The 72,089-nt window shown below is 48.7% G+C and overlaps 1 long non-coding RNA gene across 1 annotated transcript; it reads left to right on the top strand.

Moving 5' to 3' along the window:
* Window positions 1-31,664: 31,664 nt before the first annotated feature.
* LOC144164579 (uncharacterized) lies at window positions 31,665-34,579 on the top strand. The gene is made up of 2 exons (XR_013321212.1): window positions 31,665-31,872; window positions 34,513-34,579. It is a non-coding gene; the product is annotated as an uncharacterized LOC144164579 (long non-coding RNA).
* The last annotated feature ends 37,510 nt before the right edge of the window (window positions 34,580-72,089 follow it).

Raw genomic sequence — 72,089 nt, 5'->3', positions numbered from 1 at the left:
GGTTCGCGGCAATATTCTGAAGGGGTGCAAGCCACGCCAAGATGTCTCGTTCTTGATCTCGTTTCCTTGTTTCCAGACTTTCATTGTCCGTAAAAAGCCGCGTGAAAATACGGTAGGCCACTGACGCACGTGCAATAGGAGCCGCCTTGGGACGTCAAGGTACCAAAGAAGGTGAACAGGAGGCTCCAGGCGAGTGACCGCGACGAAATTCGCAGTCTTCTGCCACCATGGGGCTGGTCTATTGGTGACGGGCGTGGCCGCAATGTTCAACAGAAAGTGCAAGAGGATATCAACAGAAGGTCCAACTATTACTGCGACATTGCCGTGCCACCGCAGGAAAGCAGTTGTTACATGCGGGAAGGCGTCCCAGCACGGAGATCTCTCGCCTCCGTCATGTGAGGTAGCGTGGTGAAGAGTGGCCAGCAAATGTTGCTGCCTTGGTGACGACAAGCCGAAGGCAAACTTAACTGGTTTATTGCATGGCGGGGGATTAGCCGAAACAAGACAGGAACAATGCCCTTACGGGCGATGTTCAAGTACAGGACTCGAGCAGAGTGACAGCATTGATGCACTCCTCCAACAAGAATGCACTTGTGCGCTTGGGTCCCCGTATTTATGTTCAAAGCGCTAAGGGTCAAACAAATTCTTCCCCTACTTTTTCCTCAGGGTGCGAACATAGTACAGACACACACAACACTTTTTCCTGATTCCTGAGGGGTCGGTAGGTGCAGCGCACCTGAGTCAGAGAGAGGGGAGAGAATACATCGGCTGCGGCGTCCGCGTCCTTCTTACAAGTCGCTGCACGTGGCATTTGCCGCCGCCGAAGTTTGAATCATGCCGACATCGAGGCGCCCTTGCGCTGGCCGTTCTTCGGCATGTTGTGATCTGTCCGAGGCAGGCATGTACTCGCAAGACTACGCAGGACGCGCGAGCAGAGTTGCGGCGCGCAGAAGTGTAACACTATGTAGTTTTCGCCTTGCATTACTGTACAGTTTGAAGCATTCCCCGCAAGTTTTTTAGTACCCAGCAGGCACACGGAAGCGAGGGCTAATCATTGTATTTACTTTACCTGATTAAATCAACATTGCGAATTTTTCGGTCGATTTACAAAAAAATTACTACTTTGGCAAATGCATTAGAAGTTTCCGGGCACTATCCTCCTCACCGATTTGCTGAACTCGACGATGAGGAGACAAAAATAAGCCCGCAGGGCTACATTTTGGCGGCTTTCTCGCATGTTCAACGTGCAACAACCACTCGTGAACTGTCAAAAATTTGGCATTTTCTATGAAATCGGTGAAAGTGAGTGTTGTGGAAGCTGAAACAGATCTAAAGCACATAAGAAGGCAGTGTGATGTCACGACTGTAGTTGTGTGCGACTGCCGCTGACGGCATTTTCTCTTTCGGCGGCGGCGGATTAACTACGGCTCTAGATTTCCGCTTAATCGTGAAATAATGAATTACACGGATACAGCCCAATGCAACCACCACAAGGCTTGGAGAAATGCATTTGGTGTTCCTTTCACGAGTAGGGGCAGTTGTACTCTCTACATTCATTGCCTCCGGACAAGCAGCCTATAGGTTTGAAGTACAGAACCGAGTACGGTAAGGCGCCAGCGCTAGCAATCTTGAATCTGGGAACTGCTCTTCAATACAAGCGTTGGCCGTACATCCTCGACGAACTGTGCTAACTGCAACAGTCAGTCATATTTTATTAACCAACGAGACGTTCCAACTGCAGCTGTCAGTCATATTTTAATTATCAGGCAAGATAGTATCATCACCATCCTATCTACGACCACTGCAGGGCAAAGGCCTCTCCCATAGATCTCCAAATATCCCGGTCTTGTGCCAACGGCGACCAATTTATCCCTGGAAACTTCTTGATCTTGCCCATCTAAATTTCTGCCGGTCCCTGCCACGCTTGCCTTCTCTAGGGATCCACTCTGTTACACTTAATGATGAACGGTTATCTTGCCTTGACATTACATGCCCTGCCCACGTCCATATCTTCTTAAGTTTTACTAATATGTCCTTAACACGCGCTTGTTCCCTGATCCACTCCGCTCTTTTCTTTTCCCTTAATGTTAAACATATCATCTTCCCTTGCATTTGCATTGCTTGCTGAGTCGTCTTCTATTTAAGTTGAACCCCTTACTGAGGCTCCAAGTTTCTGCCCCGTAGGTGATTAGCGGTAAGATGTAGCTAGTATATGGGGTGTCAGAGGGTAAGCAGCAAGAGCATGCTTTCTCTATCGCAACAACTGAGCGACCCCCAACCGGAAGGCGACCAGCTGTCCCATCCATCTTTTAAAGACAAGCTTCGTTGGTTTTACTCCTGGCGGTGTTGTAACAAAAACTCACTGCAGGAAAGCCAACTTCTCCCCGTGGGAGGGCACGTGATGATGACGATGATGTAGGCACAAGAAAAGAACGCTTCCTGTGGTAGAAGTCAAGCCTGGGTCCCCCGCGTTAGAAACCGAAGTCTATGCGACTGCAACATTCCGACAAGGTAGAAGCAGCTTGGATTTTAAAGCGACTTTGAAGGTTTCACTTTGAACGACGACGATGGGGCGTCGGGGATGGGGTGGGGTGGCTCAGCTTTTTTGTGAGGGATTCATTTGCTGTGGTCCAAGTTTGGGCGTCCACTACCAGGCGGTTCGCACTATTGTCGTTGACGCTGCGACTTTGCAGCAGCTTTGCCTTTGGCACTTCGTCATTTGATTTTCGCACGTAAGAACGTTTCGCGTTTCCCGCGTCATTGTCGTTACACAGAAGGGGTTTTATTTTATTCACGACTGCTTGGCAACGAGTTCCCATACCTACCAGCATCTTCCTTCCCTATCCGTTTCGGCTTCTCTTGAGAATGATGGAGAATGTATGTAAGCGCGTCCCTGCAGAAATCTACCGTCCACTCCTCTGAAATTTCGTATCCTATCCATACCACATTTTGTTCCGGATGGTGCGAAGGGGCTAGATTGTAACAAAAGGCGGGGCCAAGCATTTATCTCATTTCACCCCCCCCCCCCTCCCCGCTCGGCAAATCCTCCCGACTTTCGGTTAGCGCCGCCCTAAATGACACGAAATGCTTAGAGAGGGACCATCCCGGGGATCCCCCACTTCCACCCACCCCGCCTCGCTCTCCAACCGTCGGTAACCTGGCACCCCACCTGTATTTCCTTTCTTTTCACCCCTCTCTCTCTGCACGGCATTGGCGGCACTTTCTGAGGGTGGAGCCAATTGCGCCAGATTCGCTGTCAAAGTCGCCTTACGCAATCTCTCGGTCCTTTCTCTGCTATACGCGGAAAACCTTGACCGGCCTCCTTAGCTTCCGCCGTCGCAATAACTGCGACCACTCTGCATCGCCAAAGGGTTGGGTAATTGTTGCTGGTTTCATGGATTTCCATGCATTCGAAACGAAAAGTCCACAGGTGTGCTTAAGCCTGACTACGTGGCTTGAATGCGGAAGCGTGGCGACTTCTCTTAGCGATACTAATCTCGGACTTTTTAACTGCTACATCGTGTGGCGTTGCGTGTTGCGTTTTTTCGCCTCATGGGACGTGTACTGCTTTTGCATAGATAAGCAGGAACATGCGTCAAGCTCTCGCAATCTTGCTTCTTGAAAAGCCTGTCCTGGTCGCTGTTCGTTTTGAATCAAAATGTACAGCCGGTAAAACGCTTGTCTATAACAGCGGTTTCAACTTTAACCAGCTACATACGAAAACTGCCCAAACATACTCGTTCCAAACATTGCGGAGGCAAAAGCGAAGGGCTAAGACTTCAGAATACCGCAGTAGTTTTATTCAAATCCCGCTCCGGCGGGGCAGGATAGGGCTGAGAGTACGAACGCTGTGTTATAGACAAGCCTTTTACCGGCTGTACAAATATTCTTAGCTTTTTAAAGTTCCCAGAAACTCTTAAATCCCAATGAATCGATAGGCATGCGAAGAAATGAATTAGAGTACCTTTCTTGAAATCGAAGTCCTGGCGAATGGGATCGGTTCGGCGTATTGCCGCAATTCGGCGACTTCCTTCGCATTATGGATGGACCAGTCGATTCATCACTGCAATAAAGCTTTCCCAATAATAGGCTCCAGTAACATCAGCGCAAATGCTTTTGTAAGCCACGCATGTTTAGTGTAATTCGACAGCAAGCTTCGAAAATGACGACAAGAAACATTCCTAGAGTTTGTTGTATTTTTGAGTGTCGTACTGTCGTCTTGTCGTATTCTTGTGTCATGATTCCGGCAGCTGGCTATGTCACGACAGCATAGTGGCTCTCGTAGCGACCGGCGGTTCTGTTGTGACTACTGGAATGTTTGTCCTTAAGAAAGTGGACTTTGTAGTTACGACATAAATGTGTGCCGTAACAACAGGGCTTCTGTTGTTACAACAATGTTTTTTTGCCGTACGACAGAAATACTTGTTAGGTTTGTGCGGTATTCCTCTTGTGATTTTAGACTGAGAGAGCACAGGTTGAGCAGGATGTGACACTTTTTGATGGGTCCGTGCATTCAATGTAACCTTTAATAGTGCCGCTTGCGACTTGTAGCGGTGTAGTGGCAGTAAGCCGCGTTTATCAATCAAGAGCCTTCACTAGCACCACAAAAACTTGGAAAGCTGTAGCCGGTCCAATACTGCCGTAATTTTTTTGCGGTTTGTTCTGTGTCAGTCATTCTAGATGGAGCAGATGTACCCGGTGACTTTTCCTTAAATTCTCAATTCTTAATGCGTAAGCATTTTTAGGCTCCCTGCACCATCCCGCTTCTGTCATATATAACGCGATGTACAGTCATGGACGAATGAAACGTCAACACAAAACATATGCGCCAGAACACAAAATATCGCGGTTTTTTTTCATGCAGGTCAGAATGGCGCGTGGCTTAGTTACAAAAACAAAGCAGGGAAACGTGGCTTGCCACGTATACGAATAGCGGGCTATTATCGGACCTCAAGGAACAGTATTTCTCAATTTTGGGTCTTTGCAGGTTCGTATTTTTGTATTCGCATTTCATTTGTTTATGACTGTACGTACGATACACTCTGTGGCTGTGCGTGGGCAAATGTGCCACACAAATGGCCGTTGTCTCGCTATGCCACAGCACATCCGGTCACGTGACGGCGAGGCAGTTTGTGGGACGGTGTGGAGCTGCTGTGTGCGCGTGCAGCGGTGCGGTTGTGCGGGACCGCCCAACGGAGAGCAGCTCGGAGATGAGGGGCGTCGCGCAAATGTGCGTTGCTCCTGACACGGAGCGCAAGGTGAGCCGCCTCTGGAGCTGACGCTTACGCACTACCTGACCAGTCCAGCTAGGAAGTTTCCACGACATTCTGACGCACCAACTGTACAGGTTTAACTGGTCAGCTGAAGGAGAGTTTATTTCGCGTTGAGGTGCCGTCACCCTCATGAGATAAAAAAGTAAGAAAATGTGGGTGTAAAGGAAATATTTTTCAGAAACGAGTCCCCCACAGCGTAAACAACATATAAAGTTGAGCTAATCTTCCCCAAAACAGGCGCAATTTGTGGGCGAGCTACAACCACCGTGAATTAAGTGGTTCACAGCTGGGCCTAAACAGTCAAGCGTCATATGCTCAATGCAGGGTGTGTGCATTATATTTAGGGGGGCAACAGGCCCGCATCCCTAACAACGACTGTTCAGGAAACAAAGGTAATGATAGGCTTTATCGCAAAAAATGCCGGCACCTCCACGAAGTGAACCATGACGAGTTTGTGAAGCACTGGGGGTCGTTCTTACCGTAAATCTCCCGTGACATTGCCCACTCGCGCATGTAAATGAGTAACAACGCGTGTGTACACCGCGGGTTATAGCTTGTTGTAGGCGTTGCCGTTGAGCCGCTGCTTCCCGAGCACTGAACTCCGTCTCCGCTTGGCGTTTTTGCCGTTTTGCCGCCGCTTCCCGAGCTCTCGCCTTTGGGGGAACCTTGTGTCCTGCGTGGACGTTGAGCCACCTCATGCCGCGCCTTACGTGTTCGTTTTCATCCATGGAAGAACGAGAACGTGTGGTCTGGAACGCGCTTATACACGCATTTGCACCGCAGCGCTGTCTCTCTCTCTCCCCCCCTCTCTCTATCTCTCTCTCTCTCTCTCTCTCTCTCTCTAACCTTTTGTAAACCTTTTATTTTGTTCTTGTTAACGTTTTGTGAACCTTTTGTACACAGATGTTTCGATTTACGCGGTGATGTGCGGCTATCTCTCTCTCTCTGTAACCTTTTGTGAACCTTTTGTTCATAGATGTTTGAATTTACACGGTGCTGTGCGTCTCTCTCTGCCTCGCTTTCTGGCGGGTTGCGGTTGCGTTTATGTGAAGGATACAGTGGCAGGCGGTCGAGGTTGCAGGTCCTTTCGTCTCCCCTACCCGGAACAGCAAAAAGTGGGTGTGGAATAAAAACCACAACAACATGAACGGCGTGGACAGGAACAGGCAAGGAAAGCGAATCTCCATATTCTTAAGGAGGCCCAAATGAAGAGCGGCTCCCAGAAGCGGGTAACCTTCGAGAGGCAAATATAGAAGGTGCCGTGAGTCACGTCTGTTTACAGGCTCCTCTCTCCTACCTGCCTGCCTTCCGAGAAAGCGCCCCGGCGCACACCCCCTTCGCAATGCACCGCCGCCTCTTGAGTGCCTGTGCGTACACCGGTCGGCTGTGCGACGGTTCGACGCTCCCGCCCTCTCGCTGACGAACACAAGGCTGTATGCTTCACCGGGAGTATCTCTTGCAGTGCGTGTCAAGCTACCGTACGTTAACGAGAACACATCTCCCGGCAACTCACCTGCACGTACCAAAAGCACCTCGCGGGTCGGTGTGAAGTCAACGGCTTTGTGTGAAATGTGTATGCAGGCTCCCATTCAGACATATTCTGTACCAGAGCTGTGAGCTGGTGAGGAAGCAACCGTACTGCCTCTACCAGTACGCAAACGCCGTCACGAGGGCGGCAGTGTCGTTGAGAGCCCTCGCCACGACGAAAAAGCGGGTTACGTGAGATAAGAATAGGGAAACAAAATAAAGGGGCTAAATTATAATTATCTTGAACAAATATGGAGACCAGGAATTGTTCTTAGCTGGCTCGTTTGACCATTGCAACACCCCAATTTCCTAAATTCCAATTGGCCTTTTATGGGCCGACGCTGCAACTGGGCTTTGAGGTGTGACCTACAGGCTACGGAGCAACTCCTACCGCCCGCGCACCTTCATTATGGGGCCGAAATGCTTCACACGTGGTGGTTTTGCTTTCTCGCCTACACCTGCGGAAATACTGCCAAAACAGCAGGCCACCGCATCCGGGACTTCCTGCTCAACAACCCACCACCGCGGGGAGCTGTGAAATTTTAGTATGCGAAAGCGCAGCAATTTGGAACAGTCCAAAAATCCTTTCCATGCAGTATTTGCCGATGATTAGAATATCAGCAATGATAAATTTAGTTACAGCACGAAAAGAAACCAGGACACAGAAAGACGAGGGGGCGAGCGCTGCCCGTCCCGTCGTCTTTCTGTTTTCTTCTTTCTTTTCGCGCTGTAGATAATTTTAAAATGAGCTACCAACCCTCCGAACAGTACACTTTATTATCAGTCATAAGTTTCCCATGTCGCTTCCACCTATTCTAGTCATTGTTAATTCCGCAAATGTTGTTTTCAATTTGGTGCTGTATCTTCAACCTAAAAAGACAAAAAAAGTAAGCTAACCGAACTAGACAACATTCGAAGTGTTCTGTTGAAACTCTTCATGAAGTGGATTTTACGTCCTTTGTATACTATGTATACGCTCCATCCTTGAATGAAAGTACGCTGACAGGCGAATAGAAAACGCCAAAATTAGACTGTAGCATGTGGGCCTGCTCTCTACGGCATGCCAAGGAATGAGGCACACTGCGGTTGCGTGAAAGAACTCTTTACTTACATCCTCGTCCGGGCATACACACGCACACACCAGCACCAAAACTCTCCGCGTCGCGAGTCCGAGTCTCCGCGCGCGGTTCTTCACCATCACCGCCCGCTCCTTCGCCCCACTAGCGCCATCCCTCGGGCGCCGTCGTCTCCAAGTCTTGCGTACCCGGTAGCCGCATGGCAGGCGAGGAGGGCAAGGGAAGGGAGCTCACGGCTCCGGGCTCCGGGCAACACCCTCTAGGCCAGAAGGTGTCGTGCCAAGGTGCTCCCCACAAGCACAGATGTGGATACAAGTAATCAATTAAACATACCGCCGAATCTCACTCATATCCAAAATCAACATCAGTAAATATTTGGAACCTATTAGTAGAGGCCTTATTTCCAGGCGGTAACAAAGCGCGTTTTAGGCTCCAGGTACACACATGCATTAACAACGTTTTAAGCCTGCAACGTCGTAAATATAGCCACCATAAATTGTTACATAAATGCCGGTAATTTCAAACGAAGATGTGCGCGACCTGTATCTATGACAGGAAAACCAAAAACAAATATTATTCTTTAAGGGGGGGAAAGAAGCCAGCAGGTGGACATAAAGGTTCAATTGTCCCATAAAACTACGGCACTAATGACGGTGAATTGGCCTTACTCAATAAGAGCGCTTCTCGGATTCGTGTTTTACGACCACTGTGGCTCTCTGGAGCGTTGCATAAAGTGAAACAAAAAATCAGACTCGAATACTGGGAATGCTGATTCAAAACGCGCTACTTCACTTTTTCCTAACACAATAATTTCGACACAACAAAAACAAACAGAAATAATAAATGTAAGAGAGACGACAAATTTTTAAGGAATTTACAAGGAGTGTTAGGTGCAACTCTGGCATTCTCTATGTATAAAATGATGTCCAAATTGCACAGGGAAGACGTCTCAACACTGGTAAATAGACTTTTACATATTTGCCGAGCATTTTGCAAACAGTGTTAAGCAGCGAAACAGATTTGTTTTTATTTAACAGCGTATTTTAGAGCTTATTGGCAGTGTGGATTTTAAGGCCTAGGAAAGTGCAGCTTCACAGTGATTTTTCGCCGTTGGCTCTTCAATGTACACTCTTAGTCAATTCCTGGTTATACGACCCGCATGCAGGCGGGCCGCCGCGTCATTTTAAAGCCGCTTATAAAGCGGCGGTTCAGGCGGCCTCGCGCGCAAGCGGCCCTCCAAACATGCGGCCCACCGAACACGCGGCCCGGCGTTTAAGCGGCCGTATTGAGGGCCGCCTAACCAGCGGGCCACCTAAACACCGGGCCGTGTGTTCGGCAGGCCACTGGCCGTAATCTTTCTACGCGGCCCGTTATGCTAATCTATTCCCGCTTACGAAGCGGCCCCCAAATCATACGGTCCCTCAAATAAGCGGCCTTGTTGCTTTCCACCAAAAAAAAAAAGAAAAAAAAACCAGCCACTCGGCCAGAATTGAGTTTATCCGTTTTTTTTTTCGCCCGCATTGCCAGGTCAACGTCAGCATCCCGTGACGAATGATCTAACACATGTTACATCGTACGAGACACACAAAGTGCACATAGGCACATACACACAACCCTACGGAGACTCGAACCTGGGCCTACTGCAACACATGAAGAGGCGGGTATCATAACCACTGCGCCACGACCCACGGGTTGCTGGGGAATGCAAACATGGGCTTATAAGTAATCTGCATGCTGTTGCGCGTCAAGCTGGAGTCATAAATAAAACATTCCGCTGCGAGTGACTTTCTTTAGACCACCGTTTTCGAATCACTCTACCAAAGAGGCATAATACTACGGTTTGGAGGGCTTTAAGTACATTGTTACGAGCGGAAACCTTTTGTCATGCTGTGTGCCCGTTTCAACAGTATGATGCGCCATGCGGTGATTTATTCCATCGATGCAAACGGAATTGATAACAGTTATTCTGCCTTGTTACCAAAAGTAGTCTTGGCCATTGGCGGAAAGTGCCTCCTATGACATTCATTATCATCATCCTCATCACCAGCCTATCTACGCCCACTGCAGGGCAAAGGCCTCTCCCATTATTCTCCAATTACCTCGGTCCTGTGCCAACTGTGACCAATTTATCCCCGCAAACTTCTTGATCTCATCTGCCCATCTAACTTTCTGCCGCCCCCTGCAACGCTTGCCTTCTCGAGGGATCCACTCTGTTACCCTTAATGACCAGCGGTTATCTTGCTTTCGCATTACATGCCCTGCCCACGTCCATTTGACATTGACGTCCCACGGCCTATGACATTGCATGCAAATAACTAGCACGTAAGGCACACTGTCGTGCTGAACATAAGAGTTGTCTGGTCACGAGTGGCAAGTATACCAAGCATGAAATGGTGTACTGAATTTTTTCTGCTCGTCGTAGCTCTTCTGATGGTGCGGTTACATGCCTTCACCTTTATTTTTGTAATAGGGGGCGGTAGTAAATTACGTCTGTGGTAATGTAATGAACCAATAATAAATTACTCATTCTATATAACATTGTGTCGCGACGCCAGCAGAATTGCTGCGTCGCCTGAAGAATTGGTGATCGCGAGCACACAAAGAATATCTTAGCGTTTTCTCGCGCAGACCGGATAGGCGCTCGGCCGTGTAACTTGTAACCCCCTGCATTTCCAAAAGAAATGAAGTTTTCGCGGAAGTTCCACCTTTAATCGTTGTAATATCGTAAAGATCATTGGTCGAACCAAATTTTGAGAAACCAAAAAATAAAAAAAAATAAAAAAAAATGACGGAAACTTGCGAACAATACAACACCCTGCATTTCCAAAATAATGCAGATTTTGCGGAAATTCCACTTGTAATTGTTATCATAGCGTAGATCGAGAGAATTGGCTGAACATAATTTTGAAAAACAAAAAACCAAGAAAAATATAAAAAATACGGAAAATGGTGAGCCATGTAACGCCCTTCATTTATAAAAAATGCAGATCTGGCGCAAGTAACACCTGTGATCGTTATAATAGTGAAAATGGAGATAATTGGACGGACAAGACTTAGAAAAATCAAGAAATTTGGCTCTAAAAGACTCACAATCAAGAGAAGCGCCATAAGAATGCTGAGCATTAGTAGACAATTCTCTTAATTTCTGCAACTTTTTTTAAGTGGTCTCATTTAACTCGCGCTTCCGTTATTAACGAGTTATTTTATTGTACGCGGAAGCGCAAGGTCGCGGTTAAGCATTTTCAACATTTTCAAGGCCGTTCACCAAAACCATTGCACTTGGTAATGAACGCACACTTGTGCATCTGAAGTTTAGACCGTATAAAACAATGCCACCAATAAATGGGTTACAATGGTTGCAATTGCACTAACACATTCGTGATTTGTGCACTTCTGGAACACGTTCATGACCTCAGTTGTCATGCAATGAGGTTTTATCTTTATAATCTCAGTGTTTTGCCACCTGATCTATCAGGCCTCAATGCACATACCACGAATTAAAAAAAACTCCCTATATTTATAATGCCATGTTACAAGCAAAGCTGTAAAGCAAATATCTGCATACCTTAAACCTATCTGGATCTTGAAGTGATAGTCTACTCATACGAGCTTGGGACATGAACAGAGAGCCGAGTTGGGTATGTAAATTTTAAGTATTTTGTCATTCTCGAATTCATGAGCATGCACAAGTGTGAGATTAAAATGACATGAATGACACCATGTCGAAGGAACGATGTTTTCTTTTTATTTGATATCAAAAATACAAATACGAACACGAAATACTTATACTGAAATAACAAATACAAATATTAGCAGATTGCCCTTATGGAACACACAAATGAAAATATTCTTTTGTGGAAGAGCAAATAAGGACCTGTCAAGATAAAATTATTCTTTCATTTATGGAATTTTCAGCAGCTTGCTGAACAGAGAGGAAAATCATCTTTTTTGCAGGCTGCTGACTGTATAAAGCCCAATGTTTGGCCTAAAGCTGACGGGTATACCTCATGTCCTAATGTAATATATTACCAAATAAAGAAAAAGTACTTTCTCCGGGCTTCAGTTATGGTCCAGGTGAGGTACGGTGACTGTGAGAGGGAAAGAGGTTCCCAGCCTGCACCACATATGTATCGCAGGGAGAGAAAGGGAAGAGGAGGGGGTAGAAATACACCACTTCCGATGATGTAGAAGGCCTTTGTAGAATCCCCCCCAGCAATCTTTGGGCCGGGAGCTGCTGCTTCTGGGATTTCGTCGCACTGTAATGGAAACAGCGTTGTAAACATTTCAAAAACCTCGAGTTACGGGTAGCATTCTGTTGTGTTGACACTGCGTGAAGAAAAGAAATGGCAGTTGAAAAAGTGACCAGGTACAAAATTGTGGCGTTATTTATCGGCGGTAAAACAGTATAGCCTGTAGGGGCGCAGCAGAAGTATCACCAACAACCTAGCAGATATGTGAAAATATCATAAATCAGGCAAGTGCATCGCTGTAGTTTAGGCAATTATTTCTTTCTTACTGCTTTATATTCAAAAGCTCTCCAAAAGGACGTTTTCTTCATATACATAGGAAGGCCGAGCGCTTTTTCAGTGCAAAGGCGTGCGAGAAAACTTTGGCATAATTTTATTTGACGCCGGCACGTCAATTGGACGTCGTAAAAAAACCCTGTTCGCTTTTACACGCGGAGGGTAATGTGCCCTAGTTTCTTTTTATGAAACAATTTCCACCAATAGTATGGCGCAAAACACTTTATGAAAGATCGAATAAAACTGCTAGCAATATCTTTTGCTAAAGCATAGGTAAACTGCGCGCACCGACCAACAGCCAACGCATCTGTAACCATAGCCTCCTGTATAACGCCTTTACAGGAGGCTGAGTAACAACATTAGAAGCCACCGCTATGAGCAACCTCCACGCCGGCGCCGCGCCGCGTTTGCGCTGCCAATGCATCATGTTTCTGCAAACCGCGAGTTGACACTCCAGACAGACGACAGCCGTGCCGAACACAACAAGATGGGGGCTGGTGTTGCTCATGAATGTTGCTTCATGTGAAAACTTTACCACTTAAACGCACCGTAAGAAACTTTCCAAATCGCCACAGGATCCAGACTACTCAACGTGCCAGAAATTTCCCTAGCCGAAACGACGACGCGAAAACCTAGTTACGATAAAACGTTATAGCTAACTTTTTGCTACTCTTACCGAAAATGGCAAGCAGTGGCCATAGAATATTGAAAAATACAAAATTCAAACTGTGTTTTATGTGGCTTGACCTTGACAATGGGACGCGTGTAAAAATGCAAATTCTTTATGGCACCACGGTATACTCATTATGGCAACGGAAGTACCCCACATGTGCAAGCGTTTTCGTTTTTCTCCTGGATCCGAAAACTGCCGCCGCACTGGGAAACCGAATCCTCTCTATAAGACGTCAAATTTACCGTACGATCCCGGGTATCGGAGAACGGTTTTGGCGCGGGCTTCTTACGACGACGCAAAACCCATAATTTCGTGGTCCTTGCTACATTGTCTGCAAACACAAATTCTTACAGTCTGCGCTCCCCCACCCCTCGAAAAAAAAGAAATCCAGGGACTTACCTATCCGCTCTTGTTCAACCGGGCTATGCCCGTAATACACACACCAGCCGGCTTGACATGGCGCCGCTCCTTGGCTTGCGTTCCCGGTGGCCGGTGTAACAGGGTCGGTGAGTTGCTTCCCCTGTTACACTGATTTCGGTGCACACATTTGATGTCAGCGGAAGCGAACGTGGTCAAGAAAGTGTGAGCGCTCGGAACTGAGTATGAAATATATAGAGCATGTGTCAAAGCGCGGGAGCCCAACTTGCTCCGTGCTGAAATTACTCCATGCTGCGCACGCGCGCTAAAGACAAACCACCGGACCACAACTGCCACGCGCGAACGTTTTTCCACTCCTACTGGGCATGTGCGCGCAAGTTGTTTTTTTAATGTTTTTCGGCTTTCGCCGCGTCGTCGGGCGCGTGTCGTCGGCCGCCGCAAAGGAACGTTGCGGGCCATTGTGTGAGCGGGAATACGCGCATGCGCCGCAAGCCACACATATCGCTCGGAGCTTCACTATTGCCCCTCTCTTTTTATTTATTTTCTGGCGTCAGGCTGTCCGCTAGTATATAGCCGTGACACCGGTCGTTGGCGCAGCATATAAGCGTGCTGTAACCACCTGAGGTTTTGTCATGGAAAAGAAGTCTGTCAGGGCCTCTTATATCACGGTATTGAGGCTGCCCACCGCATATAAATAGGACGCTATCCGGGACGCGACTAAGAGTGTAGAAGGGAATTGCAAGGGAAGGCATGTTGGATGCTGAACCACTATGTTGAAAATAGAGTTGGATTTGAGTACGTTTCTAGAAATGAGGATGCCACTGCACATGTCTGAAAAAACCAATTTAGAGGGAACGCGGAACATAGCTGCCACAAACTCGAGCGTACGACGTCTAAAAGTACCGTACAGGTTTTTCATAATATAGCGCCTAATTCTTGTTACAGTCATCCGATTCATTCAGTTTCGGTTCTATTCGCCCCGAGAGAACACTGGAACCCTCTAGAAAGAAGCGGCGGTAACGCCGACCACTCGCCGGCTCGCCGGATTGAAAATACCGAAACAAAAGCTCCGCCGCTCAGCTTTTGCCGAAGCTTCGAGTTCTTTCGAGGGGGCGAGCACCGCTTTGCCAGTGCAAAGGCGCGCCGATGATTCCAGAAGGCAGAAAGAGGGAAGTTGTGCGTTTGACGACGGCTGGCGCGTTGTGTGTTGTGCCCTCTCTCCAAACGTAGCAAATTAGCTACGTTTGGACGTCGTGATGCGACAACGGCACCTGCCAGTTTGTGCACCACACCATCGGCGACCCGCGCCCTGGAGGACTCCAACGTACTGCCAAGCCTCGAATCACGCTTGCCTACGACGAAGCCACGCTTCACAGTTAGCCGAATCGCCTCCGACAGCGGTGCATCGTCCGTCCATGGCTGTGAATATTGTGGGACTCTGTCTCTCATACGCATCGAACTGTTCGTTTTCCTTTTAGTTAACAGCTCTACTTCGTAACATCGATTTGTTAACGCTCCTGATTTTATCATCTTGCCTAATTTGGAACTGTTTCCCGCATTTGTATTCGATCTAAGCTGTCTCTCGTTAACGTTACATGTCCTCGTGCTTGTAGAGTGTTTTGCCTGTTGAAATATAAGTCTTTCTGTGGTTGATTCGTTCAAGGCTCTGGCTTATTCTTACCGCTCTGGTCGGCGAAAACGACACATCAGACGGCCACCCCCTTCGTCACCTGTGCCCTGTAAATTCAGTGGCGTTATTTGCTCGTTTGAGTCGACTCCCTATATTTTCTAACAGCGCACCCAATTAAGGAAACGGTGACAATTTCTGGCGTCTGCGACAGGACGTCTGATGTGAGCGGTAGGGAAGAGAAAGAGCCTGGAGCTTTGGCGGCATAGGCTGCTACTGCCTTTATAAGTTTGTGCTCTCGTTAGTTTTCTCTGAGTACATATACCTAGCTGTAGCCTTGAGTATTGTGTCTAGATTGCGGTAAATTCACAATCATGGATCTAGAGAACATTGTAGCGTTGGGCTGCCAACTGCGCCTGTCAGGGGCCGAACTACGAAAGTGGGTCGCGCAGAAAGAAAAAAAACTCCACCCACCTCCCCGAAAGGGATCGTGCGGAAATGCGAATGCATTGGGTGCACCGATGAGTGCGGTGCGGCAAGCAGTAACGGAGAGAGACGTGCGCTCCACTGCATTTATATACATTTTCCGAGCGCAGTGAGCGGAGAGAGGGTACGCGGAGAGGAGAGAGAGACCCGCGCAACACGCCCGCCCCGCGCGCGAGCTCTCTCTCCCGCCGAGCTCCGCGATGCGAGCGCCCTCACACGCCCGAGCGCGCTCCTCCTCTCCACTCACTCTCCGCTATTCCGCCCGAGCTCCACGATGCGAGCGCCCTCACACGCCCGAGCGCGCTCCTCCTCCCCCTTTGCCCTCCGCTACTCCCGCCCGAACTACTACCTGCTCCGGTTGCTAGGCGCGCCACAGCTGTTTATAGGGGCGAGGAGGAGCGCGAAGAGATAACACCTGCGGGCACACGCCGACGGAGCACGACAACCCCCGACTGTAGCGGCAGTCCGAGGTGACTTTTTGCTAGTTCCTCTTTGATTTACGCGCTCCAAGTCGCAGCGGCGCGGGGCAAGCAAAACACTCCTCCTTATCTCACTTATTTTCCCGCTCTACCTCTTCCCCGCGCGACTTTAGGCGCGCATGCGCGACAGCGGGGTAACGGTCGCTGCAGCTGCCGGAGCAACAGCGGCGCCGGTGCGCGAGAGAAGCCGCGGTGCTCGTGTGCGAGTCGTAGCATAGCGGAAATATCGTGACAGCGTTCTGAAGACCACAGAAGAGCAGTTATATGCCCCATGCACAGGGAGGAAGCGCAGCAAGAAGTGATTTTGCTTCGTGTTAGCAAAAGGTGAGACACTCGTTCGTAAAGCGTGAATTTAATCTGAACGATAGCGCGGTGTCGTGAGCTGTACAACTACGTGTACCGCGTTCGATGTCAACTTGTGCTATGCAGTGTCGAACATCAGTGCTTATCACGGCACGTTTCGTTTGTGCTCGGTCGTATTTTCGTAACATGAATAAAGTGTTGAAGTGCGATTTCTGCTGCCGTCTTACTGTCCCAGCTGCGTACGTACGTCTGCATGGAGGCGCGCCGGTCTCGGCGAGGCCTAGCGGGCGGCGCGGGGCTAGCGGGGCCGGCCAGGGCCGGCAGCGGAGCGGCGGGAAGAAGCGGGGGGAGGAAAGCATCAGCCCCCTCCCCCCCATTTTGCGCCTCCTCGCTGTGTTGCCATGACAATTAGTACGCCTCCTAGCTCAAGATGGCGGTGACGTTGCTATGGCAATTAAAACTCACTTTTGCCCGCCCAGGCTCGCCAGGGGAGGATTTGGCGCTACGACCACAATTAGGCGGGACGCTGGGTTGAAGGCTAAGATGCCGCGGACTGGTAGCCGCGCGGCTCCGCCGCGCCGAGACGACGACGACGACGAAGGCAGAACTACGAGACGCGCGCTCACATGCGCTCGCGCTGGAGGAATGCAGGCGCACGCCGACGGAGCACGCCAACCCCCGACTAAGAAATGCATTCGCATTTAAAATACGAAAAGAAGAAAGCTGAGAAAGCTCGTGAAGAGGCTGAGACAGCAAGACAGGCAGCGCGAGAAGAAGCTAAGAAAGCTCGTGAAGAGGCTGACAAGGCAAGACAGGCAGCACGAGAAGAGGCTGGGAGGGCTGTTAGAGAAAGAGAGAAAGAATTTCAGAGACAACTTCAGTTGGAGCGAGAGAAAGCGGAGCGAGAAGAGAAAGTCCGCCAGGCAGAGGCCGAAAGGGAGCGAGCGAAAGCGGAGCGAGAGGAGAAAGCATGCAAAGCTGAACTCGGGATTCTAAAAAGGCGACTCGAGATACCTTGATTGAACGCGGAATCCCCATCAGATGAGTAAAATGCGAGAGAAGAAAATAGTGACCTAAGCACTAAAACTGAGAAGGCAAAGGAATGCCAGGATAGCTCCGGAAGCGAAGAGGCCGATGTATCCGCAACCAGCAAGGAAGAAACTCCTCCAGAGTTGTGCGATAGCGCACCACTTCAGGTATCGAAGGGCAATGATCCTACGGGTCGTGATGCGGGGCTTGACGATGGCGATAACATTCGGGTTGTGGATACCATCACGACGTCGGGGCCGAACGGACTAGACGAAAGTGAACCCGATATTGCGGGAGAGTGTTTGAGGAAACCGTTGTCTTCCCGAAAGACACGGACACTTATCGCGCATGAAGACCCAGTTCGAGAAAGCGAACTCGCTGGGCAAACCAGAGGCGTGTGCGTAGCTGACAGCTCGAGGAGCAAAGAGACCGACACTGCGGTCAAGGGTGGGGTGCCCGTGCAAAGCGGGACCGCACTCTACATAGACGGCTCGCCGTACGTCAGTGTCGGCGACGATCCAGTGACTCCAGCGGTGGAAGACAAACCACCCGCTTTTTCGAAAGAACAGCCAGTTATCGAGGAACCCCGATTCGATGCCTCAGATAGAGGCGAAGCCGTGCTCATCGTGACACGACCACAGGCAAAAGCGAAGCCGGCACATTTCCGGCTTTTAGAAACTGCGGCCCTTACGACGGAGCCGCCTCGAGGAGGAGGAGGTCCAAAGGGCACGGAAAGAACAAGCCATTGAAAACCCGGCTTACAAAACTCGGCAAGCAAATGAGCTACCAGAAAAAAGAGTGCATGTTTGGGCTCAAGAGGAAGAGAAAACATCTCTACTGCCATTGCACACATCGGTTAAGCGTAAAGAAGCACCGGTCAGTTACTACAAGAGGAACGGCGGCGGAAGGACAAGTCGCTAGACGCTCCGACGTTCGCATGACGAAGGCCCAGACACTGAAGCATTTTCGCGGGTCCGGTATTACGGCGGACACGAAAGAGTTTGTCGCTTCGCGCGACATGTGGAAAGGAACTTCTCCGAAGAGAAAAATCCCACAGGCACAGTTACGCAAGCGCCCGATAGACACGGGCTAAACATGAAGAACGCGAATTCAAGTATGCATGTGTTGTAGGAGTAGAATTTATGACCGAGTTTAATCTTGACGTCGTGTACTTGAACATTGTATTCATTGTTTCTCTGTCGTACTGTACGCGAAGCTTGTACTTATTTTGTCACTCTGGCTGTACAGTGTATACGGTGTGTATTCACGTACTAGTTGCGTTTTGCGCGAACTTTGTTTTCACTATTGTGCAGTACATTTTCTGTGTGTTATTGACATTAACTACTTGTGGCATTCGGGAACATTATGGTTGCATGTTATTTTTGGTGAACACCCCATTAGTTATGGTTCTGGAGTTCCATTGTACCAATGCATTGTATGTAATTCTGGGTATTTGCGTATGGGCCTGCTTGCGTATTTTGAAGGTGAAAGCCTGGCGATACTTGTTCACTTGTTTACCGTGACATTCTATTTGCACTTCTTCACTTTCCACTTTTGCCTTTAGCGTAAATTACTTGCATAGGCTTTCTACATAAAACTTGCATAGGCTGTGCTGCACCGTCCTTGCGCCTCTTCCTTGGCTTTCATTTCTTTGTTTTGCAGTGCCAGTTATGTTGCAAAGCAGACTGGTGCCTGCTACAGCTTCCCTTTAAATTGGGGTTCTGCACGGCTGGCATGCACCTACTCTTCTTGTGTGCCATCATGCTCAGGTGTTGCGCTCAGTGCACTCCTGGCATCAAGGCATCGCTGTGCGTGGCAGCGTATTTGAAACCGTGCTTTTTTTTGTGGCTACAGTGGAATGGCCGACTACTTGCAGCATTTTATGTCAGCTGCCAGTTTCTTTATTTCCATGCCAACTGTGCAGTTCCCCACAGGCCGGTGAAGACAAAGCATGCACAATTAGCTTTTCCATAGTCGGAGAGATAACCCGCTGTCGTGAGAATTTTGTTTTTTGAGACATCGCATTTCTTGCACGTAGCATTTTCACTTTCTCTATGGGACAGTGGACGTATTGCAGTGTTCATGCTGGCTAAATGCGATCAAGTTGCTCTGAAGGATTGTGATCATGTACGACATTTTTATTGTTTAGTTCTCAGGAGAGTGTTGTTTCTGTGCCTGCACAGCAGGGAAGGCATGCATAAGGATTTAAAAAATAGAAAGCAGACTAGAAAGAGAAACATTGCGTCATGCAGTGACTCACGAAGAACTCAGCCAGTTTTGGGAAAAGGAACTACGCTGAATGCTTTGCAGACGCATGCACAGAAAGAACTGAAGCAAGCACAAACACGATCTAACCAATGTAAGGTTCCCTGACCTATGATTGCCCGCTATTTCCCTCTTTCCTAAGGACAAGATTTTGGTGCATTTTCATTGCTCATCGTAAACAAGCCTGACAGACATCGTTCATGCAAGCACAGCTAATAAATGAGGTGGCTAGTGACCTGCGACTGACGTGTAATTAAATTCAGCGTGACTATGAGAGTATCGTTATTTTACTTATTTGACACAATCAACCCAGAAACCTTCCCTGCGTGCCTCCATCAGCATTATCATCGTGGGCAGGAGCTACTGAAAGAAAGAAAACGAGGAAAGAGGCGGAACATGCTAGGCAGAGTTGTGGTCGTGGGTGCAGTTCCTAGGCAGCAGCTTCATGCTTTTCAAGCTGAAAATAAATGAATTGAGAGAGCTTCAATGAATGCTGAAGACATTAGCTTCACAAACGGCGGGTGAACACAGCGAGGCAGAGAAAAAAAGGGGCAGCAGTACGTATAAACAAGGAATAAAAGGAAGACTGAAATGAAACAAAAAAGGAATGTAGAGAAAATATTGCATTATCAGGAGAAAAGATATGATGATCTCAAGGTAATAGAAGCTTGGCCAATCCCTACTGAGATGAAAAAGCTCGAAAGTGCCAGACTCTGTCGCTAGTGCCGCGCCAGCGTGACTGTCAGGGTTCGAGAAAGTGATTTGGTTCTGAAAAGTTCCCTCATAGCAATCGCACAAAAGTTTTTTTTGCTTTTTCCGTGGGGTTGCGTGCTGCGGGCAGTGGCACAAGAGAGCTGGCAGAGCGAAATAGTCAGTCTGCCCAGACTCTGCATAAGCCTTTTGGGAGGGAGTGTTCACTTTGGGAAGTGATTTCTTTTAGGTGCTTTCCTCTAATATTCCCATGCTCAACGAGGCTAGAGCCTTAAGTGGGTGGACAATAGGCAGAAAGTTAAGTTTGCATAAAATTTCAAAGGAAGAAAAATGAGAATCGAGCAAACGGAGTTTGTAAGCCTGGAGAACCTCAATGTCATCACTGATTGCCTTGAGCCCCACTGCCTATAAGACACTTCTGAAGCCTCTACTGGGGTTGGTATACACCTGTTATTTTTTTTAAGGGTGACAATGTAACCACGTGTTAAGCTTCTTTGCACAACTTCAACGTCATGCAAGCAGTCAACCCAAGGGGGCATGCCATGCAGTGAAGCTAGAAGGTTTGAATGTCACGTGGCAGAGCCAACCTTCACTGTTGTTTTATTGCCAAATTTTGATCACCAAAAAAGTGATTCTTGGAATACTTGGAAATCGCACACCTACACTTTATTCTTGCATTTTTGCGGACATGTGAACACTGTGCGAGGCAGATAAAGAATTCTTTCACGTAAAAAAAAAGAACAGAAGAGGCAGTTTTGGCCTGAGTAAGTATCATTTAATCAGCGGAGGGGACAGAAATATTGTTCCAATGCCTCAAATAGTACTGTCGACTTTCTCTGGCGTGCCACCATTAAACATCATGCATTCATTGGGCTACTTTTTTGTAAGCTGTATGGCGTCAGCTGTATTCACGCAGCCTGTGAAATGAACTGTAGTTAACATGGTTGCGCAGGCCCCCTAGCCCACGTTATGACAGTGTAAGTCATGAGTCCACATGCAATATGCTGTCCTATCACAGTTACTCAACATGCATGTGGTTGAGAAACTGTGATAGGACAGGTTGAGAGAAAATTCAGTTATGAACCACAACCAGCCTATACACAATGGTACATTTTGTTTCCTTGGACTTCCAGCCTAATGTTAAAAGCAATGTGACATTCACATTGAGCATACACTGCAAAAATGTAACTTTACGACTGCTACAACACGAAAAAAATGGTAATGGTGGCATTGAGAGAAGGACAAGCCGAGTCCACTGGGAAGTGCTGCCAAAATGGTGATGCTGGACAGAATTTGCAAGACCTAGGCTCCTGCATCAGGAATGAGCACCTACAGGCATTGGTGCAGGCAAGGTATGAGGCGGCCTGTGCGAGGCTACCTTGCGTGCAAGAGGCCATGCAAGGTAGCCAGCCTCACACACAATAAATAGAGAGTACAAGAAGATGAAGTATTACAGAAAGAAGAGATAGCAGCTCAGAACGGCGGCCTACAGTCTCTGTATTCTCTTCGCCCGTCCATTTCTTTACATTTGGTGCAGAAATCCCGTGCGGAAATTTCTCTTCTCTATACGCACGAATGGTATAGCCTCCTCTTTTGCCTACTTTGCCTCTTCGCACTGCGAGTTGGGGAGGAATCGTCTGTAATGCACGGCCCTGAACGGCCCGGGTGAAGAGGGGAATGCCACGATGGAGCGCTTCAAGATGAAGCTTTCGACGAGACCACTCCGACTGGTGAGACAGATAAATGAGGCTTGCAGCATGCTCGACGACGAAAAGGACATCGCCAAACTCCTCGATGCATGATAGACTCTTTGCTAGCAACGCCGAGATCGTCAGAATCTACGGTGAGTTTGCCTAACGTGTTTCGGCGGTTGGTACCGGGCTGAAAGCTCTAGCCCAGCACAACGACCTGGCCATCGAGATGCTGGCCGAACGTTATTCTAAGATGGTCTTGCTAGTGCCACGGTTAAAACGCATCCTGGGAGCACCAGCCACCAGAATTATTCCCTTCAGTCAAGAAATGATGCTACCGACCCGTGATCCACGGCTGCGCCTCTGCCAGTCAGTGCCAATGAGGGTGCCAATCGATGTTAACTGTTGGAGGGGCACGCAGCAGCTGATTTGCCAGCCAGTGCCCCCGGAATCGTCTATTTTTCTACGGGAAGCGTTGTGCACAGCACAAGGGAGAAACCGCAAGCGAAAAATTCCCAAGCCTGTGTCTCCAGATTCCAGACATCAAGGGGAAGCAGTGGTAACTTCAACAAGCACTTTTCCCATCAGCAAAGCAGTACTCCGTTGCGCATAGAACCGTTGCCAAAGCATGAACGCCATAGGCAATCACAGCTACAAAGACGCACTTTTATCACAGACACATTCAGCAAGGCAACAACGGACAAGGTGGCAGCAGAGCCACCTCGCAATACTATCGCTGAAGCGTGGCCAAATGTAAAATCGGAAAGTGGGTTCTGAAGCCCCAGCTTCACACCAAATTTACATGAATGGAAGGCAAGACTAACATACAATGGAGGAGGTGTGTGTGATAGGAGTTGAAATGACGTCGCCCTATCGGCATGAATATCAGCCATACTGTACACCCCTGACAATCTGACAGTCTCCGCCACTGGGGAATGAGTTGTCCCGGCTCAGCCGCAGGGAGGATTTGGCAAGTGGAATGCGGACGTCCAGTTCACCGCCACTCGGAAGAGATCACACCGGGAATCCTCTGTCGGGCCCGAGACTGCTCAGAAGAATGAACAAATAATTGGAAGAACCACCAGGAATTCAGCTAGCCAATCTGAAGTGGACTCTACATTGAAAGACAGTGCGACTTTGCATACCCTCCAGAAGTACATCCGTCAGCTGCAGGGAGGGCGTGCCACAATGTGGCAATTACAGCACGGTTTAGATGAAGACATACAATCATTCAGCGCCAAAGTCGTTTCATACAAGATGCTTCCCTCAATTGAGACTTCAGACAGTATCAAAAGGCTCTCTGTGAAATATTGAAAGTCTGCAAGAATGGACTGTACAGACAATGCGAAGGCATCACAAAACTACTACAGAGAGTGCCATCACATGAGAATGTTTGGCAAAAAGAACAGCTCATCTTCAGGAATGCCCTCGCTTTCATGAAAACACGTACGAAATAAAAGGCTGTGCCAGGCCGGAAGAAATGTCAGCTAGTGCGTCTAACCCAAATACAAGGACAAAGGTTGTGGAAGGAGCTCTTCACGGATGACCTTAAGCTTCATTCATACAACTTGATCTCACAGGAAGAGTTGGCGAAGAAGCCAGTAATCAACTCGGTCACGGTTTTGATTTTCTTGAAAACATTTTGATAGGAATGGACGGGAATGATCAGTGGACCTGGAAACTGGGGGGGGGGGGGGGGGTGTGGATGCTACAAGTCCTTCTTATAAGGCTTGCATCTTCCCAGGGGTGTGGATATTGCCTGCAGCTTCCTAGGGGGGAGCATGTAGAAGATGAAGTAGTAGAGAAAGAAGCGGTAGCAGTACAGAACGGCGGCCTACAGTCTCTGTCTTCTCTTCGCCCGTCCCTTTCTTTACATCGAAAGTGCTGCACGCGCACTTGAAATCTGTACGGATGGAGCTCAAAACTGTCAGCAATGAGGTCGAGCCCCTCATTTCCGAGTAAGACCTGGAGGAAGAATATACCCACATACTGGAGTACAATGACCACATCATGCAGTGTTTGGCACGGCTTCAGTAGTGGATGAATGGTAACCCAACGCAGCACTCTCCAGATGAAACAGCAGCAATTCAAGCAGTTGAACAAATGAACGGTCACGTACCTCAAACGATAACGTCCAAACAGGGGAATGAAAAATTACCAAGAATTGAGCTACACAAGTTCAGCAGACCAAGGTATTAGCGCCAGCTCTTCATGGAGTTGCCCAGTGCATGCAAACAGTTGTGTGGCAAATGTGTGTGATCTAAAGAAATATGGCTGAAGTGCTGATGAAGTTTTAGACACTGGAATCAATTGGGGCGAATGACACTGAGAGCATTCCGTCGTCAAATTTTTGGAGGAGACCATAAAACGGATGTTACAAGGTGGCAATTTCTTGGAAGCCAATAATGTCGCTACACCACGTTAAGCAGATTGATTGAAGCACCTACATCACTTGACAAAGCACCTTCAAAACTCCCTAGACCTGTGTCAGGACTACTGACGCAGTGATCAGAAACTACGACCAGCTGAAGATAGAACATATCGACAGTAGGAGTGAAGCCGACGCAGTTTACTATACGCCACAGCAGGCTGCTGCACGAGAGTTCCGCAAACTTCAGGTGGTTTTCGACACCTCATCACACAGTAACTCAGCAAAATTATTCTACAACTTGGAAAGTGAACTGAAGTTCACCCCAGATTTAGTCTACTGCTGAACGTTTGAAGGCGCTAAGTGGTGTCAGTCGCAAAAATCTAACACACACACTTGTAAAGGTTGGCGTAAGACTGGTGGACAGAGACACACTGCGTTTTCTGTGGTTTCAAGCAACACCAAAACAGGGTGAACCACTACCACCAACTGCGACTTGCTACATGACCCGCGTCCCTTTCGGAATGACATGTAACCCATTTCTACTTTTCGCAGCACTTCAACACCACTTAAAGAAATACAAAGAGCAGTACGATTCATACAAAGATGAATTGTCCATGGGAACTGAAAGTGATAATGCTGCAGTGAAGCTTTACAACAACGCAACGAAAATGTTTCAAGCAGCAAAAATGAAACTGCACAAATGGTTGTCCAGAAGCAAAATGCTACGCCATCGATTTCAGCACGACTACTGGGCCACCATGTGTCTCGGTTATTTTTCGGGAGTGCTGAAGGTTCTGAGACTTTAAAGGGACCCTGCAACACTTACCATCGACTACTCAAAATGTATTTTGGGGTAAAGTCTATTGTCCCAGCAATTTCCTCCCGCAGGAATTATGAAAATCCGTTCACTATCACCGAAACAACGCGCGATGAAAAATCGTGCATAAATGTTCCCTCTCAACTCAATCGCGGACAGCGCGACGAAAGCTGCGTGCTCTCCCCCGGAGAGAGAGGGGCGGCGCGCGGCGTTTTGTTCGGCGGCCTTCGATATGTCACAGGCCGGGGAGTTTCGTCCTTTTCGCCGCAACGTGGACGCGTCTATTTCCGGTCTGGTGCCACAAAAAAGGAGGCATGGCGGCCTGCTCACAAGCAAGCGCTCATGCTGGTAGGGCGTTTTTGAAGCAATAAACGTTTGTTGTAGAGTGGGCTTGTTGAAAGTGGAATATTTAGTTCGTCACTCAAGCTCCGCGCGCACTCAAAACAAAAACGCCAAAAGCATGCGGGCAGGCTCAGACATAGAAGAGGTTGATACACAGCGCCGACGACGGCGGATCGTCACAGGAAATGCCAGAATTTAGCCGCGAAGTTTACCAGCGACAGCCAATAGCACAGCCAGGACAGCCATGGCCCGATTGACGTCGGAGAGGCCATGCCAGGGGTTGCATAATGAGGAGAATTGAAGAGAGGGCGGTTCGTTTTTCGGCGTCTTTCACGGCGATTTGCGCGCTTACCGCTTCACGTGCACGTGTAATATTTTGCTCGGGTGTTCGTGGAAGTGTAATCTAAATGTCGCTCAGGTTTACTTGCACTGCCCGAAGAGTGTTGCAGGGTCCCTTTAACAGGGGCCCATGTGCTGCATGCACGGTTTCCCTCATGGCATAGAAGCACCCACAAAATGGTCCATGCTACAAACAACGGTGTAGATATGTGACCCACGAGGGTGAATTTCTCCCTTCGTCGTCCATGCCAAGGTCCTAATGCAAGAGCTATGGCATAAAAACAGTGACTGTGAGGACACACTACCTGATGGCATCACGGCAGTCTGGAAGGGACGGCTAGACGGACTCCATTATCTTCCCGAGGTTCTAGTATCCCAGTCCTACAGGTCACAAACAAATTGAAGGAGGACAGACTGCCTTCACATTTTCCCCGATGACAGTCCGGTGTCATATGGAGCGGCTGCCTGCCCCCCTCTGAAGGGTGAAAACAGTACAAGCTGAAGGGTGGCGCCACACAAGGAAATTACTCTGGCATGACTTGAACTGATGGCATGCCTGCTGTTCGATTGTGTGGCTGTATTTTGGAAACCCTCAACCAATAGCCTTCAAACGTCGACACCAATAGCCTTCAAACACCTACCCATAGATGGCTTCATGAAAATGTTGACCGCTAGAATCAGTTCGTGCGCAACTGAGTCAGTGAAATTCAACAAGTCACAGACAAGCATGTATGTAGACATTATTCCGGAAAAGAAAACACAGCACGCGAGATCCGAGCAACGCAGCTAGCCAATAAAATATTGTAGTGAAGCAGAGCACTGAGGGTTTGTCCTGCATACATGAATTGGGCTCGAGTGGTTCTGAAAGCAATATATGGTGGAATCGAACTCGGGGAAAGGAAGAAAACGAGATCATTGCCAGCGGTAACATCGCCAACTGCATAGTCGGGCGTGAACGATCTGGAACACTACAGGAAAATCTCAAAGCTAATCGGAGTCACAGCTCGGGTTTTTCGGTTCAAACAACAAAGCAGCTAATTGGGACCTCTCATATACAATGAGCTCAATGAAGCTGCACAATGCTGGACACGTTGTAAGCAAAATGAGGGATTCTCAAGAGAAGTCACGTGTGTTCCCAACTGAACACAAATTACCCCCAACTCAGCTTGAAGAATGTTCACTGATGATTGAGGGTACTGGCATTATAAGAGTTCAGGGAAGGCCACAACGTAGCCAACTTTGGTGTGGCTCAAAGCAAACAAGAATAACAAAAGCGTAAATGGGCATTTGAAAAGGTTTATGATAGAAACCATTTTGTGAACATGGTGCGGAAACACTACTTACAGGCATATGTCATGACTGCATGATTACATTAACAAAAACCATGTGCTTCATTAGTAAAGAAACTTTTTCGAATAATGGTGCTGGTAGCTTACAGCTGCAAGTGAAATGACCACGAAAACAAGTCCCAAACGGAAACAGCATCTCGCATGAAGCACACGTCACGTAACCAGGCAGTGCCGAACGCGGAAAAAAAAAGCACAGCCTGGACACACATTGCAGTTGCTGCACAAACCACACTTGCCACCACATCACGCGGCCACTAGAATAGGCGAACTAGCGGAGCACTAACGACGCTGGTTTGGGAACGCTGCAGTCCACGAGCGGCACCAAAGCACTGGGACCACCCTCACATTTCAAAACGCAGAAACACCGCCACACATCGCTACCAACTGCGCAGATATGCACAGGGAAAGTTACTTAAAAGGTGCACTCCTCGGATGCGATGTGTTTCTTGCAGTATCGGAGTTAGCGGCGCCGTAGCTTCACAGACACACATTCAACTCCCGGAGAACTGCGACGTACCACACACGGCTGATTGCGAGAGCCGAACTTGGACACATCAAACGTAAATGACAGCACGGCGTACACACTGGATATGAAAACTTGACCTCTACACAAGCGCTGACCGCCACTGCGCGTTGCTTTCACTCACAGTGACCGTATGTCGAACGTTGTCGATGATCCAAGCGCGGAGACAGATCTTGACAGCTCGGAGCGCGCGAGAGCCGGGCCACGATGGATTGGACTTATAGGTCGTCTAGCGCTAGCGATGAGCACGACGAGCGTATCTCTACACAGTTGATAAAGAACGAAAACACGGCGAACCACTCTGCAGACGCTGGTACTGGGGCATTTCCTGCCTCGGCTCCACACAAAGCACGAACATTTGAAAAGACGAACGATAAACGCGTATCGCAGTACCGACTCAGGACCGGGGTGGTCTGTCGTGACTTCTGCAAGTCGTTGTCGTTTTTGATATCACAATCAAGTTGTGCGACGTACACCGTCCCCGCAGCTCGCCGCCGCCATGTTGCCGAAGGCCGATGGGCGGAGCCAACTCCAGCCGGACGGCCCAGCCGGACGGCTCCAGCCGGACAATTCGCTCGCCGAGCGAATTCGACCTCGGCGTCCAACTTGGCCCGACAGGGCCCCCCCGACAGAGCACGACAGGCCCAGCCGGACCATGTTGTGCTCTGTCGGACTCAAAAGAAAACGGGCTTCCCTGCCTCCCTGCCTCGCCGGCGGGGAGCTGCGGAAAGCGCCTTTATCAGCAGAAGCGTCCCTCTCCGCCGCGTCATCGCATACAAAGCCGGGTCGCTCCCCATCGATGAGGGTAGGGGAGAGGAAAACTTGCGATAATGGGACGACGGAAGCGTTGGGTGACTGAACCCGATTGCATTGCAGACGGGCGTCATAATGTCAATACGCCGATCGTAACAGCATCTCCGGCCGGCGGGAAGCTCCCGACGACATTCGTTTCCAGCCCATGTAGGAGGGAGTCTTCTCCCAGGTAGAGACTTCGGGACGGCACACAAACACCTCAATCAGTCCTCCCAGAGGGTAACCCATTGTTTTAACACGACGAAACGGTCAGAATCACGGCACAGACACTTGCGGGAACACTCTTGGCTTTTCCTGTCGCGAAGGGCTTCATGGCTCTCTCACGTGCACTCGCAGGTTCCGAAAAACAGAAAAAACACAGCTACAAGGCAAGCGGGTGCAAGGACAATTCCCTGAAAGACCACCAGGCTGCTTCTAAATTCAAACAAACATACTGACTAAAACCCATCTAATGTGGCAACACTCAACACGATAATATGAACTGAATAAAAATAAATCTGGTATGCAAAACGCATAAACACAGGAACTCACAATGACATCCACCGCAGAATTCAATATTGGTAATGAAAACATAGTTCAGGAAAAAAATATGAAACCATATTCCTCGAGGCCATCTCTACACTAAGGGCAGCGGCTTAGGCCGTCAGCGTTGCCATTGAGCTTCCCCTTTTTGTAACGGACGTCAAAATTGCGCTGGGATCCCCATTACGCAAGACAACCAAACTGGCACATACAAATGCCTCAATATACAAAAACTCACCATAAACAGCTAGTACTAAACGCAACTACTTCCGGTGTTTATATACAAGTTCGTACACTCCATCAGGGTGAGACGAAAATGAACAGTGACACGCAAATTACGCCCAGCTTACACTGTGTTCGATCACGAACAATAACTATTCTCCAACGAACAACACAAAATTTACGCTTACCTCACGCTGTGTTCGATCTCGAACAATAACTACTTCCATAACGCCTAACAAAAGGTCTAACTTCGTGGTGTTAGAGCATGACGATCGGCACACTGCTAACTAAAAGAAACAGACGCTTAACTACCTCTGTCTTACGAAAACTCGACAAACACTTGAATAATAAAACAGAATGAGCAAACTACGCCATTATACAAGCGCACGCGGATTCGTCTGAATCCTTGAAATCATTCTAAGCCCCCGTCAAAACAAACATTTCCGGGTGTAGCCTGCCGAAACGTTGTTGCCACTTAGGCCGACCGCCTGTGCTCATCTTTTGCAAAGTGCACCGCACAGTGTACGGGGGAGATCTCTGACACTGAGGGAGAAAACAGGCGCAACGCGTGCGGAGAGTACAGAAGTAAAGGGAACCCAGAGAAGAATGGGACGCCCGACCATGACGAACGCGTCGGCGGGGAACGCACTCTCCCCGAAACGTCCTCCCCCCAGCTCTCCAAGAATTCCTGCGGAAGCCAGTCACCCGCTTCTGCCCTTTCTGGCATAGTGCCCCTCTGCCTTTGTCACGGTTAGGGAGCGGCCTCTTTGTTTCCCTCGGACGTGTGAGTTTCTGTTTAGCTCTGCTGCTTCTGGCCATCTTAGCCTTGAACACTGCGAAGTGAAAGGGTTCACGTTCTTTCTTTGCCTTCTCACGCTGACTGTTTTTCGGCCGCCTCCTTTTCCTTCTTTTGGGTATCGCGGCGCATACGAGCGGTAATGCGCCGATCCCAGGCGACTTGCAGTCAAACTTGTATGGCATGTTATGGCTGCCCGGGCCTACCTGCGCGGCTACTGGTTCGGTTCGCGCTCTGCGATCTGCCGACGCAGTTGACTCGTTACTTCTCTGCGCGCCTACGGCCTTAGGTCGCGCTTCGCGATCTGCCGACGCGGCCGACTCGCTACTTTCTGGCGCGGCTACGAAGTTAGCTCGCGTTTCGCGATCTGTCAACGCAAACGGCTCGCTTCCAGTCTGAGCGACTACGGGCTCAAGCCGCTCTTGCAAACTCTCGGAAGTGGGTGCGACAAACACCTTACCTAAGAAGTCGGAAAATTCACCCTCGTCTCCAGGTTGTTCCTCGACTTTAGAGCCTTGCGATGTCACCTCAACTACCGTGGCCGGCAGGGGCGCCTTTACGCTTAGAGTGCTGCTCTCACCCATGCACTGACTGCTGGATGCCACCCCGTTTGAACTGGAAGCTATCGCTGCCAACTCCCGAGCTTTTGAGCGGGTCAGCGCTTGGACAACTACCCCGAAGTTCAAACCCTTTTGCCGCAACAATTCCTCAGACCGGTTGGAAAACAGGTACGGATATTCGGGCGGCAAACTATGCGACACCGCGGCCTCGGTGACAAGTATCCCGAAGGGGCCCTCGATACAAATTCGCGCGATTGGAAGACACACGCTGTTTGCCTCAACCACCTGCTTGATCCAGGCGCACTTGCCTGAGGACTGCTCTGGGGTCACGTAAGATGGATGTACTACATCCATCGTCGCCGCGGAATCTCGGAGTACCCGACAGCATTTGCCGTTCACCGTCATCTCCCGAATGTACGGTTCCAGCAGCTTCATATTCACATCGCCTTCACCTGCCGACAGAAAAGCTACACTCTTAGTCGCGTCCCGGATAGCGTCCTATTTATATGCGGTTGGCAGCCTCAATACCGTGATATAAGAGGCCCTGACAGACTTCTTTTCCGTCACAAAACCTCAGGTGGTTACAGCATGCTTATATGCAGCGCCAACGACCCGTGTCACGGCTATATACTAGCGGACAGCCTGACGCCAGGAAATAAATAAAAAGAGGGGGGCAATCGTGACGCTCCGAGCGATATGTGTGGCTTGCGGCGCATGCGCGTATTCCCCCTCACACAATGGCCCGCAACCTTCCTTTGCGGCGGCCGACGACACGCGCCGAAAAACATTTAAAAAAAACTTGCGCGCACATGCGCAGTAGGAGTGGAAAAAAGATTGTGCGTGGCGAGTTGTGGTCCGGTGATTTGTCTTTAGCGCGCGTGCGCAGTATGGAGTAATTTCAGCGCAGAGCAAGTTGGGGTCCCGCGCTTTGACTCATGCTCTGTATACTTCATACTCAGTTCCGAGCGTTCACACTTGACCACGTTCGCTTCCGCTGACATCAAATGTGTGCATCAAAATCAGTGTAACAGGAGAAGCAACTGCGAATGCAGTTGCTTCCCCTGTTACACCAACCCTGTTACACCGGCCACCGGGAACGCAAGCCAAGCAGCGGCGCCATGTCAAGCCGGCTGGTGTGTGTATTACGGGCATAGCCCGGTTGAACACGAGCGGATAGGTAAGTCCCTGGATTTCTTTTTTTTTTCGAGGGGTGGGGGAGCGCAGGAGGAGGAAGTAACTTTATTGTGTCCAGAAGAAAGGCCTAGTTATGGCCGGTGTGCTTCAGACGACGGCCAGGATGCCTTGGCTCCTAGCGGCGTCTTCGGCCCTCTGGACGGCCCAACGCTGGATGACAGGGTCCTCGCTAAGCAGCACGGTCTCCCACTGCTCCTTGGTGTGAATAATAAATGTTCCCTCTGTATTGCTGAAGTCTTTTCTTTGTATAGCAGGGCATTCCCAAAGCATGTGTGCCAAACGTGCAAGCTGAGGGCAGTGCTTACATTTACCGTCACGAATTTCTGGGTGGAAGTGCCTGTAGAGGCCTGGGCTGGGATATGTATTGGTCTGAAGACGCCTCCATGCAACTTCTTGTTTTTTGGTCAGCGAGGGGTTGGCTGCAGGGTACTTCCGTCTTTCGCCTCTGTATTGGTCGAGCACGTCCCGGTAGGTGGACAGGCGATCCTTGGTGTTGTCGGCAGGGTGTAGGGCGGATTGCAGGGGCGCTCGGTTGGTGAATGCTCGAGCAGCCTCGTTGGCCCGTTCGTTGCCCTCCAGGCCCGCGTGTGCGGGCGTCCATAATAAAGTGGTTCGGGTGTCTACGTTCTTGTCCTGCTGGGCAAGGACTCGCAGTGCCGCACTGGAGATTCTCCCCTTTGTAAAGTTGCGGATTGCAGGTTGAGAGTCGCTGACCATTTTCCTCGCTCGGGTTGCGGCTAGGGCTAACGCTATGGCTAGTTGTTCACCTTCTTCGGGGTGTCGTGTTCGGATGGAGCAGGCGGTGAGAACCTTTCCTTCCTGGTCGGTGACAACTGAGACCATAGCCCTTCGCTGTTCGTAAGAGGCAGTGTCCGTGTAGACGACTTGAGGTTCCCCTTGAAGCTGTCTCCCTAGCGCTAGGGCTCGCATATCTCTTCGCTTGTCGTTGTAGACTGGATGCATGTTCTTGGGGAGGAGAGGAGATGCCTTTGCGTAGTTCGGCTGGAACAGTGTGTTTTTCTCCGAAAGATCTCTCGTACGGGATGCGTAGGCGGTCGAGGATTTGCCTGCCGGTGGCCGTCTTGGTCAGACGCTCGAGGTGTGCAATACGATGCGCCTCGATGAGCTCTTCGAGGGTGTTGTGTACACCCAGTGCCTCAAATTTTTCATTAGAGGCACATATCGGGATTCCCAGAGCCTGCTTATGCACCCTCTTGATGAGACTGTTGATTTTATTGCGCTCTGCCTGTTTGAGGGGTAAGAAAGGGGCTACGTACGTAATTCTGCTAATTACGAACGCATACACGAGCTTTAGCAGAGTTTTCTCCTTCATGCCTCTATTCTTGTTGGCTATCCGCGCAATCAGTCTCGTGATCTGATGGGTGGCTTTCTCTAGTGTTTGCACTGTCTTGCCGTTGTGTCCGTTGGCCTGGAGATACGGTAAATTTGACGTTCTTATAGAGAGGATTCGGGTTCCCAGTGCGGCGGCCGTTTTGGGATCCAGGAGGAAAACGAAAACGCTTGCACATCTGGGGTACTTCCGTTGCCGTAATGAGTATACCACGGTGCCATAAAGAATTTGCATTTTTACACACGTCCCATTTTCAAGGTCAAACCACATAAAACCCAGTTTGAATTTTGTATTTTTCAATATTCTATGGCCACTGCTTGCCATTTTCGGTAAGAGTAGCAAAAAGTTAGTTATAACGTTTTTTCTTAACCAGATTTTCGCGTCGTCGTTTCGACTAGTAAATTTTCTTGCCCGTTGAGTAGTCTGGATCCTGTGGCGATTTGGAAACTTTCTTACGGTGCGTTTAAGTAGTAAAGCTTTCACATGAAGCAACATTCATGAGTAACACCAGCCTCCATCTTGTTGTGTTCGGCACCGCTGTCGTCTGTCTGGAGTGTCAACTCGCGGTTTGCAGAAACATGATGCAATGGCAGCGCAAACGCGGCGCGGCGCCGGCGTGGAGGTTGCTCAAAGCGGTGGCTTCTAATGTTGTTACTCAGCCTCCTGTAAAGGCGTTTAACAGGAGGCCATGGTTACAGATGCGTTGGCTGTTGGTCGGTGCGCGCAGTTTACCTATGCTTTAGCAAAAGATATTGCTAGCAGTTTTATTCGATCTTTCATAAAATGTTTTGCCCCATACTATTGGTGGAAATTGTTTCATAAAAAGAAACTAGGGCCCATTACCCTCCGCGTGTAACAGCGAAAAGGGTTTTCTTACGACGTCCAATTGACGTGCCAGCGTCAAATAAAATTATGCCAAAGTTTTCTCGCACGCCTTCGCACTGAAAAAGCGCTCGGCCTTCCTATGTATATGAAGAAAACGTCCTTTTGGAGTACTTTTGAATATAAAGCAGAAAGAAAGAAATAATTGCCTAAACTACAGCGATGCACTTGCCTGATTTATGATATTTTCACATATCCGCTAAGGTGTTGGTGATACTTCTGCTGCGCTCCTTCAGACTATACTGTTTTACCGCCGATAAATAACGCCACAATTTTGTACCTGGTCACTTTTTCAACTACCTTTTCTTTTCATCACGCAGTGCCAACACAACAGAATGCTACCCGTAACTCGAGGTTTTTGAGATGTTTAAAACGCTGTTTCCATTACAGTGCGACGAAATCCCCGAAGCAGCAGCTCCCGGGCCAAAGATTGCCGGGGGGGATTCTACAAAGGCCTTCTACATCATCGGAAGTGGTGTATTTCTACCCCCTCTTCTTCCCTTTCTCTCCCTGCGATACATATGTGGTGCAGGCTGGGAACCTCTTTTCCTCTCACAGTCACCTCACCTCACCTGGACCATAATTGAAGCCCGGAGAAAGTACTTTTTCTTTGTTTGGTAATATATTACATTAGGACATGAGGTATACCCGTCAGATTTAGGCCAAACATTGGGCTTTATACAGTCAGCAGCCTGCAAAAAAGATGAGTTTCCTCCCTGTTCAGCAAGCTGCTGAAAATTCCATAAATGAAAGAATAATTTTATCTTGACAGGTCCTTATTTGCTATTCCACAAAATAATATTTTCATTTGTGTGTTCCATAAGGGCAATCTGCTAATATTTGTATTTGTTATTTCAGTATAAGTATTTCGTGTTCGTATTTGTATTTTTGATATCAAATAAAAAGAAAACATCGTTCCTTCGACATGGTGTCATTCATGTAATTTTAATCTCACACTTGTGCATGCTCATGAGTTCGAAAATGACAAAATACTTAAAATTTACATACCCAACTCAGCTCTCTGTTAATGTCCCAAGCTTGTATAAGTAGACTATCACTTCAAGATCCGGATAGGTTTAAGGTATACAGATACTTGCTTTACAGCTTTGCTTGTAACATGGCATTATAAATATAGGGAGTTTTTTTTTAATTCGTGGTATGTGCATTGAGGCCTGATAGATCAGGTGGCAAAACACTGAGATTATAAAGGTAAAACCTCATTGCATGATAACTGAGGTCATGAAGGTGTTCCAGAAGTGCACAAGTCACAAATGTGTTAGTGCAATTGCAGCCATTGTAACATTTATTGGTGGCAATGTTTTATACGGTCTAAACTTCAGATGCACAAGTGTGCATTCATTACCAAGTGCTATGGTTTTGGTGAACGACCTTGAAAATGTTGAAAATGCTCAATCGCGACCTTGCGCTTCCGCGTACAATAATATAACTCGTTAATAACTAGAGCGCGAGTTAAATAAGACCACTTAAAAAATTGCAAAAATTAAGAGAATTGTCTACTAATGCTCAGCATTCTTATGGCGCTTCTCTTGAGTGTGAGTCTTTTAGAGCCAAATTTCTTGAATTTTCTAAGTCCTGTCCGTCAAATTATCTCCATTTACACTATTATAACGATCACAGATGTTACTGGCGCCAAATCTGCATTTTTTGTAAATGAAGGGCGTTACACGGCTCACCATTTTTCGTATTTTTTTATATTTTTCTTCGTTTTTCGTTTTTCAAAGTTATGTTCGGCCAATTCTCTCGGTCTACGCTATGATAACAATTCCAAGTTTCCGCAAAATCTGCAATATTGTGGAAATGCAGGGTGTTATACTGTTTACCAGTTTTTCATTTTTTTTTTATGTTTTTTATTGTTTGGTTTCTCAAAATTTGGTTCGACAAATGATCTTTACGATATTATAACGATTAAAGGTGGAACTTCAGCGAAAACTTCATTTTTCTGGAAATGCAGGGGTTACAAGTTACACGGCCGAGCGCCTATCCGGTCTGCGCGAGAAAACGCTAAGATATTCTTTGTGTGCTCGCGATCACCAATTCTTCAGGCGACGCGGCAATTCTGCAGGCGTCGCGACACAATGTTATATAGAATGAGTAATTTATTATTGGTTCTTTACATTACCAGAGACGTAATTTACTACCGCCCCCTCTTACAAAAATAAAGGTGAAGGCATGTAACAGCACCATCAGAAGAGCTACGACGAGCAGAAAAAATTCAGTACACCATTTCATGCTTGGTATACTTGCCACTCGTGACCAGACAGCTCTTATGTTCAGCACGACAGTGTGCCTTACGTGCTAGTTATTTGCATGCATTGTCATAGGAGTCACTTTCCGCCAATGGCCAAGAATACTTTTGGTTACAAGGCAGAAGAACTGTTATCAATTCCGTTTGCGTCGATGGAATAAATCACCGCATGGCGCATCATACTGTTGAAATGGGCACACAGCATGACAAAAGGTTTCCGCTCGTAACAATGTACTTAAAGCCCTCCAAACCGTAGTATCATGCCTCTTTGGTAGAGTGATTCGAAAACGGTGGTCTAAAGAAAGCAACTCGCAGCGGAATGTGTTATTTAAGACTCCTGCTTGACGCGCAACAGCATGCAGGATACTTATAAGCCCATGTTTGCCCTCCCCAGCAACCCGTGGGTCGTGGAGCAGTGGTTATGATACCCGCCTCTTCATGTGTTGTAGTAGACCCAGGTTCGAGTCTCCGTAGGGTTGTGTGTATGTGCCTATGTGCACTTTGTGTGTCTCGTATGATGTAACATGTGTTAGAGCATTCGTCACGGGATGCTGATGTTGACCTGGCAATGCGAGCAAAAAAAAAACCGGATAAACTCAATTCAGGCCGATTGGCTGGTTTTTTCTTCTTTTTTTGGTGGAAAGCAACAAGGCCGCTTATTTGAGGGGCCGTATGATTTGGGGGCCGCGTCGTAAGCGGGAATAGGTTAGCATTACGGGCCGCGTAAAAAAATTACGGCCAGTGGCCTGCCGAACACACGGCCCGGTGTTTAGGTGGCCCGCTGGTTAGGTGGCCCGCTGGTTAGGCGGCCCTCAATACGGCCGCTTAAACGCCGGCCGCGTGTTCGGTGGTCCGCATGTTTGGCGGGCCGCTTGCGCGCGAGGCCGCCTGAACCGCCGCTTTATAAGCGGCTTTAAAATGACGCGGCGGCCCGCCTGCATGCGGGTCGTATAACCAGGAATTGACTAAGAGTGTACCCTGGGATTCCTACACCCGGCGGCCACGTGGCCCGGTAGGCGACAGTTGAAGCAAATCAGTGGTTGTCGCTTTCCGAAAACCTTTTTCTGATGCTTCGCCTGGTCGTCTTTTGTCTCCGCTTTCTCATCGTCACGGTGCTTCAAATCTGTCTCTCTAGCGCCCTCGGCATCTCGGGAAACGCTGTCTTTTTGCCATTTGGGTTTGAACTCCCGCTTCGGACCCTCCCTTATTTCTCCAGCATGACGCGACAAGAACTCGTCAGGGAGCTCGGCGGCTCGTGTCACCGTTGTGACATCTGATTTGTCCATTACCCAGCTACGCATACTTGCGGGGATCCGGCGGTAGAACTGCTCCAAACCTAGGCGTTGTACAACCTTATCGTGGTCGCCAAACGCGCCCTCCTCCTTTAGCCACTCCTCGAAATTCGCCATCAATTTATACGCGAACTCCGAGTATGACTCATTTCTCCCTCTTTCACCTTTCCGAAACCGCTGCCTGTAGGCCTCCGCTGACAACCTGTACTTCTTTAGAAGACACGCTTTTACTTTGCTGTAATCTTCTGCCTCTTGTCTAGTCAAGCGGGCTACCACATCGGCGGCTTCACACGGCAACAAAGTCAGTAGGCGTTGCGGCCAAGTGTCTCTAGGGAAATCCACTTTCTCGCATGTGCGTTCAAAATTTACCAAAAATAAACCCATGTCCTCTCCCACCTTAAACGGTTGCGTGAGGTCCTTCATTTTGAACGACAGTTTTACTCCTCCCCCACTAGAGGCCTCGCCAACACCACTACCGCTTCTGGCTTTCAGTATTTCAAGTTCGAGCCGCTTCATATCTAGCTCATCTGCACGACGCTGTGCTTCCACTTCTGCTTTCTTTCTCTCATCTGCACGACGCTGTGCTTCCGCTTCTGCTTTCTTTCTCTCATCTTGCTCCCGTTCTTTCATAAGCTCCAGGCCCTCTGAGAGCTCATCGTCGTCTGCCCCCACTGCTTCGATAGCCTCGATGATTTCTGGCTTTCTTTTCTCATCGCCTAAGCTTAACCCCAACATTTTTGCCAACTCTAGGAGTTGCGGCTTTCGTAGCGACTTCAGGTTCATGTCTGTATCGGGTGCTGCCAACTGTTACTGCAAAAAATCCTTTACCCCGACGCACCAAAGAAATCTCGCGTCTAAAAAGTAATACACACAAAAAAATCTTTTACCCCGACGCACCAAAGAAACCTCGCGTCAAAAGAGTAATACACTTTACCTCCCTCGCTACACTTTGTAAGCAGAGCCTGGTAATCCCTCAAACATAATGGCCTCGCACTCACCAAACTTCGCAGTCATGCCTCCGTAAAGTCGGTTCCGATGCTTGGAGTCGACCCATGCCTCATGGAGACGATCCCGTCCTTAGTGGAGATGATCTCGCCGTGGTGGAGACGATCCCACTTGCTGCCAACCAGTGTTGCGGATCTGGTTGCGTGACCGGTGGTGGCGTACGTTGATCCGGAGTTGGGGCAAACATTGGGTCTTGTAGGGCGACAAAAGAAACTTTATGTACAGATATCTACATGGCGTTTGAGTGAGTGAGAAGGCTTTTTGCGCTCCTGCGCGCAGATTAAATAACCAGGTTGGGTCCGCCCCGTTTCCCCCTTTCCTCGACTGACGTCAGTATGGTCCAATCAGGGGCGCCCCGGCTGACGTCCACACACTCACAAAGAGATGGCACTTTGCACAGGTTAATGTTCAGTTGACTCCTGATGATGCAATGGTTGAAGCGCCCGCAGGACGCCCGGACCCGGTCGATAATCCGGCGTGGAGTACTTGTTGAATAGCCGCGTCTCGGACCACAACAAAGCAGTCCCCCGCTGACGATTGCCGCTGGAAAAGCAATGCTGCACGTCTTTGTAAATCCCTCCCTGCCTCCCTGCCTCGCCGGCGGGGAGCTGCGGAAAGCGCCTTTTTCATCAGAAGCGTCCCTCTCCGCCGCGTCAACGCATACAAAGCCGGGTCGCTCGCCATCGATGCGGGTAGGGGAGAGGAAAACTTGCGATAATGGGACGACGGAAGCGTTGGGTGACTGAACCCGATTGCATTGCAGACGGGCGTCGTAATGTCAATACGCCGATCGTAACATGGCGTAGCACAAGAGTGGAAACTTTTTCATAAAATTAAAGTAAGCTCCAACCCGGTGTTAGACGATCTAACTTCTCCGTCTCTGCGCCGCGGACGGAGGCGACAAGATTTGCGGCAGAGAAGGAGGAGAAGAGGAAGAAATACTTCTGTTCAGATTTCTGAACGGCCAAGAGTGAAGCCCTGGGGAGTGATTCCTTCTTCTGTGGGGCCCATATGCAGTCCGCGCGGCCTGTGTTCTGTCCACCCGCTGAAGCTGGGTAGGTTGCTGGGTAGGTCCCATTGTTTTTGTTGGGTAGTTGACGGAAAGAGAGGAGGGTGCTAAGGGCTAAGGTCGCACACCCCGATTACGGTGCGGAGTGTTCCTTCTTCTGAGCAAAATTTACAGTCAGCGTCGTAGCGATTCGGATACATTAGGTGAAGACTCGTAGGCTGTGGAAGGGGCCCGGATTGTACGAGCCGTTGGGTAGTTTTAAAGCAAAGCTTTTTACCTCTACCCCCCAAGGTTTCTTTCGCGAGCGTTGGTGTCACCAGAAAACTTCAGCGAACAAAAAAAGAATTTACAGGCATCGCCGGGAATCGAACCTGGAACTAATAGCGTAACACACCAAGAGCCCGTTGTCTTACCGATTTAGCTACGAGCCCACGCAGAGATGGGGAAGAGAGGTGGTGGACTCACCAAGCACATCTACGGGTTTACCTCCTGCGTTCTCGCTGAATGCCACGTGAAAGCGTCACGCGACCACTCACGCCCGTCTAGTGGCCCTGTGCGCACCTTGCTCATGTGCTAAGAGTTACAAAAATTAAGGGAAGCTCACACCAATGCATGGCATCTCACTTCTAGTACGCCAATGTGCTAAAGCCTGTCGCTACCGGTGTTCACGTAAAAAATCACAGCCCCTTGTCGACCGCCCTCACGCCAAATCAAGGAATACATTCAAATACTCCTTGATGGCCAGGCCATCACTCCAAGCCCCAGCATCAAGATCCTGGGCCTACATCTCGAGACTAACACCAAGAGTGACGTCTCCTTGCAGCGCCTCAAAAACAACATTAATCAAATCATACACATGATTAAGCGAGTTGCCACCAAGAAGTGAAACCTAAAGGAATCCGGTACCTTTCGATTAATTGAAGCTTTTGTCCTCTCAAGAGTCACTTACGTCAACCCCCTGTCTTCTTCTCGACAAGGAAGACATAGAGATGCTTTATATAATGATTAGAAAGGCGGTCGAGCAGGCCATTGGTCTTCTCATGAGTGCGTCCACACAGAGGTTGCTTAGCACGGGGCTCCACAACACGGCGGAAGAGTTGATAGAAGGTCCGACTCAGAACTGCGGTGGGTAACCGCATGCTTCACCAGATTGGCTGGGCAGCCCAGAATGTCACTCCGCTTGACGTACTCCCAGACTCTTGGCGACTAAAACTAAAGATGCTCCCGTTGCTTAGAAATATGAACTTCTCACATGACAAGGGTCACCGAAAAGCACGGGCTCAAGCGCTAAACACCACCCTCGGTGGGTATCATGCAGTTATCTACACAGACGCCTCCAAACATCGAGGGCAGCAATACGCCATCATCGTGGCTACCTCCACAACCAACCTCCTTGCGTGTACCTCGCTTAGGGCCCAAGAAATGACGGCAGCAGAAGAGGCAGCCATCACCTTGGCTCTCACTCAACCAGGGGTTCGGAGGGTAGTCACCGATTTCCAGCAAGCCTACTGGAATTACCAGTCGGGTTGGGTGTAATGACCTGCACTGCGCGTGCTAAACAACCACTCCCTAAACGGTTCCATTCTGCTCATCTGGACACCCCCTCACGCTTCAATGGAACACAACAAATACACCCACCCAACAAGCCTGCGCTTTTACCTCCCGTGCTATGGAGCTGCACGAGGACAGTAACCCGCTTGTCTGGTTCAGGGACATAACCCACCATTATCGCCTTACCCTGACCTTTCCATAGAACAACCAACTGCCCTACGGCTCATACAATCCGGCTCCTCTCCCCACCCGACGCGTCTTCACTTAATGCACCCGAATCGCTACGGCGCTGAATGTAAATTTTGCTCAGAAGTAGGACCACCCTGGCACATAATCGGGATGTGCGACTTTAGCCCTGAGCACCCTCCTCTCCTTCCGTCAACTACCGAACAAGAGCAATGGGAGATGCTGCTTTCCAGCCCCTCTCTGCGTACCCAGCTTCAGCTGGTGGACAGAGCACGGGTGACACAGGTGACGCGGACTGAATACGGGCTCCAGTGAAGAAGGAACCACTCCCCTGGGCCGCACTCTGGGCCGTTCAGAAATCTGAATAGAAGTAGTATTTCCTCCTCCTGCTGCTCCTCCTTCGTCTCTGCCGCCGATCTCGTCGCCACCGTCCGCCACGGCGGAGACGGAGAAGTGAGATCGTCTAACACTGGGTTTGAGCTTACTTTAATTTTATAAAAAAAGTTTCCACTCTTCTGCTACACCAATACAACTCAACCAAACACCGTTCACGCATCATGCACAGATTTAACCTTACCAAGAATATCTCTCTGAAGTAATAAATGGTGTGGTTAAGTGCATTGCACTTTTCTCAGGTTTTACTATTTGTAGAGCGATGTGAATCATTATGAGTGCCGTTTACAGCTTTGCTTTCCAACCACATTCACGGGGTGGATTGGCGCGATTTTTAAAGCAAAGCTTTTTACCTCTACCCCCCAAGGGTTCTTTCGCGACCGTTGGTGTCACCAGAAAACTCCAGCGAACAAATAAAAGGATTTACTGGCACCGCCGGGAATCGAACCTGGAACTAACAGACTAACAAAGCGAGAGCCCGCCGTCTTACCGATTTAGCTACTAGCCCACACGAAGAGAGGGAAGACAGGTGGTGTACTCACTAAGTACATCTACGGGTTTACCCCCTTCGTTCTCGCTGAATGCCACGTGAAAGCGTCACGCGACCACTCATGCCCGTCTAGCGGCCCTGTGCGCACCTTGCTCATGTGCTAAGAGTTACAAAAATGAAAGGAAGCTCACACCAATGCATGGCATCTCATTTCTAGTACGCCAATGTGCTAAAGCCTGTGGCCTCCAGTGTTTACGTAAAAAATCACAGCTCCTTGTCGTCCGCCCTCACGCCAAATCAAGGAATACATTCAAATACTCCTTGATGGCCAGACCATCACTCCAAGCCCTAGCATCAAGATCCTGGGACAACATCTCGAGGCTAACACCAAGAGGGACGTCTCCTTGCATCGCCTAAAAAACAGCATTAATCAAATCATACACATGATCAGGCGACTTGCCACCAAGAAGTGAGGCCTAAAGGAATCCGGTACCTTTCGATTAATTGAAAATTTTGTCCTCTCGAGAGTCACTTACCTCAACCCCATGTCTTCTTCTCGACAAGGAAGACACAGAGATGCCTTATATAATGATTAGAAAGGCGGTCGAGCAGGCCGTTGGTCTTCTCATGAGTGCGTCCACACAGAGGCTGCTTAGCACGGGACTCCACAACACGGTGGAAGAGCTGATAGAAGGCCATCTTTCAAACCAGAAGGTCCGACTCAGAACTGCGGTGGGTAACCGCATGCTTCACCAGATTGGCTGGGCAGCCCAGAATGTCACTCCGCTTAACATACTCCCAGACTCTTGGCGACTAAAATTAAAAATGCTCCCTTTGCTTAGGAATATGAACCCCTCACATGACGAGGGTCACCGAAAAGCACGGGCCCAAGCACTAAACACCGCCCTCGGTGGGGATCACGCAGTTGTTTACACAGACGCCTGCAAATATCTAGGGTAGCAATGCGCCATCATCGTGGCTACCTCCAGAACCAACCTCCTTGCGTGTACCTCGCTAAGGACCCAAGAAATGACGGCAGCAGAAGAGGCAGCCATCACTTTAGCTCTCACTCAACCAGGGGTTTGGAGGGTAGTCAGCGATTTCCAGCAAGCCTACTGGAATTACCAGTCGGGTTGGGTGTCCTGACCTGCACTGCGCATGCTAAAAAACCCCTCCCCAAATGGTTACATTCAGCTCATCTGGACACCCGCTCACTCTTTAATGGAGGGCAACAAATACGCCCACCCAACGAGCCTGCGCTTTTACCTCCCGTGCTATGGAGCTGCACGAGGACAGTCTCCGGCTTGTCACATTCAGGGAGATAACCCAGCATTATCGCCTTCTGAGACAGACCGTACCTTCGCCTTACCGTGACCTTTCCAAAGAACAACAAACTACCCTACGACTCATACAATCGGGGCTCCTTCCCACAGCCTACGGGTCTTCACTTAATGCATCCGAATCGCTACGACGCTGAATGTAATTTTTTCTCAGAAGTAGGAACACTCCGCCCCGTAATCGGGGTGTGCGACTTTAGCCCTAAGCACCCTCCTCTCTTTCTGTCAACTACCCAACAAGAGCAATGGGAGATGCTGCTGTCCAGCCCCTCTCTACCTACCCAACTTCAGCGGGTGGACATAACACAGGCCGCGCGGAGTGCATATGGGCCCCACAGAAGAAGGAATCACTCCCCACACTCTTAGTCGCGTCCCGGATAGCTTCCTATTTATATGCGGTGGGCAGCCTCAATACCGTGATATAAGAGGCCCTGACAGACTTCTTTTCCGTGACAAAACCTCAGGTGGTTACAGCACGCTTATATGCTGCGCCAACGACCGGTGTCACGGCTATATACTAGCGGACAGCCTGACGCCAGAAAATAAATAAAAAGAGAGGGGCAATAGTGAAGCTCCGAGCGATATGTGTGGCTTGCGGCGCATGCGCGTATTCCCGCTCACACAATGGCCCGCAACGTTCCTTTGCGGCGGCCGACGACACGCGCCCGACGACGCGGCGAAAGCCGAAAAACATAAAAAAAATCGCGCCAATCCACCCCGTGAATGTGGTTGGAAAGCAAAGCTGTAAACGGCACCCATAACGATTACCCATGCGACGTCACTTTATTTCACTCACATCGCTCAACAAAAAGTAAAATCAAGAAAAATGAAATGCACTTAACCACACCATTTATTACCTCAAAGAGATATTCTTGGTAAGGTTAAATCAAGGCATGATGCATGAACGATGTTTGGTTGAGTTTTATTGGTGTAGCACAAGAGTGGAAACTTTTTTTATAAAATTAAAGTAAGCTCCAACCCGGTGTTAGACGATCTGACTTCTCCGTCTCTGCGCCGCGGACGGAGGCGACGAGATTTGCGGCACCGAAGGAGGCGGAGGAGGAAGAAATACTTCTGTTCAAATTTCTGAACGGCCCAGAGTGCAGCCCTGGGGAGTGAATCCTTCTTCTGTGGGGCCCATATGCACTCCGCGCGGCCTGTGTTCCGTCCACCCGCTGAAGCTGGGTAGGTAGAGAGGGGCTGTACAGCAGCATCTCCCACTGCTCTTGTTGGGTAGTTGACAGAAAGAGAGAAGGGTGCTCAGGGCTAAAGTCGCAGACCCCGATTACAGGGCGGAGTGTTTCTACTTCTGAGCAAAATTTACATTCAGCGTCGTAGCGATTCGGATGCATTAAGTGAAGACGCGTAGGCTGTGGGAAGGAGCCCCGATTGTATGAGTCGTAGTGTAGTTTGTTGTTCTCTGGAAAGGTCACGGTAAGGCGAAGGTACGGTCTGTCTCAGAACGCGATAATGCTCGGTTATCTCCCTGAACGTGACAAGCGGGTGACTGTCCTCGTGCAGCTCCATAGCACGGGAGGTAAAAGCGCAGGCTTGATGGGCGGACGTATTTGTTGCCCTCCATTGAAGCGTGAGGGGGTGTCCAGATGAGCTGAATGTAACCGTTTGGGGAGGGGTTTTTTAGCACGCGCAGTGCAGGTCAGGACACCCAACCCGACTGGTTATTCCAGTAGGCTTACTGGAAATCGGTGACTACCCTCCGAACCCCTGGTTGAGTGAGAGTCAAAGTGATGGCTGCCTCTTCTGCTGCCGTCATTTCTTGGGTACTAAGCGAGGTACACGCAAGGAGGTTGGTTCTGGAGGTAGCCACGACGATGGCGTATTGCTGCCCTCGATATTTGCAGGCGTCTGTGTAGATAACTGCGTGATCCCCACCGAGGGCGGTGTTTCGCGCTTGAGCCTGTGCTTTTCGGTGACCCTCGTCATGTGAGGGGTTCATATTTCTAAGCAAAGGGAGCATCTTTAGCTTTAGTCGCCAAGAGTCTGGGAGTACGTCAAGCGGAGTGACATTCTGGGCTGCCCAGCCAATCTGGTGAAGCATGCGGTTACCCACCGCAGTTCTGAGTCGGACCTTCTGGTTTGAAAGATGGCCTTCTATCAGCTCTTCCACCGTGTTGTGGAGTCCCGTGCTAAGCAGCCTCTGTGTGGACGCACTCATGAGAAGACAAATGGCCTGCTCGACCGCCTTTCTAATCATTATATAAAGCATCTCTATGTCTTCCTTGTCGAGAAGAAGACATGGGGTTGACGTAAGTTACTCTCGAAAGGACAAAATTTTCTATTATTCGAAAGGTACCGGATTCCTTTAGGCCTCGCTTCTTGGTGGCAACTCGCCTGATCAAGTGTATGATTTGATTAATGCTGTTTTTGAGGCGATGCAGGAGACGTCACTCGTGGTGTTAGCCTCGAGATGTAGGCCCAGGATCTTCATGCTGGGGCTTGGAGTGATGGTCTGGCCATCATGGAGTATTTGAATGTATTCCTTGATTTGGCGTGAGGGCGGACGACAAGGAGCTGTGATTTTTTACGTGAACACTGGAGGCCACAAGCTTTAGCACATTGGCGTACTAGAAATGAGATGCCATGCATTGGTGTGAGCTTCCTTTAATTTTTGTAACTCTTAGCACATGAGCAAGGTGCGCACAGGGCCTCTAGACGGGCGTGAGTGGTCGCGTGACGCTTTCACGTGGCATTCAGCTGGAACGAAGGGGGTAAACCCGTAGATGTACTTGGTGAGTACACCACCTGTCTTCCCGGTCTACGCGTGGGCTCGTAGCTAAATCGGTAAGACAACGCGCTCTCGCTTTGTTAGTCTTTTAGTTCCAGGTTCGATTCCCGGTGGTGTCACTAAATTCTTTTATTTGTTCGCTGGAGTTTTCTGGTGACACCAACGGTCACGAAAGAGCCCTTGGGGGGTAGAGGTAAAAAGCTTTGCTTTAAAAAACTTGCGCGCACATGCGCAGTAGGAGTGGAAAAACGTTCGCGCGTGGCAGTTGTGGTCCGGTGGTTTGTCTTTAGCGCGCGTGCGCAGCATGGAGTAATTTCAGCGCGGAGCAAGTTGGGGTCCCGCGCTTTGACACATGCTCTGTATATTTCATACTCAGTTCCGAGCGCTCACACTTTCTTGACCACGTTCGCTTCCGCTGACATCAAATGTGTGCACCGAAATCAGTGTAACAGGGGAAGCAACTGCGAAGGCAGTTGCTTCCCCTGTTACACCGACCCTGTTACACCGGCCACCGGGAACGCAAGCCAAGGAGCGGCGCCATATCAAGCCGGCTGGTGTGTGTATTACGGGCATAGCCCGGTTGAACACGAGCGGATAGGTAAGTCCCTGGATTTCTTTTTTTTCGAGGGGTCGGGGAGCGCAGACTTTAAGAATTTGTGTTTGCAGACAATGTAGCAAGGACCACAAAATTATGCCTTTTGCGTCGTCGTAAGAAGCCCGCGCCAAAACCGTTCTCCGATACCCGGGATCGTACGGTAAATTTGACGTGCTTATAGAGAGGATTCGGTTTTTCAGTGCGGCGGCCGTTTTGGGATCCAGGAGAAAAACGAAAACGCTTGCACATGTGGGGTACTTCCGTTACCGTAATGAGTATACCGTGGTGCAAAAAGAATTTGCATTTTAAAGCAAAGCTTTTTACCTCTACCCCCCAAGGGTTCTTTCGCGACCGTTGGTGTCACCAGAAAACTCCAGCGAAGAAATAAAAGAATTTACTGGCACCGCCGGGAATCGAACCTGGAACTAATAGACTAACAAAGTGAGAGCCCGTTGTCTTACCGATTTAGCTGTGAGCCCACGCGAAAACTAAGAAGACAGGTGGTGTACTCACCGAGGACATCTACGGGTTTAACCCCATGCGTTCCCTCTGAATGCCACGTGAAACCGTCACGCGACCACTCACGCCCATCTGGCAGCCCTGTGCGCACCTTGCTCATGTGCTAAGAGTTACAAAAATTAAAGGAAGCTCACACCAATGCATCGCATCTCACTTCTAGTACGCCAATGTGCTAAAGCCTGTGGCCTCCAGTGTTCACGTAAACAATCACAGCTCCTTGTCGTCCGCCCTAACGCCAAACCAAGGAATACATTCAAATATCATTGATGGCCAGGCCATGACTCCAAGGGCCAGCATCAAGATCATTTGACTACATCTCCAGGCTAACATCAAGAGTGACGTCTCCTTGCAGTGCCTCAAAAACAGCATTAATCAAATCGTACACATGATCAGGCGAGTTGCCACCAAGAAGCCATGCCTTAAGAAATCTGGTACCTTTCAATTAATTGCAGCTTTTGTCTCTCGAGAGTTACTTACGTCAACCCCCTGTCTTCTTCTCCACAAGGAATACATAGAGATGCTTTATATAATGTTTAGAAAGGCGGTCGAGCAGGCCATTGGTCTGCTCATGAGTGCGTCCACACAGAGGCTGCTTAGCACGGGACTCCACAACACGGTGGAAGAGCTGATAGAAGGCCATCTTTCTAACTAGAAGGTCCAACCAGAACTGCGATGTGTAACCGCATGCTTCACCACATTGGCTGGGCAGCCCAGAATGTCACTCCGCTTGACTTACTCCCAAATTCTTGGCGACTAAAACTAAAGATGCTCCCTTTGCTTAAAAATATGAACCCCTCACATGACGAGGGTCACCGAGAAGCACGGGCTCAAGCCTTAAACACCACCCTCGGTGGGGATCATGCAGTTATCTACACAGACGCCTCCAACCATCGGGGGCAGCAATACGCCATCGTCGTGGCTACCTCCAGAACCAACCTCCGTGCGTGTACCTCGCTTAGCACCAAGCAATGATGAACCAAGCAATGACGGCAGCAGAAGAGGCAGCCATCACCTTGGCTCTCACTCAACCGGGAGTTCGGAGGGTAGTCATCGATTCCAAGCAAGCCTACTGGAATTACCAGTAGGGTTGGGTGTCCTGACCTGCACTGCGCGTGCTAAAAAACCGCTCCCCAAACGGTTCCATTCAGCTCATCTGGACACGCCCTCACGCTTCAATGGAAGGCAACAAATACGCCCACCCAACAAGCCTGCGCTTTTACCTGCCGTGCTATGGAGCTGCACGAGGACAGTCACCCGCTTGTCACGTTCAGGGAGATAACCCAGCATTGTCGCCTTCTGAGACTGACCGTACCTTCGCCTTACCCTGACCTTTCCAGAGAACAACAAACTACCTTACGGCTCATACAATCCGGGATCCTTCCAACAGCCTACGCGTCTTCACTTAATGTATCTGAATCGCTACGACGCTGAATGTAAATTTTGTTCAGAAGCAGGAACACTCCGCCCCGTAATCAGGGTGTGCGACTGCAGCTCTGAGCAGCCTCCTCTCTTTCCGTCAACTACTCAACAAGAGCAATGGAAGATGCTGCTGTCCAGGCCCTCTCTACCTACCGAGCTTCAACGGGTGGACAAAACACAGGCCACGCGGACTGCATATGGGCCCCACAGAAGAAGGAATCACTCCGCAGGGCTGCACTCTGGGCCGTCCAGACGGAACAAAAGTATGTCTTTCTCCTCCTAATTTTCTGCCGCAAGTCTCGTCGCCTCCGTTCGCGGCGCAGAGACGGAGAAGACAGATCGTCCAACACCGCGTTGGAGCTTACTTTAATTTTATAAAAAAAGTTTCCACTCTTGTGCTACACCAGTACTACTCAACCAAACACCGTTCATGCTTCATGCATTGATTTAACCTTAACAGGAATATCTCTTTTAAGTAATAAATGGTTTGGTTAAGTGCATTTCACTTCTCTCTGGTTTCGCTATTTGTAGAGCGATGTGAGTGAATTTAAGTGATGTCGCATGGGTAAGCGTTATGGGTGCCGTTCACAGCTTTGCTTTCCAACCACATTCACGGGGTGGATTGGTGCGATTTTTTTACACGCGTCCCATTGTCAAGGTCAAGCCACATAAAACACAGTTTGAATTTTGTATTTTTCAATATTCTATGGCCACTGCTTGCCATTTTCGGTAAGAGTAGCAAAAAGTTAGCTATAACGTTTTATCGTAACTAGGTTTTCGCGTCGTCGTTTCGGCTAGTGAAATTTCTGGCACGTTGAGTAGTCTGGATCCTGTGGCGATTTGGAAAGTTTCTTACGGTGCGTTTAAGTGGTAAAGTTTTCACATGAAGCAACATTCATGAGCAACACCAGCCCCCATCTTGTTGTGTTCGGCACGGCTGTCGTCTGTCTGGAGTGTCAACTCGCGGTTTGCAGAAACATGATGCATTGGCAGCGCAAACGCGGCGCGGCGCCGGCGTGGAGGTTGCTCATAGCGGTGGCTTCTAATGTTGTTACTCAGCCTCCTGTAAAGGCGTTATACAGGAGACTATGGTTACAGATGCGTTGGCTGTTGGTCGGTGCGCGCAGTTTACCTATGCTTTAGCAAAAGATATTGCTAGCAGTTTTATTCGATCTTTCATAAAATGTTTTGCGCCATACTATTGGTGGAAATTGTTTCATAAAAAGAAACTAGGGCACATTACCCTCCGCGTGTAACAGCGAACAGGGTTTTTTTACGACGTCCAATTGACGTGCCGGCGTCAAATAAAATTATGCCAAAGTTTTCTCGCACCCCTTTGCACTGAAAAAGCGCTCGGCCTTCCTATGTATATGAAGAAAACGTCCTTTTGGAGTACTTTTGAATATAAAGCAGTAAGAAAGAAATAATTACCTAAACTACAGCGGTGCACTTGCCTGATTTATGATATTTTCACATATCTGCTAAGGTGTTGGTGATACTTCTGCTGCGCCCCTACAGGCTATACTGTTTTACCGCCGATAAATAACGCCACAATTTTGTACCTGGTCACTTTTTCAACTGCCATTTTTTTTCTTCACGCAGTGTCAACACAAGAGAATGCTACCCGTAACTCGAGGTTTTTGAAATGTTTACAACGCTGTTTCCATTACAGTGCGACGAAATCCCAGAAGCAGCAGCTCCCGGCCCAAAGATTGCTGGGGGGGATTCTACAAAGGCCTTCTACATCATCGGAATTGGTGTATTTCTACCCCCTCGTCTTCCCTTTCTCTCCCTGCGATACATATGTGGTGCAGGCTGGGAACCTCTTTCCCTCTCAGTCACCTTACCTCACCTGGACCATAATTGAAGCCCAGAGAAAGTACTTTTTCTTTATTTGGTAATATATTACATTAGGACATGAGGTATACCCGTCAGCTTTAGGCCAAACATTGGGCTTTATACAGTCAGCAGCCTGCAAAAAAGATGAGTTTCCTCCCGGTTCAGCAAGCTGCTGAAAATTCCATAAATGAAAAAAATAATTTTATCTTGACAGGTCCTTATTTGCTCTTCCACAAAAGAATATTTTCATTTGTGTGTTCCATAAGGGCAATCTGCTAATATTTGTATTTGTTATTTCAGTATAAGTATTTCGTGTTCGTATTTGTATTTTTGATATCAAATAAAAAGAAAACATCGTTCCTTCGACATGGTGTCATTCATGTCATTTTAATCTCACACTTGTGCATGCTCATGAATTCGAGAATGACAAAACACTTAAAATTTACATACCCAACTCGGCTCTCGGTTCATGTCCCAAGCTCGTATAAGTAGACTATCACTTCAAGATCCAGATAGGTTTAAGGTATGCAGATATTTGCTTTACAGCTTTGCTTGTAACATGGCATTATAAATATAGGGAGTTTTTTTAATTCGTGGTATGTGCATTGAGGCCTGATAGATCAGGTGGCAAAACACTGAGATTATAAAGGTAAAACCTCATTGCATGACAACTCAGGTCATGAACGTGTTCCAGAAGTGCACAAATCATGAATGTGTTAGTGCAATTGCAACCATTGTAACCCATTTATTGGTGGCATTGTTTTATACGGTCTAAACTTCAGATGCACAAGTGTGCGTTCATTACCAAGTGCAATGGTTTTGGTGAACGGCCTTGAAAATGTTGAAAATGCTTAACCGCGACCTTGCGCTTCCGCGTACAATAAAATAACTCGTTAATAACGGAAGCGCGAGTTAAATGAGGCCACTTAAAAAAAGTTGCAGAAATTAAGAGAATTGTCTACTAATGCTCAGAATTCTTATGGCGCTTCTCTTGATTGTGAGTCTTTTAGAGCCAAATTTCTTGATTTTTCTAAGTCTTGTCCGTCCAATTATCTCCATTTTCACTATTATAACGATCACAGGTGTTACTTGCGCCAGATCTGCATTTTTTGTCAATGAAGGGCGTTACATGGCTCACCATTTTCCGTATTTTTTATATTTTTCTTGGTTTTTCGTTTTTCAAAATTTTGTTCGGCCAATTCTCTCGATGTACGCTATGATAACAATTACAAGTGGAATTTCCGCAAAATCTGCATTATTTTGGAAATGCAGGGTGTTGTACTGTTCGTAAGTTTCCGTCATTTTTTTATATTTTTTTATTTTTTGGTTTCTCAAAATTTGGTTCGACCAATGATCTTTACGATATTATAACGATTAAAGGTGGAACTTCCGCGAAAACTTCATTTTTTTGGAAATGCAGGGCGTTACAAGTTACACGGCCGAGCGCCTATCCGGTCTGCGCGAGAAAACGCTAAGATATTCTTTGTGTGCTCGCGATCACCAATTCTTCAGGCGACGCAGCAATTCTGCTGGCGTCGCGACACAATGTTATATAGAATGAGTAATTTATTATTGGTTCATTACATTACCACCGACGTAATTTACTACCGCCCCCTATTACAAAAATAAAGGTGAAGGCATGTAACCGCACCATCAGAAGAGCTACGACGAGCAGAAAAAAATTCAGTACACCATTTCATGCTTGGTATACTTGCCACTCGTGACCAGACAGCTCTTATGTTCAGCACTACAGTGTGCCTTACGTGCTAGTTATTTGCATGCAATGTCATCGGCCGTGGGACGTCAATGTCAAATGGACGTGGGCAGGGCATGTAATGCGAAGGCAAGATAACCGCTGGTCATTAAGGGTAACAGAGTGGATCCCTCGATGAGGCAAGCGTTGCAGGGGGCGGCAGAAAGTTAGATGGGCAGATGAGATCAAGAAGTTTGCGGGGATAAATTGGTCACAGTTGGCACAGGACCGAGGTAATTGGAGAATAATGGGAGAGGCCTTTGCCCTGCAGTGGGCGTAGATAGGCTGGTGATGATGATGATGATGATGAATATCATAGGAGGCACTTTCCGCCAATGGCCAAGAATACTTTTGGTAACAAGGCAGAATAGCTGTTATCAATTCCGTTTGCATCGATGGAATAAATCACCGCATGGCGCATCATACTGTTGAAACGGGCACACAGCATGACAAAAGGTTTCCGCTCGTAACAATGTACTTAAAGCCCTCCAAACCGTAGTATTATGCCTCTTTGGTAGAGTGATTCGAAAACGGTGGTCTAAAGAAAGTCACTCGAAGCGGAATGTTTTATTTATGACTCCAGCTTGACGCGCAACAGCATGCAGATTACTTATAAGCCCATGTTTGCATTCCCCAGCAACCCGTGGGTCGTGGCGCAGTGGTTATGATACCGGCCTCTTCATGTATTGCAGTAGGCCCAGGTTCGAGTCTCCGTAGGGCTGTGTGTATGTGCCTATGTGCACTTTGTGTGTCTCGTACGATGTAACATGTGTTGGATCATTCGTCACGGGATGCTGACGTTGACCTGGCAATGCGAGCGAAAAAAAAAATGGATAAACTCAATTCTGGCCGAGTGGCTGGATTTTTTTTTCTTTTTTTTTGGTGGAAAGCAACAAGGCCGCTTATTTGAGGGACCGTATGATTTGGGGGCAGCTTCGTAAGCGGGAATAGATTAGCATAACGGGCCGCGTAGAAAAATTACGGCCAGTGGCCTGCCGAACACACGGCCCGGTGTTTAGGTGGCCCGCTGGTTAGGCGGCCCTCAATACGGCCGCTTAAACACCGGGCCGCGTGTTCGGTGGGCCGCATGTTTGGAGGGCGCGTTAAACCCTACAATCAATCAATGCATCCGAAAAGCGGAAGTCAGCCATGAGTCGGTGGAGAAGAACTCCATTCTAAAGGTCGCCGCGAGGGACCTTGTTGCATTTATGCTGCCCTCAGGCTCTCCTTTTCTAAAAAAAAAGATTTTGTGTGTCTTACGTTCCCCAGAGGGCTTTCTGGCTCGCCTCTGAACGACAACAGAATGAGCTCTTCAGGCCGAGCGGTCACCGCAGCGCCGGAACTTCCACGTATAACGTCCTCTACCGCCGGCCAATCGCGAAAGGCAGCCAGGGCTCTGACCTAGTCCCCGGGCAGGGGTAGTTTGTTTTGAGAAAAAAATGTGTTTTGGTTGTATTTACGCCACAAATAAGCACGGGTATCGAATTCAGCGTCTAGAAAAGTATTAGGTAATGAGCCAAACAACTTTTTTAGAAGTTCTTCAACACTTGGACAGCTGATGCCACTTTCACCTAAAGACACCGGTCTGGTCGGTGAACCTCTGCCACTCGTTCATCGATGGCGCCACCCGAAACTGATGATGATGATTGGTCGCACCTCGGTTTCAGATTTCCCGCGCACGTACCGGCATGCAGCGCGCGAGGTCGATGATGATGACCACTGTTACGTAGGATGCGAAATAGCCTCTTTCTGTGACGTATGACGTCACGCGGTGCTCGAATTGGTCCTACTGTACACTACTGCCGAGAAGACAGCAGTTTCCGCTCGCATTAGTTAGAATCGTAAGCGTCAGTCAATTTTTTATGTGAATGGAATGTACCCTGCGTTTAGGTGTGTTAGTGAACGACGCTCCTACAACAGAGGGGTAAAGGAGACTTTCCAAACCGCGGTCGGGCCTCTGGCATGTACGCCACGTCAGGAGCAGTCGACTAGCCGATAACAGTGGTATACATGCTACCTGTGGCATACATACTGTCAAAACGGAGGCCCACCTAGCCCTTGTTTAGCTTATCATATATGCACATGGCTCGCACGCACGCACGCCAGTTTCAAACTAAAACATACTAAAGACGGTTGCATTAATACATGGCATGGCTCGCGAGGACGTTCCATAGCGGTTTGTAAGTCTGGAAACGTCAATATGGCTGCTCCACGAATATATACAGTTGCCAGGTTGTATAGTTAATGAAGAGCATGTCCTTTAGGAATACTTAGCTAGACCATGCATGACGACCAAATACACGTCCGGTTCATTAAGACGGCTGTTTGCTCCCGGTAACGACACAAGCAGTTTTATCGAAAGCTTCAAAGAAATAATCGAGATATTTAGGAAAACATGTTCACCAGCGGTGACTCCACGGTCATTTTGCGGCGGTTTGGATGAAGTCAGGAAATCTGGTTTGCGGGATCGCCAGCCGACTGCCTAAGCCACCACCAAAAACATGGCTCGGGGATTGTAGAGGGGCGTACTATAGTTCCGGCTAATCGTATCACTTGAATGCTCACGCGAAGTTAACACACGGACAGAAATGTGCTTAGTTCCGGACCATAACGCGTCACTGGTCCCCATATTACATCACTGTGGCGCTAAATTGGAAGTTTGGTTATTATTTCTGGGTTTTGCTTCGTTGAAAACGTATCTTGTGGCTGGAATCCAGTTGAGTTAGCTACCAAAGCTGCAGCGGGCCTCACGAGCAGTGGCGGCGCGTGTACGCCTGAACTGAAGAGACCGCCCATCGTGTCCTTGCTTTTATTTGGTTTTTTCTTCAGGGCGCTTCTGCACAAGGCCAGTGCACAGGCAGGCTGCTCCAAGCTACTGGTATGCGGCGATTTCAACGCCATGGACCAGTCCTGGGGTTACGTCAAGAGCAACGCCAAAGGCAGAAACCTGGCGCAGGATGCGCTCGACAATGGGTACGTCCTCGTCACGGATCCTGCCAACCCGACGAGAACAGGCAACTCGGTGTCTAGAGACACCACCCCCGACCTCACCTTTGTCAAAAACATCGTTGCGGAGGACGTAGAGTAGAAGAACACCGGACTGGACCTTGGAAGTGATCACATGATTGTGGAAAGTACAGTGCGACTCATGAGTGGAGCCAGCGCACCTCAGGCACGAAAGCACAAATGGGTCGACTTGGAAGCCTTCAGAAGGCAAAGAAACGAGGCCGCAGACGAAAACGAACGCATCCAAGACATCGCCGCCTGGATGAAAAACGTTACCAGGGACGTGAAGATGGCCACGAGAGAAATCGAGACGGATGTTCAAGTCGACAGCATGGACAGCAGGCTAGTCCATCTAATCCAGGCGAAGCGATCTCTACAAGAGCGATGGAAGAAGCAAAGGCTCAACAGAGGGCTGCGGAAGAAGATCGCCGGTCTGAATCGCAAGATTGAGGAGCACTGCCAAGCGCTCAGCAACCAGAAATAGAACGAGCTCTGCAACGCTGCCGACGGCTAATTCCACAACGGCAGAACCTGGAACCTGTTCCGGCACCTACTGGATGAGACGAAGACCAAATCTCATCAGAGGGATAGGCTTGCAAAGATCCTACATGCGGAAATCAAGGAAAGAGGCGAGGATGCGGTGCAGAAGAAACTTCTGGAGAAATACATCCCCTCCACGCAGAAAGTCACCAACAGAGATTACTTTGGAAGCCAAACGACAGGTTGGACAGAGACATCGACGTCGAGGATGTGCGGACGGCTCTGCAAGAGCTTAACAGCAGATCGGCTCCGGGTCCCGACCGCGTGCCGAACGGAGCACTCAAGAACCTCGATGACCGCTGGATTCAAGCCCTCACGAAATACTTCAACGAGTGGTGGAGGTCGGGAGTCGTACCGAGGGAGTGGAAACATTCTAAGATGATCCTGATACCCAAGCCTGGAAAGCCGCCGAGCACGAACACCCTCCGTCCAATATCGCTCACATCCTGCGTGGGCAAGGTACTGGAGCGCGTCCTACTAGCGCGCTGGCAAGAATATCTCGAAAACAACGACCTTTACCCCGACAGTATGATCGGATTCCGGCAGCACTTGTGCACGCCGGACGCCATGATACAACTGAAGCACCTCATTGTAGACAGGGACACCCGAGACTCAAGGGCTGTCATGGGCCTGGATCTACAGGGGGCTTTCGACAATGTCAACCACTCGGCGATCCTGAGCCAAGTATCTAAGTTGAACATGGGCAAGCGGACCCACGAGTACATAAGGAGCTTTCTCACGGGCCGAACGGCAGAAATCGTTGCGGGGGATCTCGCAACGGACGCCAAAGAGAAAGGCAGCCGAGGCACCCCTCAAGGGTCGGTGATCTCGCCGCTCCTACACTCTTAGTCGCGTCCCGGATGGCGTCCTAGTTGTATGCGGTGGGCAGTCTCAATACCGTGATATAAGAGGCCCTGACAGGTTTCTTTTCCGTGACAAAACCTCAGGTGGTTGCATCACGCTTATATGCTGCACCAACGGCCAGTGTCACGGCTATAAACTAGCAGACAGCCTGACGCCAGAAATAAAATAAAAAAGGGGGGCAATCGTGAAGCTCCGAGCGATATGTGTGGCTTGCGGCGCATGCGCGTATTCCTCCTAACACAATCGCCCATGAGCTACTTTTGCGGTGGCCGACGACGCGCGCCCGACGGCGCGGCGAAAGCCGAAAAACCTTCAAAAATGTCTCGCGCGCACATGCGCAGTAGGAGTGGAAAAAAGTTCGCGCGCGGCGAGTTGTCGTACGGTGATTTGTCTCTATCGCGCACGTGCGAGGAATTTGACCGCGGAGCAAGTTGGGGTCCCGCGCTTTGACTCCTGCTCTGTGTAGTTCATACTTAGTTCCGAGCGTTCACACTTCCTTGACCACGTTCGCTTCCGCTGACATCGAATGTGTGCTTCGAGGTTCGTGTAACAGTGGAAACAACTGCAAATGCGATGGGAATATTAGTGCCACCGGTCACGCAAGCCGAACAGCGACGACATTTCAAGCCGGCTCGTGTGTGTATTGCGGCCATAGCCCGGTTGAACACGAAAGGATAGATGCCTTGACTTCTTGTTTTTTTTTCCGAGGGGTGGGTGGCGCAGACTAAAAAATAGGTGTTTGCAGACAATTAGTAAAGGCCATGAAATTATGCCTTTGTCGTCGTCGTAAGAAGCCCGCGCCAAAACCGTTCTCCGATACCCGGGGCCGTACGGTAAATTTGAAGGGCTTTATAGAGATGATTTGGTTTCCCTGTGCGACGGCCGTTTTGGGATCCAGGCGAAAAATGAAAACGCTTGCACATGTGATGCACTTCCGTTGCCGTAAAGAGTACCGTGGTGTCGTAAAGAAATTGCATTTTTCCATGCGTTTCATTGTCCAGGTCAAGGCACATAAAACCCAGTTTGAATTTTGTATTTTTCAATATTCCATGGCCACTGCTTGCCATTTTCGGTAGGCGTAGCAAAAAGTTATGTAACGTTTTTTTATAACTAGGTTTTCGCGTCATCGTTTCGGCTCATGCCTTATCTGGCGCGTTGAGTAGTCTGGCTTCTGCGGCGATTTGTAAAGTTCATTACGGTGCGTTTAAGTAGTAAAGATTTCACATGAAGCAACATGTATGAGTAACACCAGCACCGATCTTGTTGTGTTCGCCACAGCTGTCGTCTGTCTGGAGTGTCAACTCGCGGTTTGGAGAAACATGATAGCATTGGCAGCGCACACGCGGCGCGTCACCGGCGTGGAGGTCGCTCGAAGTTGTGGCTTCTAATGTTGTTACAGATGAGCTGGCTGTTGCTCGGTGCGCTCAGTTTACCTATGCTGTATCAAAAGATATTGCTAGCAATTTTCTTAAATCTTTAATAAAATGTTTTGCGCCATACTATTGGTGGCAATTGTTTCATAAAAAAAACTAGGGCACATTACCCTCCGTATGTAACAGCGAACAGACTTTCGTTTCGACGTGCAATTGACGTGTCTCCGTCATATAAAATTATGGCAACGTTTTCTCGCACGCCTTTGCACTGAAAAAGCGCTCGGCCTTCCTATGTATATGAAGAAAACGTCCTTTTGGAGTGCGTTTGAATCTACAAGCAGTAAGAAAGAAATAATTGCCTAAACTACAGCGATGCACTTACCTGATTTATATTTTCGCATATCTGCTAACGCGTTGGTAATACTTCTGCTGCGCCCCTTCAGGCTATACTGTTTTACCACCGATAAATAACGCCACCCTTTTGTACCTGGTCACTTATTCACCTGCCGTTTCTTCACGCAGTGCCAACACAACAAATTGCTACCCGTGACTCAACGTTTTTGAGATGTTTACAACGCTGTTTCTATTCCAGTGGTGCGAAATTCCAGAAGCAGCAGCTCCCGGCCCAAAGATTGCTTGGGGCGATTCTACAAAGGCCATCTACATCATCGGAAGTGGTGTACCTGGACCATAATTGAAGCCCAGAGAATGTACTTTTTATTTGTTTGGTATTATATTGCATGAAGGACATGAGATACCCGTCAGCTTTAGGCCAAACGTTGGGCGTTATACAGTCAGTAGCCTGAAAAAAGACGAGTTTCCTCCCTGTTTTGTAAACAGCAAGCTGCTGAAAATTCCATAAATGAAAAAAATAATTTTATCTTGACAGGTCCTTATTTGCTCTTCCACAAAAGAATATTTTCATTTGTGTGTTCCATAAGGGCAATCTGCTAATATTTGTATTTGTTATTTCAGTATAAGTATTTCGTGTTCGTATTTGTATTTTTGATATCAAATAAAAAGAAAACATCGTTCCTTCGACATGGTGTCATTCATGTCATTTTAATCTCACACTTGTGCATGCTCATGAATTCGAGAATGACAAAATACTTAACATTTACCTACCCAACTCAGTTCTCTGTTCGTGTCCCAAGCTTGTATGAGTATAAACTATCAGTTCAAGATCCGGATAGGTTTTAGGTATACAGATACTTGCTTTACAGCTTTGCTTGTAACATGGCATTATAAATAAAGGGAGTTTTTTTTTCGTGGTATGCGCATTGAGGCCTTATAAATCAGGTTGCAATATACTGAGATTATGAAGGTAAAACCTCATTGCATAAAAACAGGTCATGAAGATGTTCCAGAAGGGCACAAATTAAAAATGATTTAGGGAAATTGCAGCCATTGCAACCCATTTATTTGTGGCATTGTTTTATACGGCTTAAACTTTCGATGCTCTAGGGTGCGTTCATCCCCAAGTGCTATGGTTTTGGTGAACTGCCTTGAAAGTATTGAAAATGCTGAACCGCGACCTTGCGCTTCGGCGTACAATAATATAACTCGTTAATAACGGAAGCACGAATGAAACGAGGCCACTTAAAAAAATTGCACGAATTCCGAGAATTGTCTGCTAATGCGCCACATTTTTATGCCGCTTCTCTTGAGTGTAAGTCTGTTAGAGCCAATTTTATTGGTTTTTCAAAGCCCGGTCCGTCCAATTATCTCCATTTACCCTATCAATCACTTACTTGCGCCAAATCTGCATTTTTTGTAAATGAAGGGCGTAACAAGGCTCAGCATTTCCGTATTTTTTACTGTCCTTGTTCTTTAGTTTTTCATCATTCTGTTCGACCAATTATCTCCATCTACGCTATGATAACGATTAAAAGCGTAATTTCAGCTAAATCTGCATTATTGTGGAAATGCAAATCGTTATACAGGTCGCCATTTTTCGTCATTGTTTTATATTTTTCCTCATTTTTAGTTTCTCAAAATTTTGTTTGACCAATGATCTTCATTTACGATATTATAATGAATAAAGGTGAAACTTCCGCGAAACCAGCTTTTGTCTGAAAATGCAGGGCGTTACTAGTTACACGGCCGGGCACTTATCTGGCCTGCGCGAGAAAACGCTAAGATATTTGTTGTGTGCTCACGATCCATAAAAGAAAACGCAGTATCTGGCCTCCCAACGGCTCTTTACCTGGGCGTCGACGCAGCAATTCTGCAGGCGTCGCGACACAATGTTAGGTAGAGTGGGTGATTTAATATTGCTTCATTACATTACCAGATGCGTATTTTACTACCGCACCCCTATTACAAAAACAAAGGTCAAAGCATGTAACCGCACCATCAGAAGAGCTACGACGAGCAGAAAAAATTTAGTACACCATTTCATGCTTGGTATAATTGCCACTCGTGACGAGACAGCTCTTATTTGCAGTACAACAGCGCGCCTTACGTGTTAGTTATTTGCAAGCATTGTCATATGGGACACTTTCCACCAATGGCCAAGAATACTTTCGGTAACCAGGCAGAATACCTGTTATCAATTCCGTTTGCATCGATTGAATAAATCCCCGCACGGCGCACATACGGTTGGAACGGGCACACAGCATGACAAAAGGTTTCCGCTCGTACCAGTATACTTAAATTCCCGCAAACCATATAGTGTTATGCCTCTTTGGTAGAGCGATTCAAAAACGGTGGTCTAAAGAAAGCCACCCGCCGCCGAATGCTTGACGCGCAATGCTTGACGCGCAACAGCATTCAGCCACCCGCCGCCGAATGCTTGACTCATGCTTGACGCGCAACAGCATTCAGAATACTTATAAGCCCACGCTTGCACTACCCAGCAGCCCGTGGGTCGTGGCGCAGTGGTTATGATGTCTGCCTCTTGATCGCCCCTTGATGTGTTGTAGTAGACCCAGGTTCGATTCCCCGTAGGGTTACGTGAATGTGCTTATGAATACTTTGTGTGTCTTTATAACGTAGCGTATATTAGAGCAATCACCACGGGGTGCTGGCGTTGGCCTGTCAATGTGGACGAAAAAAAAAACGGATAGAACCGATCCTGGCTGAGTGCATTGATTGTTTTTCTTTTTTTTTTATGAAAAGCAACAAGGCCGCTTATTTGAGGGGCCGTATGATTTGGGGGCCGCTCGTAAGCGGGAATATATTAGCATAACGGGCTAATAGAAAAATTACGGCTACGGTAGAAAAATTACGGCTAGCGGCCCGCCGAACACATGGCCCGGGATTTAGGTGGCCCTCTAGTTAGGCGGCCCTCAATATGGCCGCTTAAACGCCGGGCCGCGTGTTCGGTGGGCCGCGTGTTTTGCGGGCCGCTTGTGCTCGAGGCCGCCTGAACTGCCGCTTTATAAGCGGCTGTAAATTGTCGCGGCGGCCCGCCTGCATGCGGATCGTATGACCAGGAATTGACTAAGAGTGTATTCAACCTAGTCATGATCGAGGTCGCCAGTAGATTCGCAGAGGTGGAGTACGTCGGGCACATCATATATGCCGACGACATCACGCTGTGGGTCGAGGGCGGCAGCGACGCTCGAGTAGAAGAGGCGCTTCAGCGGGCGGTACAGACGGTCGACGAAAGCCTCGAGGGCACCGGCCTCAGATGCTCACCGAGTAAGTCCGAGGTGCTGCTATACAGGCCCAGGGAAGGTCCCCGCACTGAAAAGAGAAGCGATCGCGTGGAAATCTCCGTCTACACCAAAGACGGTACCGTCATACCCAGATTCACAGATATCCATATTCTGGGAATGCGTATTAACGAGCACGGAGGCAACGGGAAAACAGTGACACGGGTCCTCGGCAAGGCGGCCAACCCCATCAGACTAATGAGAAGAGTGTCGAACAGACGGACGGGACTTCGCGAGGAGAATAAAACGAGGCTCGTGCACTCTTGCGTCCTCAGCCACATCACATACGTGGCCGCCTTCCACAAATGGAAGAGGGACGAAACGAACAAGCTCGACGTAGTCATCTGAAGGGCATACAAGACGGCCATCGGAGTTCCCGAATCCACCAGCACGGAGAGGTTGTAAACTCTGGGCATTCACAACACCCTCGACGAAATCACCGAGGCTCAGAGGATTGCCCAGCTGGAGAGGCTTTCCATGACCAAGCCCGGTAGGAGAATCCTGGAGAAGCCTGGAATACGATATCACGAACAACAAGAGCCAAGACGCCCGTCCCGGACGAGATCAGGAGCAAAATTCGCGTGGACACTATCCCGCGCAACGTGCAACCCGAATACAATTAAGGCAGACGCAAGACGAGGGCCAAGGCGCTGGCGGACGTGCACGCCGGCGACGCGGGCGCCCGTTACGTCGATGCTGCCGAATATGCGAGCAGAAGAGGATTCGCCGTGGTTGTCATTGATGCTGGGGGCAGCATCAGAGCGGCGGCCAGCACGGCGAGCAGTACATCCGAAGAGGCCGAAGAGGTGGCCATCGCACTGGCCATCAAAGACCCGGGCTGCCACATTGTCCTCAGTGATTCGCGGCAGGCAATCAGGAACTTTGCCCGAGGCAGGGTCTCTGCTGCTGCGACGAAGATTTTAAACGAGATACCGAGACACCGGGAAAGGGCAAGAATAAAGTGGTTTCCGGCACACGCAGGGGAAGTGTCGGACACCAACGCCAACCATAACGAAACCGCACACGCCCGCAAGAGCGAACTAACGGACCGCTCCGGGTCAAGTGGTGATCACTTGTGGTTCAGTACAAGAGACCGAATAACCAGCTTCAACGAGATAACCAAGGCCTATCGGCTCGCCAGACGCACGCTCCCGCCACCCTGTAAAGGGCTGAGCAGGGAGCAGGCAACCATATATAGGCAGCTCCAAACACGAACGGTCATGAGCCCGGCTTTCATGCACAAGATTTTCCCGGAGGCACACCCCGACGGTACGTGCAGGGTGTGTCGCAACGCCCCCGCGACTTTTGAGCACATCGTCTGGGACTGTCTGAACTTCCAAGAAGATTCTACATCAGGAAGACTTACGCCCGCCTTTGAAGAGGCTAAGCGATCTGGCAACCAAGACCTCCAACTCGAGGCCGTCCAGCGGGTCATCGTGGCGTTGGCCAGGCAGGAGACTTCGCAAGCCCTGTAATGGGCGGGGCCTCTAACCCTGGTGGCGACAGCGAGGACGACACCGGCCAAGTCTGAAGTCTTAACTTGGACTTCAACCGCAGGCACAATAAATGTTTTTTTCAATCCAATATACCTACCTCTATGGGGCACTATTCCGGAAAAAAAATGTTGTCGTTGCTCCTGGTTCGGTCGTGCGTATTTCGTTTGAGGCCTGCCTAAATAAACTTCAATTTAGGAAGTCGGAATGTCAGGGCTGTGGAGGGCTCTTAACATCTGCGGGAGAGCAAAGGGATGTGTTCCACATAAGTTTCAAGTGCTCATACTTTGGCCCATTTAAAACAGCGTTGGATTGGCCACTGGGTTCGTCGTTCACGTAACATTAATACCATTGTTTTCGGTCACCGAATAGCCGCCATTGCGCGTGTCAGCTTACAAACTCAAAAAGAAAATAAATATCGAGTTTTTCTATGACGGCTCACGAATATGCGACCGTCTGATTTCGTACAAGTGGTGATAACGAAGAAAAAAACCTTCCTCGGGACACTTAGGTCTTCTTACGTGCATTGAAAGCGAAAACAGGACGATACTTGTGGGCAGCTTCTTTACTGATACATCCTATTTTCGTCTCTTTCTTCCCTTCCGTTTCTTTGTTTCACGGATGGAATCAGATCAGAAAGCAAACTGGCGCACTTCACAGCCTCCCTACAATCTGTGTTTAGGGCGGCGGGTGTGGACCTGTGCTACCCACGTGCCATCGCTTTCATGTGCGTGTCACGCGGCAAGCACTGTTCCACAAGTTATGGTAATGTGAATTTCGTGCAGCGGGCACGTTTCCCCTCACAGCTTCCGATTCCCCGCCAATCCCATATGGGTGTGCGTGTGTGCCACAAAGCAAGGAACGACAACTACAACAACTTTATTTCTACCGATGCTAACGTACGGAGATTGCCGAGCTCGTAGAGAACTGGCCTATCACAGTACAGATCCCTGCTCAAATCTCATTGGGTCACACATTTTCTTATTTAACCTTTACTACGGCGGTCAGGTACGCGACCGCAACAACTACTACTACTACAACGGCCATTTTTTGCAGAATGTGGCCAATAAGGCTTTCGCCTTGAAATCATCAGCTGGTACATTGTAGAGCACGGAAGCGCACACTGTGGAAGACAGAAAAGACCCGTGCAGATATGAGTTGAGCTTCCGCATCTCTGAAACTGTTTGATAAGCCAATGGGGCCAGTCCCGGTCATCAAACGTGTGTTGCAGCAAATCGCACTTTGCATCGAAGCAAGCTCGAGTCCCATTAATTGTACGAAGGCCGTGGCTTCCCTACGCCGACAAAATGTCGTCTTCCTGGTCTCTTTCCACGTGTTGGAATCCAACTGAGAACCGCTGAAGTGCGTTCGTTCTTCGCCAGTAGCCAGGCAGGGCCAACCGAAAAGAGAAATATTCTCTTACATTCAACCTATACCTGTTGATCAGCCCACAACCACACCTGCAACCCATGCTTACACTGGTGGTCATCGCACAGAAGCGTAGAAACTTCAACTTTGCATGGCAGATCGCATATCTACTCATTGCGCCGTGGTTCAACTAAACCCCGGCTGCCTGGTACAAATGGCGCAGTAACATCAATTTTAATTTCTTTGCCAAAGTGGGTACAGGTAAATAAAATGGTTTGATTGGGTGAATACAAAAAGAGGAGTGGGCAAGCAGTACTATTCGTCAGGTGGATGTTCGGGAGATGGGAGGGCATGGTGACTGCATGGACATGTCACACTCGATCAAACAATGAGACATTGTTGCCACCAACATAATTTAGTCGGTGGCAACGAAGAAGCTGACATTCTGCTTGAATTGTTGGCATGGCAGAACGCTTATGTAAGCAAAACATGCACCATATATGACTGGTACTGTTCTAATAAACGCCCCTAGACAATGGCAGCTGCTATCTCCATTCAGTGGCTCGGTAATAAAAAAAGAGCAGTGGGAATGGCGGATCAACAAAGGATCCTATGTCATATGGTTAGTCCATGGTGTTAGAGTAACTGTACACTTGCGGGTAAATAAATACACAAACTTCCCTTTATTTACCTGCGATTGCCCAATCCGCTTAGCATTCTGAATGTAATTTCATGAGAAAAGTCACCGGATATTCGAAAGTTTGGAAAATGAAAGCACTGACACACAAACATAAACAAAAAAACAAAAAAAGCAATGAAAGAAAACGGCCAAATGCTGCAATCACGAGGTTCCGCAATAAAAAAAAATGACTTAGCAACATGTGAGGGGACGGCGCAGTTCTACAGGACAGACCTCACGACAGTGGCATACGTGTCTTCAAAGCACTCCGGAGTTTCCGGCAGTCCTCAGCTTCATTGAAACCATGATGAGTGGTGAGCACACAGGAAATGTCCCTTTCACGGCATGGTTCATGTACAGCTCTCAGGCAGAGCTCCGACCGCACTGTCCCAAACCAGACACGTGTGCCCGTCCACAAGCAAATTGGTGCACCTTTTAAGTCGACCATGGGGCGCCTCCCAGACAAAACTCAGAAACAGGCTCTGCTTACCGCACTCAGCCGCCTAACGACGCAGTCACTCGCCTTCCGAATGATCCTCCTGCCACAGTTCCTCAAACATCTGCGCAATGATGCGATTCAGCTCGTCCACCTGGGCATTGGCGTTGTCGATGTGCATCATCCTCGTGATCCTCGAGAGTGATATCAGCCAGTTGATGAGCTCTAGGAGGTCGTAGGCTCCATTCGCCATGGCCCACTGGTAGAGGGACTCCAGATGGCGGATGTCGTTGTCCAGGTCGACGACCTTCCGGTACGTTTCTTCCAGTTCGTTATCTAATTCGTCGGCGCGACTGTCACGCCAGTCGTCACCACCGAAGCCTTCGCCGGCGGCCGCCATCTTCCTAGAGGGCTATCAAATACTAACCTCGGCCACAAGTATGTCACGCAGAGCTCATCCCAATGCGTCTACTCCGCTTGCGGGCATGGATGGCTCGAGCTGCGTTGCCTGTGCCTCTTTTTCTTCCACGCTGCGCACGTTCACCGTGGTTGTGGCTCGCACAATGGTTCAGATTCGTTGTTGAGGATGATGAGGATGACAATATTTGTTGGTTAAAATGTCAAAGATCAGCCAGTCATCAGTAGTCACAACAAAAGTTCTTATCCAACTACACGGCACCTCCTAAACATACTTTTAAGTGGTTGGAAGCATTAATCTGAGCATTGTGGTGGCATCTGTGTCCAGAATGAACCAGCGCCAACACACCTTTACTATTGTTTTTTTTTTTTGCATCTCTGCTTCTCGCGTCAGCTCAAAAATGGCGGATTTATCAAAGAAAAACAAACAAAAAGATGGCGCCTGGCGTTTATAAGAGAAAAATGCTTCGGAGACGTCCCATTGTACCAGGCGTCCTGTATACCTCGAGGCATTCCACGGCACGATCTGGAGCGATAAATCCGGCCTCCGGCATCGGCGTCTGTAACAAACAAATTGGCACAGCTTGCACTAGTGGTGCAAGGCTGAGAGACAGCAGAGCTGGGGGTCGACCTCGCTTCTTCTCACAGTGACAGCGGATCCCAGGAGAGAGGGAGCAGCCGGACGCCAGCGTTGAGTAGCAGTTTTGGAAGGCGGTGCAAAACAAAGACCATTAATGTATGCACAGTGTTTTATTCAGTAGCAGTCGTCGTCATCCCTTTTGTCGCCGTCGTCCGACGCCACGGCCCCGTAGGGCAAATTCTCTTTTAGTGCTTCTTCGCCTCGGAAGACCTCCCCTTCTTTGTCAGCTGGTCCTGTGGTCGTCTCCACGTGTGGTCTGTGAAGGGATTGCTTGAGAGACGTGCGCTAGGTATTTCTCTGTTCTTTATTGGTTTTTTTTTGGTAAAGTCACTGCGCGAGCCGATGCCCCTGGGCTCTCCTCGCGAGGCACGCCCTCACGTGCGCTCAGTGTTTTTTTTTTGTTGTGTTGCTCAATACGTGGCACAAGCACACCCACAACCTTTGCCTACGCCGGGCACTCTTTGCGAAACGCGTACTCCTGTGCGCTCAATATTTTTTTTTATTTCTTTTTGAGAACACAGTTTGTGTACGCTGCATCACCAAGCTCAAGCTTAAAAAGCTCTGCTGTTAAAAGCACTTAGGCAATTGCTTATGTGTGGGACCGCGAAAACATTAGGTTTTTTTCAGGCTGAGCAATTCTCTATACGAGCTGTCGTGATTATGTCCTCTTCCGAGGGACAACGTCAACGTCTCGAGAGGAGTACATACCGGTCGAGAGAGTAGTTTTCGCCTCCTGGGGGGGAGGATAGGGGGGCTTTAGCTGCAGCCAGTGCTTGCTCTTTGTTTCGTTTCGCCCGTTTTCCCGTCTATGATATTTACACTAGGAGTAGATGTACTATAATTTAGAAAGAAGAAAAGGAAGGTGTCAGTGTATTAACGACAAAAATTGACTGAGATTTTGTTGGTGAGCAAGATGCCCGTCTTTCTACCTGAGGCGTGTAACACACCCCCCCCCACCCAAAAAAAAAAGAAAAAAATATATATATATAGTAAAAATTGGCGCAATAAAAAACATAACAAGTTTACTTCGAAAACATAACTTTACATCGACGTTTCGGACGGGGCCCGTCCTTTATCAAGAGTAATATTTTACAGAATGGAAGCGGTTTATATACAGTTCAAGCACTTGAGGTTCCGGGGCGGTGACATGCGTTTAAGATTGGAAGCGAGGAGGAAGAGAGAAAAGCGCATTGAAACATGAGAGAAAAAGCCAGCAATAAGAAAGCACAAACTAGAAAAGCATAAATATGTGAGAGAGGGGGATGGAAAGGCAGCGGTGGGGGCGGGCAAACTAAAAAGAACCGAGAGGACACGACAAACAGAAGCTTAGGAGCGATGGGAGACACGTAATTGCGTGGTCGACAGGGATGACCCACAGGGGCGGCGAGTTGTACCTGCCCGTGGCCATCGCCGGCGAACAATATGCAAGGGTTGTTGTACGTGCGCGCGCTTCCAAGACTTCCGTGCCAGGAGCGCGTATTTTTCGTCGGCCCTCAAAGACGCACCGCCATCTACTTCCCCACACCCCTCCTGCTCAGTTCGTGGAAGCCGTAATGTGTCGCCGTGTCGGAGAAACCCGGGAAGAAACAGGCCGCCCCAGTCGCGCCGGCGAGAAGATAAGCAATCCGAAAGTCCGAATGAGAGTGATTATGTCTGAGTGAGGAGACATGAATCACGTTGCCTGCAGAGACAGCGAGAATAGTAAGTCAACGTGAGCGATAGTGGGCACATAATTGTGTGGTTGACAGGGGTGACGAGTTGTAAGCGCCCGCGGTCAGCGCCCGTGAACAATATGCGAGGGGTGTCCTACGTAGGCGTGCCCTGAACCCATACAAAAATGCCTTATGGGCGTCTATAGGAAAATGTATGGTGAGCTATGGCCGCCTATGGGTCCCTATGGTCACCCATAAAAGTGCATAAATTATTCTATAGCCAGCTATTGAAGTTTCATGCATCCTGCACTAAAGAATGTAAACCATACAATTCTCTTTAGACGACTATAGAACATCCTAGTGTGTTCAGTCTATAGAGTCACGACCATTCAGGCTACTGTAGCCAGCTAAAGAAAAAATCTATGGCTTTAGTTCAATAGACCAGCCGCGACAAAGCTCTTTTGGCTGGCTATAGACCATTGTTTAGCTTTAAGTCTACAGACTTGAAACCATTCAGCTGTCTTTTGCCAGCTATTGAAAAGAGTTCGTGCTAAAGCTAAAGAGAGAAAGCCATGAAAGCTCATTTGGCTGGCTATAGGCCGTTGTTTAGCTCTAACTCTACAGACTAAAAACCATTGAGCTGTTTTTTGCCAGCTATTGAAAAGAATTCGTCCTAAAGCTAAAGAGAGAAAGCCACAAAAGCTCATTTGGCTGGCTACAGCGGAATATATAACTGTAAACCTTTAGACATGTGACAATTAAGCAACATTTAGCCGGAATTAGGAAAGCGTTCGGCGCAGAATTTACAGGCCTGCATCCATAAAAGCTTCCTTAGCTAACTACATAGTGACATAAGGCTCCAAGTCTCAGCCGCTAATAAAAAAATGTTAGCCTATAAAAGTATAATTCGAGCAACCACCAAATCCTATTCCGCTGGTTTCAATATGACTTATGACGCGTAATTTATACACTCATGATTTACCTAGCTACATCTGCAACACAGACTGAATAACGATGGTGAGGTTAATCGGCCGGTTATATGAAAGTTTTTGTTCAATAACTTTAGGTACTTATTATACCAACAATACGGGAAAAGTACAATTAAAGGCAGCTACAGACAGATTAACGCTGAAATTCAGGTTGCAACTTTGGATACTGTGCGTCGGCAAAGCTTGCAAATGAACGTCGACGGAAAGACGTATAAGTTCGGAGGATTCTTCCTCTTCGGCCCTTCGCTGCCGCGGTCAGGTAAAAAAGCGGGCTTCTCTGAAAACGGCCCTCTCAGCGTCGAAGCAAATTGGAAAGAACTTTCGCGGCCCCGGGTACGTGCGGGCGCAGTCAGAAATATGGTCGCATCTGCGAACAACCGCATTCCTTCTCCCGTGGAGCCCACTTTGAAATTAGTCATTGAGAAAGGGGGAGAGCGACCCAAGCCGGACCGAAGGACGCACAGAAAGGAAATTCTGGGAAGCGTTGAAAAGGTACAGGGGACAGCGACCGGCCGGGGAGGGGCGGCGTGAGTGCTTCGCGCCTCGACGCTGTAGCCCGGTCGTGCGAAGGGAAGTTTTCGTTGAAAAGAGGGTCGGGCGTTCCATGCTGTGTTAGTATTCGTGCGCGCAGCAAAGAAAGTGACAGACAATTTTCCCTGAGTACTGATCACAGATATAGTTTTTACGGATGAAGAAAACAAAACGCTAAGTGATGTTGTATTTGCCAAATAAAATAATTACCAGAAAACAAGTTAGAAAAGGGTCGAAAGATGGACACGTATCTCCGCACTATTTGCTAGCGCGATGGACCTGCTTATACATGGATGTACTCAGTCAGCCACATTTCGTCTCCTTGCTCGTGTGCGCGGGCATGGCACGTGTTGCCTAATGCTGGGAATTTACGACTCGTCTGCAATGTGTTCGTGTTGATGGTGTGACGACAAGCAAATGTGGCGCTTTTTGCTGTCGGAAATTTCGGTGTTTACAATGACAGTGTTACAATTAATTCAACATCAACTCGAAGTCATGCGAAAATGGATACCTGCGATACCGCGACAGGAATTTCATCGTACGCAAAACACCAGGGTGAGTGATCTTACGAACTGAAGAGGCTGTATTGTGCAAGAAATGCAGGACTTTTTTTGGTGTTCAAGAATACGTTTCCAAGCTACCCTGCACCACATGGGCATTGCGATGTACACAGGAGTGAAGATTTCGCCGCGGTGATGAGACAAAGATAATTATTTTTTCGCGAACTGAGAAAGCTTACAAGGAACTAATTGAACGGACTTGGACAACGTTTCTTTATTATTGCATTGTGTGCGACCGTCTTCATTGTTTAATTAAGAGTGCATTTCCATTTTAGCCGCCATACTTGCAACTTTGTGCATTGAGTACTGAGTGAAATGAATGACTTCTGAGTGTTCTATTTTCTGTGGACTACCCAGCACCTGTATGTATATGTGTCTCGGTGGGCGTTCGTGGAAAGTGTGCCGCGTAGTGTGGCTGTCGAGCGAATGACGTAAGCGTGAGCCAGAGTGTTGGCATGCGTGTGCTGTGTGTTTCGATCGCCGTGTGTGAACAACAGTTTACTGGCGGCGAAGTAGCGTAGATAGTAGCCCTTTATGTAATGAATGGGATGAATAAACCCCTTGGTTTTGCTTTCCTTGTTTGCCTATGTTTAAGCCTTTTGGGAATGAAAACTGGCGACGTGTCTGCAATCGCAACCTTGCGCTCCCCCTATATCACTGAAGTGTTCATGGAGCATATATTACAGATCGAATGCAGATAGCCGCACAACCTAAGTTCCACAGAAGTTTAGAGATCCGCAAGGCTATATGCCGCCATGGCCGCGTGTTAATAATTTAAAGAGGCTGCTGCTGTCGCTGTGTTTCAAGTAGATTCTCTTCTGGCTGCAGCCCATGCAAAAATATCGTATGGTCGGCTATTGAAAATCCTTCTTATGGTTGTCTTCAGCTATTTGGCCCAATTATCTTTAGACGTTTCTATGGCTGTCTTTAGCCATTCCTATGGATATTCCTATCGGTGTCTTTAGCTTTCTCTATAGCCATAGCGATATCGAAAGAAGACCCAAAGAAAGCCATAGAACCGGCTATAGAAGAAGCTAAAGACACACATAGGAATGTCGATACGAATAGCTAAAGACAACCATAGAATCGGCTATAGAAGAAGCTAAAAACACCCATAGGAATGTCGATACGAATATCTAAAGACAACCACAGAACCGGCTATAGAAGACGGTAAAGACAACCATAGGAATAGCGATACGAATCGCTAAAGACAACCATACAACCGGCTATAGAAGAAGCTAAAGACACCCATAGAAATGTCGATACGAATATCTAAAGACAACCACAGAACTGGCTATAGAAGAACCTAAAGACACCCATAGGAATGGCGATAAGATTCGCTAAAGACACCCATAGAAAC

Source organism: Haemaphysalis longicornis, unplaced genomic scaffold, assembly GCF_048455015.1.
Source record: "Haemaphysalis longicornis isolate Haplotype H1 unplaced genomic scaffold, Haemaphysalis longicornis Haplotype H1 scaffold_1, whole genome shotgun sequence".
Taxonomy (NCBI): Eukaryota; Metazoa; Arthropoda; class Arachnida; order Ixodida; family Ixodidae; genus Haemaphysalis; species Haemaphysalis longicornis.
The sequence above is the reverse complement of the archived record's forward strand: the minus strand, read 5'-3'. Positions and strand labels throughout refer to the sequence as shown.